The sequence below is a fragment of the Erinaceus europaeus genome, chromosome 17, assembly GCF_950295315.1.
Source record: "Erinaceus europaeus chromosome 17, mEriEur2.1, whole genome shotgun sequence".
NCBI lineage: Eukaryota > Metazoa > Chordata > Mammalia > Eulipotyphla > Erinaceidae > Erinaceus > Erinaceus europaeus.
This window is the reverse complement of record NC_080178.1, coordinates 42,404,313-42,476,401: the sequence shown is the minus strand read 5'-3', so window position 1 is coordinate 42,476,401 and position 72,089 is coordinate 42,404,313. Positions and strand designations below refer to the sequence as shown.

The following is a 72,089-nucleotide window of genomic DNA, read 5'->3' as shown; positions in this document are numbered from 1 at the left end:
CTTCCATCCTGAAGCTGAGGAACTGAGGCTTGAACCTGGGTTCTTGCACACTGTAATGTGTACACTTCAAGTAGTTGCAACACCACCTGGCCTCTGTTTTTACCTCCTGTTTCAAAGAGTGAGAGCAAAACCAGATTTCCTACTGAATCGAAGGGTACAAGGACTTTGGGACGGTGGTGGTAGTGGATGGAGTCAGACTCTTGCCTTCCCTCCAGGTATTTAGCAGGAAGGTGTGCATAACACTATTGAAGGAACAAAATAAATTTAAGCCTACAGAAAGAATGGGATGAAGATGTGCAGAAGCAGCAGCGAGATGAAGATGCCAAGGCTTTTGAGAAGTAATTGCCCTCTGGAGTTGCAAGTTCCCTCCTCTCCCAGTTTCCTCCCTCTGATCTGGGGGTCTATAGAGCTTCATGAAAATATATGGGGATTGCCAATGGAGCTCCATGAAGGATAGAACTCTGGGTTTAGTGTGGGGACAGTTGTGTTGCCTGTTAAATGTCTACCAACAGTGCTTTGGTCTGCCTCTACTCAAGAGATCCTTATTTTCCTTTTGTGGAGGGTGGGAAAACCTGGGTGGAAGAAAGGGCAGCACATTTCTCTTTGGAAATAACAAGTTGGAAACAGGGCGAGTGACTTTGCATCCCAAAATTATGGAGTTGTCAGTCAAGAACAGAGCTGAAGAATCTTGGGTAAATGCATGGACAGTTAAGAATGGATCTGAAGAGTCATGAGTAATGGGTACTATACAGTGTAAGACATCCAGCTGGGAACCTGCCCAGACCATCCTCCCAGAGGGCACCTGTCCCCTCTCCTCAGCCTTCTGGCTCTACTTAACACCCAGGAGCAGAGCCTCTATCCCAGGGCCCTTGAGGTTAACAGCTAGCCTGGGAAATGCTGATGATCTTTCATCTTATTTTCATTTGTCAGTGGGGAAAATTAACATGTGCCTGACTGAGAATGTGAAAAACTTGCCAATAACAGATGGAGCCTATCCCTTCAGATACTATCAAAGCTTCAATATGCCAAACTTTTTTTTCCCCAGACTTAGGTCAAGGTTATAGTTGAGCTGTGGATCAAACTGGAACATAAAAGGAAATGAAAGTCATTTTCAGAACCACTGTACTATCTCCCCAGCCCCAAATATTCTAAACGACCAATTAACAAATTGTTATCATGGGTAATTGTTATAATAGGTAATTGTTATCATGAGAACTCCTCCTCCTCCTCCTCCTTCCTTTTCGCCTATTCTTCTTTCTCTCTCTACTCCTTCTTTCTGGTTGATGATGGTACAGGGGATTGAACCTGGGACCTCAGAGCCCCAGATATTCAAGTCTTTTGCAGAACTGCCAAGTTATCTTTTCCACTGGGATATAATCTCTTCTAGAGATGTTTTGATTTTAGTGGAAGATAATTCCTCCCCATCTCCAATGTAGGGCCCATCATTTGTGGCAGTGAGTGAGAGGAGAAGGGCAGGCTGAGGGAAAGGGGAGCAGGTACTGGGGGGGTCACTGTCTTGTCTCCTTTTCACCATTTTGAGGAAGGCCTCTCACCATTGCCTGTGCTTCTTCCCCTCAAGGGCCCCAGACAAACTATTTATTTTGGATCAGTGTAATGACTACAAACGCTGCAGTGTCAGTGAGACCCGTCCAACAAGGGCGAGACCCACTTCTGGCCCTACAACAAACACTTGCCAGGGTCTTGCATGCTCATGTGAAGCCAGAGTCTGGTCCTTGCCTCCCAGTTGTCTTGGGACTCCAGCAGGATGCCAACTGGGAGTTTGCAGAGGAGATTGTGTCTGTCCTCCCTCCCTTTGTGAATCCATGTGTTCCTGACAACCCCCAGCCTCCCCCCAGTCCACCTGCACCCCAGATCATAATGTGACAGCTCTGGGGCAGAGTTATGTAGCCTCACTCTAGGGTGGAGTGCTGTCTTCCACCCCCACCCCGGACACCAGTCCAGCCTCAACCTCACAGCACCCGCTGCCAGGGTGGCAGGGGAGTAGGCACCTAGCCTCACCTGAGCTGTGGTGCACTGCCCTCAAACCTGCCTCCCCACATTTCCTTCCCTCATAGTCCACTGGCCATCCCCTCAAACCCAAGTCCACCTCTACCCCAGCCCACCACTCTCCCTCCAGTCCACCTCCCTTCCCCCCATCCACCATCTTCCCCTCATCTACCACACTCCCTGCAGTGTGCCTCCCTTGCCTCAGTCCACGTCCACTCAGTGTACACTACCTACCCCCCTCAGTCCACCCTCACCATATACCACCCTGACTGTGGTATGCTGTCCTCATCTTCATTCTACCCTCCCCTAGTCTACTACTTCAGCTCTAAATCCACACCCCTCCCTTTACTGTACCTCTCCCCTCCTATTCCACCACCCACCAATCCAGATACCTCACCTCCACTGGACTCCCACTGTCAAAACACCCACCCATTACTCCACCCTCCCTCAACCCTCCACTCCCTGTCCATTCTCAGCCTGAAAGCTACCCACTGCCAGAGTGGCTGGGGAGAAGGCACCCAGCCTCCATTTGGCTTTCCTGTGCTGCCAACCCCCAACCAGTCCAACCCCCCACCTCCTCACTTCTGTCCTTAAATTAATCTCTTACAGGAGTCAGGGGACATTCAGTGAGTACTGGGGAAACAGTGAACTGAATTGGGCTTTATAACACCAGGAATGTTGGTCAAGATTCATGGTCAAGACTATTATCTATTTATAAAGATTTTATTTATTGATTCATGAAGAATGATAGGAGGAGAGAGAGAGAACAAAAACCAGACATCACTCTGGTACATATGCTGCCGGGGATTGAATTCAGGACCTCATGCTTGAGAGTCTAGAGCTTTATCCACTGTGCCACCCCTTGTAGCACAGATTCTATTTTTTTTTATTTTATTTGTTTATTGACTTATTTACCAGACCACTGCTCTGCTCTAGCTTAGAGTGGTCTGGGGATAGAACCTGGGATCTTGGAGTCTCAAGGCATGAAAATCATTTGCAACACCATTATGCTGTCTCCTAAGCCAATGATATCCCACAGTGAATTTGCACATCTTTATTAGCACATCCAAACTCCTTTGTTCCTGCCTAAAATAAAACCAAATGGACTGGTTCATGCTGGCAATTCATCAGGACCTCTGCTTGGCACTTCTGTGTGGTTTGATCATTAGAATATGAATGTCACAGATGCAAGGCTTTTCAAAAAGAGATTCCTTCAGGAGCATCTTTGGTCAGGCATCCATGAGAGCAATTCCAGGCTTGGGCTCTCCTTATCTGAGATGTTTGATCAGGATCCCGGCCTGAGTGTTCCTGCATTGGTTTTACATCCACAGAGCACTGTGCTGGCTGTCATTTTGTCACCCACATTGGAGAGAAGGCTTCATATCACTAAGGACACCACCACATTAGTGTCCTGGATCCTGCATAGGCTCCCATCCAGAGCTCTTTTAACAACTCAAGCTATACAAGGCTTAGTCCTTAGGTCTCTGGGACAATAGTAACTTCCTGCCTTGCAAATGAAAAGACTTGTCATAGTCTGGGACACACATGTGCTCTGTGAAAAACTCTACCATTCACTTTATTTTTTCATCTTTTCTCTTTATTTTTTATTTATTTATTTTTTCCCCTCCAGGGTTATTGCTGGGCTCGGTGCCTGCACCATGAATCCACCACTCCTGGAGGCCATTTTTCCCCATTTTTGCTGCCCTTGTTGTTTAGCCTCACTGTGGTTATTACTATTGCCATCGTTGATGTTGTTTGTTGTTGGATAGGACAGAAAGAAATGGAGAGAGGGGGGAAGACAGAGAGGGGGAGAGAAAGATAGACACCTGCAGACCTGCTTCACTGCCTGTGAAGTAACTTCCCTACAGGTGGAGATCCAGGGGCTCGAACCGGGATCCTTACGTTGGTCCCTGCACTTTGCGCCACATGCGCTTAACCCACTGCGCCACTGCCTGACCCCTCCCCCCTTTATTTTGAGAAGACTCTGGCATAACAGAAAGAAACAGGGTCTGTAGCACATGATATGCAACCCTTTCACTACTTTGATCCTTTGTTGGCACCATACTGTCCCTTTTTCCCCCCTTGGAATGTTAGCTTGCCTTTCTCTGTGGAGTGAGGCTTGCTCTATCTTTGTGAAACACAGCGCCTGCAAAAGAAAACTATAGAAACTGGATGCTTGAAGGAATGATGTTCTTGGCTAATTTTACCTTAGTGTCAAACACTTGTCTAGGTTGAAAATTTTTTTTTCCAGAAATTAAGTTTTAATAAGATTTTCAGAAAGAATATTATAGCAAGTTGACTCATTATTTTTCCTTATTATTTTTTTATTTAAGAAAGGAGACATTAAGAAAACCATAGAATAAGAGGGGTACAGTTCCGCACAATTCCAATAACCCGATCTCCACATTCCATCCCCTCCCCTGATAGCCTTCCCATTCTCTATCTCTCTGGGTTTTATTTTTAAAAGTATCTTATTTACACATTTTGAATAGAGCCAGAGAGAAATTGAGAGAGGGAAGAGGAGTCAGAGAGGGAAATAGAAAGGGAAATACCACAAGTACTATTTAATTGCTCATAAAACATAACCCTTTCACTTGGGTACTGGGGGCTTGAACTAGTCCTTGATCATAGTAACATGAGTGCTCTACCAGGTGCCACTGCCCAGCTCTCTCATTCTTTAAACAAATTTATTTGTCTATGAATTTTTTTTTTGGATGGAGACAGAGAAATCAAGAGAGAAGAGGGAGACAGAGAAAGAGAAAAAATGAGAGGCACCTGCATCACAGCTCATGAGACTTCCTCTCTGCAGGAGGGGACTGGGGGCTTGAACCCAGGCCATAGAATATTATAAGATATTTGTTCTACCAAGTGTACCACTGCCGGGCCCCTGACAACTCACTCTGAGTACATTTCTTGTGTTACCTGGACAAAGGTCACATCATGTGCTCTAGTCATGAAGCTACAGACATCAAAGAAAAGTCCAGGGAGTGGGAGGTGGATCACCCTTTACAACACACATTTTCACACGTGAGAACCTGAGTTTGAGCCCCAAGTCACCACATGGGAGTGTCTGCTGTGGGGAAGCTTTATGATTGGCAGAGGAGTGTTGCAATACCTTTCCTTCTCTCTGCCTTTCACTCTGTCAGAAAAAGAAATGGCCACCAGGAGTGAAAGAGTCAAGCAGACACTGAGCCCCTATGGTGACCTTGGTGGGAGAGAGAGTGAGAGAGAGAGAGAGGAGAAAAGAGGGAGGGGTAGAGGAAGGAAGGAAGGGGAAGAGGGAAGGACGGGGCTAGGGGAAGAGAATCCTGTAATGAATACACATTTTCTGGAATGAAAAGAGACTTAGAAAGCTAGTGGCCTTGCCAAATTGTAAAAAGCATCAGTTTTATACCATGACTTTCCCAAGTCTTTGATCTTGTATAATGTCTTACAGTGTAATTGGAGTTACTGCCTTTAATACACTTCTTTTCCTAAGAGTGGATTTTCATAATGGAGACCACTACCAGAAACATCTCATGTAATTACTCTTCAAGGGAGGAAGACTGCGAACACATTTGCATCCATTTAGCTGAGGGTTTGTAGATCTGAGGGACTCTTAGGCCCCGAATTTCCATGGAGGAAGCGTTTATTTCATTAACTTCATCTCTTAAGCCCACACAGACAGGAACTGCTGTGTTAGCATCTTTGGTCAAAGTACTTCACTCAAGTCCTTTCTTTTGGTTTCTGTGTTCTGATACCATTTCTGCTTCAAACTTGTGAGTTTTACTACTGTTGTTTTCTCTATTTTCCTTACCAAGTGTGTGAGGAGATGACTCTCCTACTCTTCTCTTCTGCTTGATATTTACCCCATTAGAATTGCAAAAGGGGGTACTAGGACTTCCAGAGGTGGGGCTACAGAGTAACAACAGCTATGTTTCTCTCCTCTCCTCACTCTGGCCAACTAGGAATATCAAAGAAGATCATTTGAGGCTGCAACAAGACTAGACTAAGACTGCCTTGGGAACCCACCAAGTCAACGGTGAATGAAAACACATGTGACTCGTGGACAGAGAGGGGTCTAGGGAGATATTCCTGGGGCTGAAACCCATATCTACTCCTGAGCAGCTGGTAACGGTCCGGTCCAGCAGTTTGCCTGTTGAGGAGCAACCTCCAGTCTGTTTTTACCAACAAAAAGACTGCTGAAGGGAGAAGAAGACTCTCCTAAAGCTCACCAAACACAACTGTAAATCTCCATTGCTACTGCCTCTCGGAGACTGGAGCAACAGTGGGGAGGCCCTGTGCTAACATCGGGGAGCAGAGAACTGACGGGGAAACTCAAGAGAAGATCTACATACCAGTAGTCTAGAGGTGGAGCTGTATAGTGGGAGCCTACTGGGATGAATAATTAATTGCCTCAGAACCAACGGACTATAAGTGGGACTTGTTTAGAAACTCACAAGACCAAGCAGAACTGTGCAGCTTGGCAGCTTGGCTCTGGCTACTGGCAGAGATGCTGAATTGAGCTAGAGTCTTTGGATCCTTGAGGTGTGGGAGTCTCTTTTCATAACCACTGTGTATCTCTCCCCCACTCTTCTTTATCTCTAGCTCAGGAGTGAGTGATTAAGCTAAAAATATTTACTTATAGGTTAAAAGCCCTCAGGCTACCATAGCCTACAGGGAAGAGAAAAGAACAAAAGAGGTTTTGGACATGGATGTTTACAGTTCTGTTGGGCAGATCTTCACACTTTTTTTTTCTTTATTGGGGGAATTAATGGTTTACAATCACAGTAAAATACAGTAATTTGTACTGTGTAACATTCTCAGTTTTCCACATAGCAATTCAACCCCCTCTAGATCCTCTTCTACCATCATGTTGTAGGTCCTGGCCCCTGCCCCTACCCCACCCCAGATTCTTTTACTTTGGTACAATATTATTATTCAGTCTCTCTGTCTCTCTCTCTCTCTCTCTCTCTCTGATTTAATACTGATAGAAAAGATTGTGGGATAAGAGGGGCATAATTCACACAACTTTCACCATCAGCATACCAAATTGCATCCCCTCCACTGGAAGCTCTCCCATACTTTATCTCTCTGGAAGTATGGACCAAAGATCTCCACGGGGCACAGAAGTTCTGGCTTTTGTAATTGCTTCTCCTCTGGACATGTTGACAGGTTGTTCCATATCCCAAGACTGTCTCTAACTTTCCCGAGTGGGGTAGGGATCCAGGGAGGTGGAGGATCTTCACATTCTTGAAGGGGTGATCTAGCTTCCTGGAGCTTGATGTTTTCATGAGAGATACCTGCAACACTGCTCCACCACTTATGAAACTTCTCCCTTGAAGGTGGGGACCAGGGCCTTAAATCTATGTCCTCACTCATAGTAACCTGTGCACTCCAACGAGTATGTCATCACCAGCCACTACTAATGTTTTTGTTTGTTTGTTTTTTAAAAGATATAGCCAAAATGACCCATACGGAGGTAGAGCCAGGCTGAGGTTTTCTGCAGAAACTGGAAGCCAGGTAATTCAGTTAAGACAGAGCCACATCTGGAAGTTTAGTCCCAGATCTCATCTTTTCCCTTGTGGATATTTCTAGGGCCTCTCTGTTTAGTGCCTGTAGTGCCTTCTCCTCACTTCCTCCTGTCCCTGGTCTGACATGCATTTTTCTCTTTTATCAGTGCCAGTTCATGTCATTTCCTCTGGAACCCTTCCCAGGCAGCTCTGCCCCAAATGTGGGCACTGTACCTCCACATTTCTCCATTGAATCTCCCTGTTTGTCTCACCACCCTGTTCACACCCTTGTTTTTTATCACACCCACCTTTATGGACTCCCCAAGGACAGTGACTGTTGGGTCTGTTGTTTTGGCTCCAGGAGCCTGGGTTGGCGCTGTACATACAGCACAGCTGCCTCCTGGTGCTTGCTGAGGGAATAGTTCCTATAGCCCTGCAAGGACTCAGGCTTCTTCTCTCTGCCATGGGGGCTGTGATCCAGGCTTCTCCCACTGAGTGTCTACCTTTACTGCCCAGCTCCACCTCCTCTGCACTATGAGAACTCTCTCTACCAGGGACAGATCAGGAGAAGCAGAAGAAGAAAGCAGAGAGGAGTTGAGTGGTAGTGCCGCGGGTTAAGCACATGTGTTGCAAATCACAAGGACTGGGTAAGATCCTGGTTCAAGCCCCCTGGCTCCCCTCCTGAAGAGGAGTGGCTTCACAAGCAGTGAAGGAGGTCTGCTAGTGTCCTTTCTATCTCCCCCTTCTCTCTCAATTTTTCTCTGTCTCTATCCAATAAAAATAAATAAATAAATAATTTAAAAAAAAGAAGGCAGAGGGCTGGGAGACCATCACTAAGCACTTCCATGTTCAGATTATCCAAACCTAACTATTTTCAGTGCTTCTGTGAAGAATGAAGTACAGACATCACCACCCCTGGGGACTGGCAGCAGGACTCTGTCTGAATTGCCTGTCATTGTCCCTTATCACCCACCAGCTTGCAGGGATGGTCAAGGACAATATTCAAAGGGGCCCGCCAGAGCATTTGCCAGAGAGACTGCAATAGATAGAAGAGGATTATCTACTAGCCTCTGGCTGGATTTGTTGTTTTTGTCCACTACCACCACCACCCCCAAAACAGAAAACAAAACTGTTGTTAAAATTTCCGGAATGCTCTTGCCGGGCTGGCTTGCTTCACGACGGGTAACAGAGACGCGGAGACAACGGCTGGGCAGGGAAGCTGTATTTCTTTATTCAGGAACAACGATTCATAAACTAAGACAAACTAATCACCAAACAGAACTCGGCTGTCTCTTTGCGGTGGCACAAGCACTCTCTCTCTTACTCTCAAACTCAGGAACCCTCCAACTCTCGAACTCAGGAACTCTCGTACTGGGGAACCCTCTGAAACTCTGGCACACTGGAACTCTCTCTTACTCTGTAACCCTGAAACTCTCGAACTCAGGAACTCAGGAACTCTCGGACTCAGGAACCCTCTCTCGGGGTTACTTGGGGCGGGGCCAAGCAGGCCCGCGAAATTAACAGGACTCATCCAATTCTCTTGGCGGGGGAGGGCTAGAACAAACCAATGTAAAGCATACGACACAAAACATTCAGCAAATACAAAAGCCAGGACCCTTTTCAGCAGGAATGTGATCCTTACTCTTGGGCAGGCTGGAACTAGGATGCCACCAGCCATGCTCCTTGTTTTCCCAAGGCAGGGTTGGGTACTGCAGCCCAGATGCCACAACTGAGCACTTTGGAATCATGGGGTGTGATCCTGAGTCTGATGTTGGAAGGACTCTCCTGGAGGTGCTAAAAATGAAGTTTCTGGAAGGTGCTATACTCAAGACTCAGGCCCAGGAGATTGTCATCAGATGTGTTTGAGTGTTAGTTTATCAATTACTTGATTGAGAGAGAGAGAGAGAAAGAGAAAGAGACTCTGTTGGACCCCCTTGAAAGATTCCCTTGACTTCCAGCCCCACTGATGGCCCTGGTGGCAAAAACAAATAAAGAAATCTATACAAAACACAAAAAGATCAGTCCCATGCTGAGTCAGCCTTTCCCACCCATCCCCCAACTCCCCTTCAGCTTTGCAGAGTGCCCTGTTGTTTTTAAGAGCTGATTTCCAAAGCTAATGCTGTCTTTAAGAAGTCAAGCCCATGGGCTCACCCCACAGTTTTCTCTGGAAATAAATTCAGAAACCCACTGACAAAGTCGTGGAAGAGTCCCCACTACAGGAAATGGGATGACAAAGGACTGCACGTTCAGGGCCACTGACTGGACAGGCTAGAGAGGCTAGCCATTCTCATGACCCTGTGAGAAGATAGCAGGGCTGTGGTTTCCAGCCCTAGGCTTTCATTCCTCACAGAAGACAATTGCTGGGTCAGGCCCACTTAGTCTTCTGCATCAACAGCTAACTTTCTAGGGAGCTTGTGTGTGTGTGTGTGTGTGTGTGTGGAGGTGGGGTTTGAGAGAGAGGAGTGTGTGTCTCCCAGGCCCCTCCCTACAGAGAGAATTGAATTCTGAGAGTGCTGAAAAACAAGGGAAAAAAGTGAAGATAGTGGGGACTACAGGATAGTGCAGCAAGATAAGCACACATGGCTCAAAGCACATGGACCAGCATGAAAATCCTGGTTTGAGCCCCTGGCTCCCCACCTGCAGGGGGGTGGCTTCACAAACAGTAAAGCAGGTCTAATAGTGTCTATCTTTCTCTCCCCACCTCTGTCTTCCCCTCCTCTCTCAATTTCTCTCTGTCCTATCCAACAACAGTAACAACAAAAATGACTAACAGCAAGGGCAACAAAACGGAAAAACTAGCCTCCAAGAGCAGTGGATATGTAGTGCAGGAACAGAGACCCAGCAATAACCCTGGAGACAAAAAAAAAAAAAAAAATGAAGACAACTGCCCAGGATGTGATGCAGTGGCTAGAGCACTGGAGTCTCAAGCTTGAGGGCTCAAGTTCAATCACTGGCATCACATGTGCCAGCATGATACTCTAGTGTCCTCTCTCTCTCTCTCTCTCTGTGTGTGTGTGTGTGTGTGTGTGTGTGTGTGTGTCTCCTCTCATAAATAAGTATGTCTCTAATAAAAAGAGTAAAGGAAAGTTGAGAGAGAGATAGTAGGGGAGTGGTCTTCAAGCTATATATATATATATATATATATATATATATATATATATATATATATATATATATTTAAAGTTTTTATAAAATGAGAACACTGACAAGACCAAAGGATAAGAGAGCTACAATCCCATACAATTCCTGCCACTGAAACTCTATATCTCATACACACCCCATAGCTTTCCTATTATTTATCCCTCTGGGAGCATGGACCCAGGGACATTATGGGATGCAGAAGGTAGAAGGTCTGGTTTCTGTAGTTGCTTCTCCAATGATCATGGGTATTGACAGGCCAATTCACACACCCAGCCTGTCTCTCTCTTTCCCTAGTGGGGCAGGAATCTGCGGATGTGGGACTCCAGGACACATTGGTGGGGTCATCTGCCCAGAGACGTCCAGTTGGCATAATGATAGCATCTGGAATCTGGTGGCTAAAAATGATATAAGATAGAAAACAGAGCAAATTGTTGACTAGTCATGAACCTAAAGGAAATAATATTGTGGATGGAGGTCTGGGGTCTCCGTTTTGGAAAAAGCTAGTAGGTCTATCCTAGGTACATTCCAAGGGGTCCATAAGCCAAGCAGTTCTTGCCTATACCTGACATCCAATATGTATGTGACCTATGCTATTGTCTGGGATTTTTAATAATGACTTGATCTTTGAAATATTAAATCTCCTAAAATCTTAGACCAGGGAGAACAAAAGCAACTGGTGATGTTCCTTTATAAGGTAGAGCTATAAGTAAATAATGTAAAAGGACTAAATTATGGTGAGGTCTTGTATGTTACCGCAATCCTAATAATGGGATTTTCAAAGTTAACCCAAGCTGTATTTTTATAAGAAGTATATTAATTCTGCTTCAGTCTCTGTTTACTGGATTGGAGGCATCTGGCAGGTAGATGCTGGAACTCTACTACACTTGATCCAGATTCAGACAAACAAAATTGAAAGCCAGAGTGATGCAGACAACCCTCACACAGTGGCAGCAGGCAGGTCCAGGGGAAACCCAGAGTCAGGGGCTGGGGGCCCCTCAGAATGCTCTAGCTTCTTGATTCTCTTCATGTCAGAAAGACTTCTGAACTAGGAATATCAAAGGAGACCATCTGGGACCACAATAAGACAGGACTAGAACTACTTTGGGAATGTACCAAATCACCAGAGCATCCAGAGACCACAACTCTGTGCAGACCCCCAGCTCTATCCAGTTGAGAAACTTCTCCAATGACAAGAAATATCAAAGATCACCTGAGACTGCAACAAGGTGAGACTGGGAGCCCACCAAGTCCTCGGTGAGTGAAAACACATGTGGGTCCTGGACAGAGAGGAGCCTAAAGAGAGATTCCTGGGGCTAAAGGACATATCTATTCCTGAGTGGCTGTTAACAGTCTGGCAGTTTTCAGTTGAGGAGCCACATCCAGTCTGTTTTACCAGCAAAATTCTGCTGAAGGGAGGAAAGGACGCCGATAAGACTCACCAAATGCAACTGTGAGTCTCCATTGTTACTGCCCTCAGAGGCTGGAGCAGCAGGGGTGAAGTCCTGTGCTGACATGGGGCAGGAAGGGGGGCAGAGAATTAACCAGGAAACTCAGGAGAAGATCTACACCCTGGTGGTCTATTAGTGGGACCCTATAGTGGGAGCCTATCCACATTGTTCTCCTGATGAGAACATGGGGAATAATTGCCTCAGAACCTACAGACTATAAACAAGTCTTGTTTAGAAATTCACAGGGCCCAGCAGTGCTGCCCAGCTTGACTCTGACTGCTAGCAGAGAAGCTAAACTGAGCCCAAAGCTTTGGATCCTTGGGGTGTCAGAGTCTCTTTGCATAACCACTGTGCTGTCTCTCCCCCCACCCAGCTTTATCTCTTGATCAGGGGTGAGTGATTAATATAAAAAAAACTAATTACAGGTAAAAATCCCTCAGGACGGGACCAGGCGGTAGCGAACTGGGTTAAGCACACATGCTTAGACACATGTAAGGACCCTAGTAAGAACCTAGTAAGGACCCTAGTAAGAACCCCTGGCTCCCCACCTGCAGGGGGGGGTCACTTCACAAAAAAGCAGGTAAAGCAGGTCTGCTGGTGTCTATCTTTATCTCCCCCTCTCTGCATTCCCCTCTTCTCTCCATTTCTCTCTGTCCTATCCAAAAACAACTATATTAATAATAATAACCACAACAATGATAATACAAGGGCAACAAAAGGGGAAAAAACAGTCTACACAAGCAGTGGATTTGTGGTGCAGGCACCAAGTCCCAGCAATAACCCTGGAGGCAAAAAATAAAAATAAAAATAAAAATAAAATCCCTCAGGCTACCAGAGCCTACAGGGAAGAAAAAGAACAAAAGAGGCTTTAGTAGCCGCTGTGTTTCAACTCAGGGACTGAGATAACATTGAGAGAACTGTTACTTTCCACAACTGTGAACTCTTTAAGTACCTTACTTAGACACAAGTCAATCCAGGCAAGAGTGATCAGTGGACTGAAAAGTACTGAGAGAAGAACTTCATAACACATGATAATAATGGTTAAAACAAGGAGAAACATTGGAGAAATGAACCAGGACAAAAGTTTGGCTAAAAGACCCTAAAGGTTGAAGCACCGAACAATGAGGTCAACATCCAAATGTTAATTAAGGAGTTAATCACAGGAGTGAGGAAAGAGTTTCCAAGTATAATGATCAGAAATGCAGGAACAACAAATGAAACTCTAGAAGAAAACACTAACTATGTCTAGGTAATTAGAGAGCTGAAAGCTGAAATAGCTGAGCTAAGAACACGCTAAACATAGCTGAACAAGCTAAAACAGTATCAGAAAAGGATAACAAAATAGCTGAGCTACAGAAAATAACAGAAGGGAGAGAGAACAGAATAAATGTAGCAGAAAACAGAATTAGAAAGATTGAGAACAAATTAGAGACAACTAAGAAAGAAGTAAGGGATCTCAAAAAGAGATTAAGAGATACTGAAAAAAGCAACAGAGACCTTTGGGATGACTTAAAAAGAAATAATATATGCATTATAGGCCAACAGAGGGAGAAAGAAAGGGAAAGGAAGAAATCATTCTACAGGACATAATAGATGAGAATTTCCTTAGTCTAGGCAACACCAAAAACGTAAAGGTTCAAGAAGCCCTGGTGAGACCTTTCCTTTCATAGTATTCTCTAATTCCATTCCAGGTGGTCCACTCCCCAATAAAGTCCCTAAACCTAGATATAGTCCAGGTCCCCTGAGACAGAGCATAGGTTCACATGTGCCCACACCCATAAACTAGGGGAAAAATATATACCTGAAAGCAGAAGTGCACAAGAGCATGCAGGGAATACCCCCCCAACACTTCATCTCCACTATTCCAGTCTTTAGGTCCACGATTGTTCAACAATTTTTTTGGCTTGTATATTAACTCTCTTTTCAGCCACCAGGTTCCAGATGTCAGCAAGATGCTGACCAGACTTCCCTGGACAGACGACCTGATCAATGTGTACTGGAGCTCCACTTCCTCAGAGCCCCACCCTACTAGGGAAAGAAAGAGGCAGACTGGGTGGATTGGTCAGTCAATGCCCATGTACAGCGGGGAAGCAGTTACAGAAGCCAGACCTTCCACCTTCTTCAACCCACAACAACCCTGGATCCATACTCCCAGAGAGATAGAAAATGGAAAGGCTATCAGGGGAGGGGAGGGGATATGGAGATCAGGTTATGGGAACTGTGTGGAATTGTACCCCTCTTATTCTATGGTTTTGTTAATGTCTCCTTTCTTAAATAAAAATAAAAAAAATAAATAAATAAAAAAGAAGCCCAGAGGGTCCCAAGGAGAATTGACACAGACTTAAAGACACCAAGACATATCATATTTAGAATGAAAAGTAATAAGTGTAAACAAAGGATCTGGAAGGCTGCAAGAGAAAAACAAAGAGTCACCTACAGAGGAAAACCCATAAAATTAGCGGCAGATTTCTTCACACAAACTCTACAGGCCAGAAAGGAATGGCAAGATATCTATAGAGTACTCAGTGAGTAAGGCTTTCAACCAAGACTACTGTATCCTGCTAGTCTGTCAGTCAGATTAGGAGGCATAAAAACCTTCTCAAACAAGCAACAGTTAGAAGAATCAACTATCACCAAGCCTTCCCTGAAGTTCTGAAAGGTCTCCTATAAGCAATCAGATCACCTTAAACATGTCATATGTCAGAACACTCTAAAAATCTTCAAAAAGGGAGTTAAAATATCTTCATTCTATAATGTTAATAAATGCCAGTGGCCTGAATTCACCTATTAAAAGGCACACAGTAGGAAGATGGGACCAGAAAACACACCCACCCATATGTTGTCTGCAAGAATCCCAAAACTCAACAAGACAAACACAGACTCAAAGTGAAAAAATGGAAAACTATCATATAAGCTACAAAAAAGGGGGCAGGAATAGCTATTCTCATATCTGGCAAGATAGACCTTAAAATAAATAAAATTTAAAAAGAAAGTGTGGACATTACTTAGGGCTCAGAGGACCAGTCAATCAAGAGGACTTAATGATTATCAACGGGATTCAGGTGGTAGCACAGTGGGTTAAACGCACGTGGCGCAAAGCAAGGACAGGTGTAAGGATCCCGGTTCAAGCCCCTGGCTCCCCACCTGCAGGGGAGTCGCTTCACAGGTGGTGAAGCAGGTCTGCTGGTGTCTGTCTTTCTCTTCCCCTCTCTGTCTTCCCCTCCTCTCTCCAATTCTCTCTGTCCTATTCAACAATGATGACATCAATAACAATAACAACAATAACTACAGGAATAAACAAGGGCAACAAAAGGGAATAAATAAAATAAATAAATAAATAAATAAATAAATAAATGATTAGTAACATCTATGCACCTTTTGAGAGGTCATCTAAATACATCAAACAGCAATATATCAGTAGCAGCACAGTAATAGTAACACCCCACTCTCTCAAATTGACACATCATTGAGGCAAAAAAATTAATAAAGAAAATGAGGGAGATAAGTTAAGAGATAGATAAACTAGTGCTATTGAACATTTTCAGAGTAAAACTGGTGATTTCACCAGTTTCATCCCATCTTAGATGGAGCTTGAAGAAACCATGTTAAGTGAAATAAGTCAGAAACAGAAGGATGGATATGGGATGATCTCACTCACAGGCAGAAGCTTAAAAACAAGATCAGAAGAGAAAACACTAAGTAGACTTATACTGGAGCTCATGTAATGCACCAAAGCAAAAGACTCTGGGGTGGGTGGGTAGAGTACAGATCCTGGTACAGGATTGCAGAGGATCCCATGGGGTTGTATTGTTGTGTGAAAAAATTAGAAATGTTATACATATATAAACTATTGTATTTACTGTTGACTGTAAAACATTAATCCCACAATAAAGAAATAAAAATAAAAAATTATAAAAAGAAATGCAATTTCTCCTCCTCCTCCCCAATTTCTCACATAGACTGCCCCCAGATCCCAGGCTTATCTTAGCTTACAAAAGATACAAGTTCTGCCTTCACATCATCTCAATGCTAAGTTATGAGAGAAAGAATAGGATACTCCAATTGGAAGGAAGGACCACACATCTTGGTGTGACATACTGGAGTGTGAGCTGGATGGTGGTGGAGACCCTGAGCTGGCAGACACTCCAAGGATGTCCACTACATTTACAATAGGGCATTTTTATTTCCGCCTATCCACAATGCATCTGAACACACAGAATACTTGGTGACTGCTGTTGAATGGGAATATCCATCAGAGGTACCTGTGAAAAGGACTATTGGGGGCTGGATGGGTGGTGCAGCTCATAGAGTGCACATGTCCCTGTGCATGATGTCCCTTTCAAGATCCCAGTCCCCACCTATGAGTGGCAAGGAGGTTTCATAAGTGGTGAAGCAGTACTACAAGTTTCTCTCTCTCTCTCTTTCTCTTCCTCCTCCACCTCCTCCTCTCCTGTTTTTCCTCCTTTTTATCTCTTCCTATAATACATTAAAATTTTTTTTTAAGGAGTCAGGCTTCACTGGGTTAAGTGCACATGGGGAAAAGCACGAGGACTAGCGTAAGGTTCCTGGTTCAAGCTCCCAGCTCCCCACCTGCAGGGGAGTCACTTCACAGGCAGTGAAGCAGGTATGCGGGTGTCTCTCTTTCTCTCCTCCTCTCTGTCTTCCCTTTCTCTCTCCATTTCTCTCTGTCCTATCCAACAACAACAAGAATAACTACAACAATAAAACAACAAGGACAACAAAAGGGAATAAATAAATATTTTTTAAAAATTAAGGGTAAAAAAGTCCTGGGAGTGGTGTACAGGCACTAAACCACGGTGATAACCCTGGTTAAAAAAAAAAAAAAAAAAGATTGAGAAAGGGAGGGAGGGAGGGAGCGAGGGAGAGAGAATGTAGAAATCAATTGATTGAAATGCAAGTTAAGTTATCTTTTTATTTATTTATTTATTTATGTTTTGTCTTCTGTGCAAGAACACTGTTCAGCTCAGGCTCAGGCATAAGAGTCTCTTTGCATAACCATTTTGTTATCTCTGCATAAGCTGTTATTTCTCTAACAATGCGCTGGTTGCTTGACTCTTGCCTGACTGGTCGCCTCAACAGCATATAATTAAAACTAACAATAATAGCAAAGAATCATACAGCACCTTAATAGGTCATATCCTGTCCTAAGTTCTTTGATTTTTGTCAATCCTTTCAAATGCTATAATGCATTCAATGATGATGACATAGTTCAGCAAACAAATGGTGATCAGTACACATGTCTTTTGCTCCTTTCTAATATATCTGGGGAAAAAAAGCAAATTCCATGAGGTGATGCTATTTGCAAAGTGGTATGGTCATTTACCCAGGTCACACTTGTCAGTGACACTGTGGTCAAGATTTCAGTGCAACAGCTAGAGAGTCAGTGCTTCAGAGCCAATGCCTGAGGGCTTCAAATACAAAGCTGGAAAACCACACTGGCTGGGCCACTTTACGGAGTTTGAAAAAAATATCCCTATCATGGGCTGATGATGGAGATCAAAGATAAATGCCAGAGGTCACAGATGCTACCCCAGCATTGCCATATGCCAGAGCTGAGCAGTGTTTTGGTGTTTTGGTGTTTGGGAGTCAAGAACAATAGGCTTACAAACAGACTCTTGGAAAGCAGGGAGCTGGCCACAGGGATTTCTGTTTAAGGAATGATTCACCAGCCTTTCAGAGCACTTCCTTTGTTTGGACAGGACACCATCCCAGCAGTGCCAAATATTTCAGGGACAGACTCAACCTTTCTTTCCACATTGGTTCACAACCAACAGCTTTGCAAAACAAGTCATCTACAGGCAAAAAAATGAACAAAAAATAAATAAATCCTCATTCTCAAGTGCATTTGAACTGCCTGTGCTAACCATGTGACTTTGTAGTACTGTAGACAGAGATGAGCCTCAGTTTACTCTTCCATAAGTGCTGTCAGAACCCCTCTGTCCTGGTTGGGGTCAAATGGTCTGAATGGCAGGGGCCTGGGCACACCCAGTAGAGCACATACCACCATGAGCAAAGACCCTGCTTCAAGCCCCAGCCCCCACCTGCAGGGGGGAGCATCATGAGCAGTGAAGCAGTACTGCAGGTGTCTCTCTTTCCCCCTCTACTTCCCTGTTCCCTCTCAATTTCAGTCTGTATCATACACAAATAAATTTAAAATGAAACTGTAAAGCAGTACAAAGCTGCAATGCAGCTTTTCACATCAGCAGGGAGATGTGGCAAAATCCTGCAGATACTTGCACACTGAGTTTTAATTTTACAAAACACTTAAGTGAATAATAGAGAATATACGGTGTGGCAGTGGTGCAGTGGGTTAAGCACACAAGGTGCAAAATGCAAGGACCAGCATAAAGATCCCGCTTTGAGCCCACAACTTCCCACCTGCAGGAGGAGTCCCTTCACAAGCGGTGAAACAGGTCTGAGGTGTCTATATTTTTCTCCCTCTCTCTGTCTTCCCATTCTCTCTTGATTGTTCTCTGTCCTATCCAACAACAATAACAACAATAATAACAACAGTGATAAACAAGGGCAACAAAAGGGAAAAATAATGGAGAATATAAAATCAGTCTGCTTTTTGACAATTAAGTTCATGCTCTCTTTTCTTTCTTTCTTTCTTTCTTTCTTTCTTTCTTTCTTTCTTTCTTCTTTCCTAAAGTACATCTTTCCTTGTTAGTATATCTCTTTCTCTCTCTGTCTCTTTATGTCTTCATTCTCTCTTTTCTCCCTTCACCCTTTGCCATCAGTGTTATTGCTGAGGCTTCACAATCCCCAGTGGCCATTTTTTAATAGTGGTAAGACACAGAGAGAGGAGAGAGAGAAAGAAAAGGACAGATACCTGCAGCACTGTTTCACTGCTCCTAAAGTTCCCCTTCCCCATCCAATGCAAGTGGGGGCAGAATTTAAGCCTCTTGTGTACATAAGAGGCTTTCAAATGCTTCTGCTGTGCTAGCTGGACTTCAAATAGCACTGAACACCCAGGAGATGTTTAGTGGTATTGTAAGGGTAAAAGAAAGTTCACTTGGATAGTGTGCTGCTTTGCCATGTGCACAACCTGGATTCAAGCCCGGCCCCATCACACTGGAGGAAGCTTTGGGATTACGGTCTCTTTCCCTCTCTCCTTGCTTCTCTCTCTCTCTCTTAAAAATTATCATATTGGAGCCAGTGAAGCCCCCCAGCAACAGCAATACATAAATTTTCATGTTTTTTTGGAGAAGTAGTGGAGCCCCAGTAATAACAAAAAAAAAAAAATCAATTAATTAAAAACAAATGAAAGAGAGTGCCAAGTGCAACAATCTGTGTGTATCTTCTATCCTATTCCTCTCTCTATATATATATGTGTGTGTGTGTGTGTGTGTGTGTGTGTGTGTGTGTGTGTGTGTGTGTATTTCCTTTTTTTTTTCTGTAAAGCTAAAAGCTATATCAAGATCAACTAGGTACAACACAATGATGACACAAACCCCAGGCAGTTCACAAGCAGAGATGGTGCCCCAATTCCCAGGAGGAAGCTAGGGCACAGAGTAGACCCTGACTTACCTGTGCCAGGTGGTTGAGTCAGCAGAGCTGGAGTTCAAATGCAGCTCCAACTCCCCACCCCCACTCGGAATCTGCAGGGACTTCAGGGCTAGATGGTGGGGTTCTAGATACCCATGGGTCTGCCTCTCTTCCTCCTCTCCAGGGCATGGCCTTCATGCTAGAGGAGCAGCTGCAGCTGTGCATACATGGCTTGAGCCCGCCCTGCTTCCTGAGCCAGGACGTGCAGCTGCTCCGTGTCATGAGGTCCTACGAGCGGCAGCAGAGTGACCTGGACAGATCAGTGGTGTCCTCTGGCCAACTGCTTTCTAATACACTCCTGCAGGCACCCCAAACCCAACCTGGCCCCCAGAGCAGTGCAGGTCCCCCTAAGGTTCTATCTGTTTGACTGGGAAGGATTCCATCCATGAAAACCCAGAAAGCCCCTTAAAAAGAGGTGGCATTTGAGTCAACCAGAGAGAAGCATGAATGAATGCCTTCATTGAACTGTGTGGATTTTCTGGTGGGACCCTCGGCTCCTGGAATGAGGAGAATGACGCTGTGTGGGGTGGAGGGAGAGAAGAGGGTTCCTTGCCTCCAGGATCCTACTGTCACATGTGATACTTGTGAAACCTGTCCCCAACAGGACAGATGGGGTTCTGGGGACATCAGTGATCAGAGTGGTAAATGGAATTGAAGCTTACTTCCAGCCACTCAGAGACTAAAGCTGAATCTTGAGACCAAAGCACAGCCTCAAGGACTAGAATCCTACTGGTCTTCGGACAGATAACTCAGCTAGGTAATCTCTGCCATGTGAGTCACCCAGGTTTGAGCCCGGCCCCCAATCACTGGACAAAGCTTCAGTGCTGTGGTCTCTCTCTCTCTCTCTCTCTCTCTCTCTCTCTCTCTCTCTCTCTCCCTCTCCCTCTGTCTTGAAAGACAGAAAGTCCACCTGATGGTTTTACCCTCTTGAAACAAACAAAAAAAAAAAATCAAGACCCTTTGTGAACTGAAGTCTAGGAGGAAGTTTTGAGACACTCTGATCTCAGAGGTAGGAAAATGCAGGGTGTTTGGCCTCTCTCTGCTTGCCCTAAATCAGGTTAAAATCTTTCCAGTTCTTCCCATGGCCATTATTAAGGGAGTGGGAGGTGAAATGGGGTTTCCTGAATGTCGTGTGTGTGTGTGTGTGTGTGTGTGTGTGTGTGTGTGTGTGTGTGTGTGTGGAAGAGAGAGAGAGAGAGAGAGAGAGAGAGATTCAGACAGAGAAAGAGGGAGACACACCACAGTACCTGGTGCTCTATCACCCTCCTGTGTGGTGCTGGGACTCCAACCTGGGCCACATACATGTCAAGGCAAGTCCTCCCCAAAAAGTGAGATATCGCTCCAGCCCCTTCCTCTATTTCTACCTATCTAGAAGGAGCGAGTGCGTCAGGTAGTGGATTTCATGAACTCTATCTCTGATTTCCAAGTTCAAGTGACAATAATGCAAATATCCTTTCATGTCAAAGCTGGCATGTGACAGCATCCAACTTTCAGGAAGGGAAATGTTTGCTGCCTACATGAATCCACCATCCTGACCACCATTTTTTATAATGAGTGACAAGTAAGAGAAGGAAAATGAGGGAGATATCTACAACACTGCTACACCACATGGAAAGCTTCCCCTTCAGTTGGGGGCAAGAGAGTCAATCCTGGACCCTCACAAATGGGGATGGGATGAGCCACCACCAGAGCCCTCAGCCTGGTTCTTGTCTTCCTTCCTGAGGTACATCATCCCCATGACGCTCCAGAATCAGAATGAGAAACTCTTCTACTGGGTGCTGACGTCTGGTGTGGAGGGTTCATGCCCATTGTGTACATGCCCACCATGGGGCTGGCCTGTCAACACTATGGCCTGACCTACCGGAGGCCACAGTGGGTCCTGGGGATGGTACTAGAGGTGGGGACATCTCCTGGATAGGACCCCATTCCTTCTGCTGGCTTTGGCCACTGAACTTCTACTTGCCAACTCCTGATGTTAAAAATAGCTCTTATTTTCTTTTCATCATGCCTGGGGCTTCTCCTCTCCATGCCACCTTTTCAGAGAGAGAGAGAGACAGAGACAGAGAGAAACCACAGCATTGAAGCATTGTCCAATATGTTGGGGACCAAAATTGACCCTGGGCCATGTACAGTACAGGGCAAAGCAGGTCACTATCCAGGTGAGCTCTCTTGCTAGCCCAAGACATCTACTTTTCAGCACTACCCAATAAATAAAGAAAGAAATAAAAGGGAACAAGGAAATAAACAAATTTGACAGCACTGACTATACTAAATGCATCACATCCCAAAGACAATGTCCCTATGGAACTTTGGGCTGCATCTGCAAAACCCCACCACCTCCTCGGCTGATGGAGGCAAGGGTTGGGGGACCACTGAAGGTCCATGGAGGTACCAAGGACCAGGCATGGTCGTGTGGAGACACGAACTTCTGGGAGTACTTCAGAGAGACAACTCAATTTTATTGGGGTGAGAACAGGTATATATATATGGTTAGAAAAGGAAGAAAAGGATTCGGGCGGTAGCACAGCAGGTTAAGTGCAGGTGGTACAAAGACAAGGACCAGCATAAGGATCCTAGTTTGAGCCCCTGGCTCCCCACCTGCTCACAGGGGAGTTGCTTCACAAGCAGTGAAGCAGGTCTGCAGGTGTCTGTCTTTCTCTCCCCTTTTCTGTCTTCCCCTCCTCTCTCCATTTCTCTCTGTCCTATCCAATAATGATGACAACAGTAATAACTACAACAACAACAAAAAAAACAACAACAAGGACAACAAAAGGGAATAAATAAACAAATAGAAAAAATAAAGAAATAAAAGTGGCAAAAAAGGGAGAGAACTAATAGAGGAGGATCACTCCAAATAAGGAATATTGGGGAAAGGCTCATTGCTATTATGCGGAACAAAGTGGCTAGTAAAGGAATTTATGACCAGGCTGGTCCTGGAGAGTAGGGCTAATCTTATCTCCGGCCAGGGGGAGGGCCTCTTTTATTGCAGGTCAGTGGTCCATTCAGCTTCTTGTAAGCTGAGGCTGGAAGCACATGCCGATCTCTTTGTAGAGGGAACCTGGGGTTCAACCCCCTCAAGGCTTAGGGACCACTCTCCACATGGAACAAGTTGAGATGAGAAAGTTTTGACAAAAGCACTGCAGAGCTCCCCCAGCCCTGACTAAGATCTGACCGGCAAGTGCCTCATTCAGAGCTGTGTTGCTGTCTGTTTTTCTCCCCGTATCTCCCTCTCACCTCCCCACCGCCTGATTCCTGGTCATTTCTGAAGGAAGGGAGGTGAGCTTGCCTGCCTGCTGGGTGTCACTGATGGATCACTGAATGTTTGGATTCCAAAGACAAGAGTTCTCAGGCTGACTCAAAGAGCCAAACACCCTCCTTTGTGTTCCACTCTAATTTCACTTCAAATGTGATTTTATTAGGGTAGGGCAAGAGGAGACAGGGGTCCCAACTTCTTTCAGAAACAAAGATTTCCAGGAACATTTCCTAAAACGATCCCTCATGGGGGGTTTGTGTGGGGGGGTTGTTTTCATAGTGTATTCATGCCCCGGCCAACGGGACATGAACAGTGGCTAGGAACCCAAGAACCTGGAATGAAAGGAACAGGAGACACAAGGAATGACAGCAAGACAGGATTCTGATCAAGCTGCAAAATTTTATTGTGTTCACAGGCATTATAAGGCTTTGGGGAAGGGGGAAGTACTGGAGGAGGAGGAGGAGGGGGAGCAATCATCAGGGTGGAATGTTCCTTGCAACATACAATAGCCGAAACCATGTTTGTTACCACAACTATGTGATGTGTCACTTGCTTTCTGATAAATGGCCTACCTGAGGGGAAATGGCCTGCCCGTGGGGGAAATGAAAACTTGTCTCGAGGGCTTCCATTGTTTCAAAGCTTATCAAGCAGAGAATGGCTCCTGGCATCTCCTCCCTTCGTTACAATTTAACTGAGGCAGGCAATCAGGGGTGTGGTGTAGAGACCTTAATAGCAGTTTTGGTGGGCATTAACCAGAGGGAAGAAGTATTAACCTGATTCCTCCTGTGGGGTGAATGTAAAACCAGTCTTCCCACATCTTTCCGCTCTTGGTGTCTTTTTGGGGAGGGGAGGCAGAGCCACAGTTTTCAGGGTGTAGACAACTTCAAGGCAGAAGTTTTTTCTTGCTGACATCAACCTCCATGCAAATCAGGTTTGCTTCACGGGGGACTCAAAGGTGTACTATAGGGTCCTCACCCTGAAGTGCTTTGCCTTGCACCCCTTACTGGTGTCCTTTCCCTGCCAAGGTTGGATGTCTCAGTGTATAATTCTGAGTTTTATGCCATCCGAAAAGGAGGTCTGTCACCCTCAGGTTCAGCCAAGCCTCTGTCAGCCAAATCAAACCTATCATAATGTATTTGTAAGGGTTTTGATGCCAAGGAGTCAATTTGCCATTTTATAAAATCAGTAATCTTATTAAAAATAAAGGGTCCTAAGGTAATCATTAACAAAAGACTAATCAGGGGTCCCACGACTGAAGGCAGCCAAGAAGGGGGAATTCATCCATGATTGTGCAGAGGAAGGGTCATATCTATTTCTCAAATCTCGACTAAGTGTTTGTAGGTTTTTAACATTTTGTTCTATAATTCCTGATTCATTAATATAAAAACAACATTATTCTTGTAAAGCTAAGCAGGTTGCTCCCTTTTCTGCTGTAAGAAGGTCAAGGATTCGTCTGTTCTGTAAAGTAACCTTTGCCAGAGATGTGATCTGTCTCTGTAGTGACTCTAGACTGTTTGTGGTGGAATCTATGACTAGTTGTAATTTGTCAGAAAAGTCATGGGAGAAGTAAATAGAATGTCCTACTGCCCCAACAACTATGCCAGTAGAGGTAGCTAAACCTATGCCAACTATCAATGGGAGGAAAACAGATCTTTTATGAGTGGAGTGTAGGAGCCATGCAAACTCATCAGGTTCATATAAAGTGAGTTGGGGGACTATAGCTACCATGAGGCAGGGCCCAGGGGTAGTGGTATTTATGCTAGTCAGAAGTGTCCCACAGCACCAGAAGTAAGCTAATTGTGGTGCTTCATGGACAGTGCTTACAGAAACATTATGGGTGCAAGTGAAATTAACAGGGCCAGTGTTGTTGGTATAAAGGAATACCAGTATAAATTAATTGCCTATGTGTTCTAGAAAAAGTGGGACTGAGGAGACGGAGGGATGGGGTCCCATAGGGGGGTCATTTGTGGTTGCATCTAGAAAAGTTGGCAGTGTGTTGTTTAAAGGTTCTGAAGCAAGAATGGGTCGTGAAAGGGATGCACACAGCAAGCAATGGGAAGTGTTGAGAACAATCTGAGAATAATTTAAAAGGTTAATTGCATATTGGAGATATAGGGGCCAAGTAGCCCATTTTTTAGTGACTTCCATGGCCGAATTTGTTTGGAAAGCTGAATGGAGCTTATTCTCTGTTTCTATAATGACTTGATTTACTTGTTCTCTATGCTCGGCCAATGCCAATTGTCTGGAGATATGTATAGTTACTGTAGGATATGTGGAGTATCCATTATTATATAATTTACCTGTAACTCCGTCTTGCCAACGGGTATCCCAGGGATCAGAAATCTGAATAGTAAACTGGGACCCTTGTAATCTGAGACTACTGGGCTTTCCTGTTTTGGTTCTTGGCAAGTGGGCATCATGGAGAATATAGGACCAATAGCGGCAGCCTCCATAAGTGGAAACATCAGTAAGGCATCTGCTCCGGTCCTTATTATCAAAAAGAAAGCAGGCATAAGGCCGATGGGTGCTAGATATAGTCTTGGGAGAAATATTAATGACAACAGTCTCCTGGAAACCTTTAGGAGGATAGCGTGCTGTGCCAATGTTTTGGACTGTAGTGTGAGAGTCTTTGGTTTGTGTCTCTCTAACCTGGAATTCCCACTGATAAACAAGAGCTGTACAAGTGGGAATGGCCAATATTAGGGGCATGTAGAGAAGACAAGGAAGCATCACACGGTTGGACTTCTTTGGAACCATCTTCAGATTTTAGTGTTGTTTTCCTGAAAGACAAAAGAAGAAAAAAGGGCCTCAGGAACTCACATTCTTGGGCACGGAATACATTAGTAATTCTTGGGGCTTTAGGGAAGTGTATCAACACTGTTTTTAGGAAGAGCAGGGCAATCTCCCCTTGAGGGTGAGATTCCATTGACTTGTCTAACAAGCCTTTCAGGAAGCCACGTAGGAGCTCCTTCATTTTGATCATATATACAGGCCGAGCCACGTCCCCAGATGAGGACAGGGTCAGGACCTTTCCATTGTGAGGGGGTCATGCCACCTGAACATGGCTTTTCTATTATGGGTCTCAGGATGCCAGAGATGGTTAGCAGCAGATCTTTCTTGTGCATCCAGATTGAGAAAATTAAGAACAAAAAGAGCATGGTTGAGGATATTACGTGGCACTCCACGAGTTTCATAGAGGGAAGTCTTTTTGAGTTTATGTAGAGTTGCCTTAAGCACTTGGTAGGGTTCCCATCAATCACGTAGGCTGCAGTTCCATTAACAGAGCCGTCAGTAAATACCAAGGAGGCCTTATTAAGAGACTGGGTAGCTGTTATCTTGGGGAATACAAAGGGATGCACAGCAGCAAATTGTAGCAGGGGATTGTTGGGATAATTATTATCAATGGTGCCTGAGAAGGAGGCACATGCAATAGGCCAGTCATCAGAGGCTTGGAGCGACCAATCAAGCTGATCTTTACTGTAGGGTAAGATAAGAGAGTCAGGATCTTTTCCAAAATATTGACAGCTCAGTTTTCGTGCTTTTATAATCTGCTGTGCAACCAGGAATAGATACGTGGCAAGCACCTTTTGAGGGGAAGCAGGCAGATGAACCCATAGTAGGGGGTGCCCCTTATCTTTGGCTTTAAGTGAGTTTTGCGAGAAAACACCAGTGGGTGTATGAGAAGTGGAACAGATAACAAATAGCAGGGTTGTATTATAGTCAATTTGAAAAACAGTCTGCTCTTGTATAGAGCGGTTGAAGGAAGCTTGGGCTTCAGGGGAGAGCTTTCTGGGAGACAATGGGTTTGGGTCACTGTTAAGGACTTCATTTAGGGGGAGCAGGGCATGAGTGGGCAATTTTAAATATGATCTAAGCCATTGAATATCACCTAGAAGTTTTTGGAAGTCATTTAAGGTCTGTAAATGGGAGGTGCGTAGTTGAATTCGAGGGGTTAGCATGCGATGGTGAAGCAATTCATATCCCAAATAAGTATAAGGGTCAGCTATTTGTACTTTATCGGGGGCAACTTGAAGTCCTCTATTTGAAAGGCTGGCTGTCAGGTCTTCTAGGCATTGAAACAGGCTGTACTTTTGGTCAGCAGCCAAAAGTATATCATCCATATAATGTAGAATATATATGGAAGGCCATTTTTGTCTAATTGGAGCAACAGCCTCATCAACAATTTTTTGACAAAGGGTATAGGTATTGGCTATGCCTTGTGGTAATACTTTCCATTGATAACGGGGCATAGGGCCCTGAAAATTTATTTGGGGTATGCTGAAGGCAAAATGGGGCCTGTCATTAGGGTGTAAGGGAATAGTGAAGAAACAATCTTTGAGATCAATAACTATTTTAAGATAGCCAGAGGGGATCGCTACAGGGGAGGGTAGACCCAGTTGAAGGGCCCCCATAGGGAACATTACTTTGTTAATAGCTCTTAAATCTTGTAATAATCGCCATTTTCCTGACTTCTTTTTTATGACAAAAATTGGGATATTCCATGGGGAGGTAGTTGGCTCTATGTGACCTGCAGCAAGCTGCTCCTGCACTAGCGTCAGTGCTGCTTTGGCTTTTTCTTGTGTTAAAGGCCACTGATCAACCCATACGGGGACACTTGTTTTCCAGGCAATTTTTTCTGCTTGGGGTGCAGGCATGTCAACGGCCATTAGGAAAAAGGCGGAGGGGGAGAGATACCCAGCCCAGACCGATCTGTCCTTTGGACGACTGTAAGGGGTTCTCTAATTCCTTGAGAGTTTTTTACAAGTCCTCTTCCCGGGAGAAAACCTTGATTTAACATCTGCCAGGACACCTTTTCGTTGGGGCTGCACATAATGACATTCATTTGAGAGAATATCACGGCCCCAGAGATTAACTGGCAGCCCAGGGATAACAAATGGAGTAACAGAGCCAGTATTGCCCTCTTCATCTGACCAAGTAAGAGCCTGGGAGATGACTTTGGGGTCAGTGGACTGGCCTATGCCTTTTAAGTGGGTGTGAGAGGCCATTAAGGGCCAAGTGTGTGGCCGGTCTTTTTCAGAAATGACTGTGGCATCAGCCCCTGTGTCTATAATACCAGTAAAAGGTTTGCCATTTAAAAATAGTTTCAAGGAGGGGCGGTCGAGAGAAACCTGTTGGACCCAATATGCGTCTGAGGACACGGGGGGGTCATCGAGATGGGACTGTTTATGGAAATTACTATTAAGGTGCTGTAAGGGAAGTAATATTAGTTGTGCTATATGCTCACCGGGTGGAATGACCTGTGTGCCTTCTTGAGAGGAGGCGATAACTTTAATTTCTCCAGTGAAGTCATTGTCAACAACTCCGGGGACCACATGTAGACCTTGGAGGGTGGAACTAGCTTTTCCTAGTATTAGGCCAAACAAATTTTGAGGGAGGGGGCCAAAGACTGCAGTATTTATGGTCAGAGGGCCTGTATCGGGGGTTAATACTGTGCGGGAGGTGGCACAGAGGTCCCGTCCTGCGCTGCAAGCGGTGGCTCTCCAGAGACTAGAGACCAATCTGAGGAGGCATTGGGAGTTGGCTTGGGAGGGGGAAGCAGCTGGGCTGGAGCCTGAGGGACAAACCTGATAGGCCCAGGGGTTGTCCTTTGTGTGGGGGCCAGGGGCCAGCCCCGCAGGAAGTTTCCCAATGGTCGGGGGTTTAAGAATTGGCCCTGGATGTTACTTCTAGATCTACATTCAGAGGCCCAGTGCTTGCCTCTTTGGCAGCGTGGACAAACTGTTGCCGGAGGAGGGTGCCCCAATACAGGAGGTTGGGTTTGGGCGGTGGCCATATACTCTCTGATAAAATGACCAGGCTGTTTGCAGTTAAAGCAGGTCTTGTTTTGTTGGCCGGCGCCTGCAGAAAAATTGTTGTTATGGAGGGTGACACCAATGGCAAGCCCAAGAGCATGTGTAGTGCCGATGCCAGAGCAAAGCTTAACATAATCAGCAAGAGTGCCACACTTGTGAAGACAGATGGCATCTTGACAAGAGGGATTAGAATTTTCAAAAGCCAAATGTTTAACAAAAGGATTATCAGTTTCATCACCTCTGAAAAGCCTTTCTGCTTTTGATTTAGCCTCATTTAAGCGGCTAATAAAATCACTATAGGGCTCTCTGGGCCTTGTCTAATTTTAGCCAAAGAAGTAGTGGTAGATCCCTTAGGGGGCAGGTGCTTCCATGCTTTTAAGACAGCCTGTTGTATCTGGGTGAGCAAGCCGGGTGGGAAACGGGCTTGAACCTTGTTGGAATTATAGGGGCTCTACCTACGAGTTTTTTAAGAGTCCAAGTCTTTGAGGAATCTTTTCTTCTACAGTTTTCTATAAACTCAATTCTCCAGGAGACATAATCGTCTCCATTAAGAGCAGTGCGAGCCAGCCGATTCCAGTCATTGGGAGTGAGCCATTTATCACTAAATCCTTCTAACAAAGCTACAGTAAAAGGAGCGGTCGGACCATAGTTAGCAACCACCGCTTTTAATTTTTCTAAGTATTTAAAATTTAGATTTTTATGTTTTTGAGAACAATTATCATCATTATCATCATCTGAACTTGATTGGGCTTTGTCATTTTTAGTTTTAGAGGGGGTGGAAGATTGTGGGAGATTATCGTCGCTATCAACATCTGAATCTGGAGGTTCTTCAGGGTCTTCTATTTGTATAGAAACCTAATGTGCAGGGTCATTTTGAGTCTGGCTCCGAGTGACAGGGAAAGCCAAAACTGGTTTTGATTTGGATGGTTTAGTTTTAGGGATTGGGCTTAGGTTTTTTGGTGAGGCTAAAAATGTAAGTTCTTCTGTAACTGCAGCTATTTCTTTCATTAATTGAAGCTGCTCTCTCCAGTCAGCAAGGACCTTGTGGAGGGTGGAAATTCCTGTAAGGGCTCCTGAGCGTGCCCGCCTGATGGAAGGATCATCAAGGAGGGGGTCAGGCTGGAGAGCAGGGGCATGAATGTAAGGAGGGGGATTAAAGGGAGGAGGACACCAATCAGGATTGTGGTATTTGGCAGCCTCTCTTTCTAGCGAAGCCTCCTCCTCCACGGGAAGTGCTTCAGGAATGGGGGGTTTTGTAAAACTGGATAGAGGTGGGGGAAAGATTGCAGGGTTTTATTCTCATGTGAATTAGCAATACAAGGGTCAATGGAGGGAAGTTTAGTGAGTGAGGTGGAACCTGTAGGGAGGGGGACAGGGTCTTTATTTTGGCCGGATATGGGGGGATCAAGGTCAACATTTACAGAAGGGCACCGAGATGGGGTCTTTGTCCTGGAGGGCAGGCGAGAAAGTTGCTGGAGGACCTTTTCACCCTCTGTAATGAGGCTTTTAATATCAGGGTGATTATTATAAATTTTTAAGATATCATTAATTAAATTCCAATAGGAAAAGGCTGAAACAGGGACATTTTCAGGACCAAAAGATTGATAGTAGTCATTAAGACAATCACCAATTCTCCTCCAACGCCTCTCATCAATAGTGCCTTCCTGGGGAAACCAGGGGCAAATATCTCCAATATAGTCTAAAAACTTCTTTAAATCTTTCTTTTTAACCCCTGTTCCTCGTGTCTTGAAAGACTCCTTGAGTCCATTAATAAATAAATCCTGTTTCCTAAATGCCTGTCCCATGGTAATGCTTACCTTGTGCCTCTGTGACACTCCTTCAGATCTGACTCACGGCCAGGCAGCTCCGTGGTGATCTATGCGAGCCTGTGCATTGCCTCCTCGGGCCGCGGTGGCTCAGTGAATTTCAGATAGCAGCAGCATTCCAAGGTCCAGAAGGCTTCTTCACCCCATGTTCGGGCGCCAGATGCCCCAGCCAGCGGGGCATGAATAGGGGCTAGGAGCCCAAGAACTTGAAAGGAAAGGAACAGGAGACACAAGGAATGACAGCAAGACAGGATTCTGATCAAGCTGCAAAATTTTATTGTGTTCACAGGCATTATAAGGCTTTGGGGAAGGGGGAAGTACTGGAGGAGGAGGAGGAGGGGGAGCAATCATTAGGGTGGAATGTTCCTTGCAACATACAATAGCTGAAACCATGTTTGTTACCACAACTATGTGATGTGTCACTTGCTTTCTGATAAATGGCCTACCTGAGGGGAAATGGCCTGCCCGTGGGGGAAATGAAAACTTGTCTCGAGGGCTTCCATTGTTTCAAAGCTTATCAAGCAGAGAATGGCTCCTGGCATGTTCAAAATATCCTTTTTTAAAAAAAATTTTGCAATTGGGGGCTGGAAGTAGCCTACCTGGTAGAGTACACATTACCAAAAGTAAGGGCCCGGATTCAAGACACAGGTCCCCAGCATGGGGCGGGGGTAGGAGGGACACTATATGAGCAGTGAAGCAGTCCTAAATGCTGTCTCTTTCTCCCTCTCTGTCTCTCTCTCCTTCCTTCCCTCTCTCATTCTACCTTTCACCTTCTGTTTTAAAAAATAGCCACTAGGAATGGTGGAGTCAGGCAGGCATATATCAGTGATAACCCTGAAAACCCTAATGACAAAAAGAAAGGGCAGCAGTTGGGGGGCCAATTGGACATAAACCTTGTCATCCCCATGACACAGGCACCACATGGGAAGTGCTATGACATGACAGCAGAGGAAGCTCCGGTGCAGTGGTGTCTTATATGAAAGAAACAGTTGCCATGAATTATGAAACAATATATGTATAAAACTTCAGCTATGAAAAAAAATAAAATTTAATACATAAAAACAATGAGAGAGGAAGTCAGGCGGTAGCAGCAAAGCAAGTTAAGTGCACATGGCACAAAGTTCAAGGACCTTCATAAGGATCCCAATTCAATCCCCCAGCTCCCCACCTGCAGGGGGAGTCACTTCATAGGCAGTGAAGCAGGTCTGCAGGTGTTTATCTTTCTCTCCCCATCTTTGTCTTCCCCTCCTCTCTCCCTTTCTCTCTGTTCTATCCAACAAAGATAATGACTACAACAATAAAACAAGGGCAACAAAAATGAATAAATAAATAAATAAATATTTTAAAAGAAAAGGAACACCCACTGCCCTAGTTTCTCCCTGAGTTTCTTTCATTTTCTGCCTACCAAAGACTGGCTGATGCTTAATGCTATGGCTCAGCCACTGGCACTGGGCCAGAGCTGAAGAAGTGGCCTAAGGGGGATTTAGAGGGTCTGTCAGCAAAATTCCATCTGATCCCCCAATCACTGTCATACTCTGCAGAAGAGAGCTGGGTGCAAGAGACAGGATAGTGTGGGGCCACTTACCCTGGGGCTTGACTCATGGGTTTCAATCACTGGATGGACTAGCTCTTATTAAAGTACAGTTCTGTATGCAAGAGAGAGATCATCTGATCACTACACTGACCCATAGAGAATTCAAGTCCTGCACTCTGCCATTTGAGCTACTTCCCCTGCCAATAAGTTAATATATATATATATATATATATTTTTTCATTTTATTGAGAGAAAGACAAGAGCACTGCTCATCCCTGACTTTAGGTGGTCCTGGGTGTTGAACCTGGGACCTCAGAGACTCCAGCATGAAAGTCTTCTGAATGAACATTGTGCTGTCTCCCTTCCCCCACTCCCACCCCTAGTCAGTATTTTTTAAAGGCAGGTGGAGATTTACATACACAAAATAACGTCTAAGATGTACATGAGTGGAAATTTTTTGGCATACCGAAGGAGCAGCTTATATTTGGGGAGGCAGGGAACACCCTACATGCTCCTATGAGTGTGGACACAGGGACTGGAGTGTCAGGGGACTGGCAGGCCTCATGTAGATGCATTCCTATTTCCCACTGGAGCCAGAGGGGGATGAAGTTTCGCAACTCCAACAGGATGTCCTGAGCTTGAGACCCTTCAGGTAAAGGCAGAGCTCCCTGGCAATGGAAACAAATGGACCTGAGTTTCCTTTTGATCAGCCCTTGACCTTTTCTTCCCTTGGTCTTGGCCATCCTGGCTACAGCAATCAAAAGAAGAGGTGTAGGGAGAATTTCCTAACCCAAAAGGGAAATGTGTGTATGCAGGCACGTGGCCCAGACCTTTCCTCAGATAATCTTGCTCTCCTACTGACTTGTGAAATGCCCTCAACCTGATGTCCCCTCAAGCTGACCAAAGCCTCCATCCCAAAAGAGAAGCTTCTTGAAAGAGGCTGCAAAGGGCATAGGTGTTCTCAAAGGTTCTAGACTAGGGTGTGAGTGAAGCCTCATTGTAGAATAGCTTCAATGAAAGTACAGGCTGCCTGTTCAGCAAAGAAGCTCAGCACCAACCAACTGGTCTACCCAGCTCCAACTTAGACCCCTTCTCTGTGTGAGTCCACTGCACTGGATGGGATTCCTTTAAATTCTCTTACTAGAATGTCCTCAGAGGTTTAAAAAATGTTTTGTTTATTCATGGAGTCGAGAGAGAGAGCCAAAGCATCACTCTGAATACTGCCATTCCAGGGATGGAACTTAGAATTCATGCTTGATAGTAGTGCACCTTATGGCAGCGTCTTCTGAGACACAGAGCATATTTTCAGAGATCCCGGGCAAGCTGAGAGCACTGAGTGCAAAATGCATCCGGGAGCCTGTTGACCTTTCCCACCTGGTGAAAGGTTAGGGGGGAATGAAGGTCATGGTCCACTTCATCCTGACTTAAGAGCACTTTCACTGGGGCCAAGCAGTAGTGCACCCACTGAGCACACACGGATCCAGGCTCAAGCTCACGGTGGTCCCAACCTGCACAAGTCATAAAGTAGTACTGCAAATGTTTTTCTTTCTCTAGCCCTCTCTATCCCTCTTTCCCTCCCAGTTTCTACCTATCCAAGTATACACGTTCTAGTATTCTCAGAGCCTTTCAGTAACTGGCAGATAGCACATGACCAATCAATTAGCTTGGTTTTCCCCCTCCTTCATAGCAAACTCTTGCTTCCTTTTTCAAGTCCTCCCAAACATCTTCACCTCTGGCCACCTGCCCCAGTGTCTGTCCTTCCCTGGCTATTTCTGTTTATCCCTGTGGCTCTGCCTGGTCTTAAGAATGGAACAGACAGATTCATTGGCTGCTAGTGACTTACAAGCTATGTCTTCTCTCTGTGTCACTGTCACTCATCTTTGGATCTCTGTTCCTACCTGTTACTACTACCCCATCACTACCACCACCATGCTCCTTCCCCACCCCTCCACTGCCCTGTACTCTTCCCTTCCACACCCTCACTGATGACCTCTGAGCAGAGGACCTCTCAGACTCCCAGTTCCACACATTTCGTTGTCTCTAAGTTTGGCTTCCTGTGACCAGGACATATGTTTCCTTCTCTCCTCACTAAGTACTTCACTCTGTTCTCCTTAAAACTCTAGTTCTTGGCACCAGGAGTCTGTGAGCTCTGTCTAGCCAAGCTTCTGAGATAAATTAAAGTGGGAAGAGCCCTCCCTCCACTCACAAATAACTTCAAGATTGTCCTCAGACCTCTGCATGGAAAACTGCCCCTTTAATGACAGTGTGAAATGGGACTCTGGGTGTGGAGGAAAGCAGTTTAACCTTGGTTCCCAAGCTGCTGCCTAATTGGGTCTTGAGAGCATCTCCCCACACCTGTTTCACCCCCCAACAAATAATAAAAACAGAAAACAAAAAACTGAGGCACAAAACACAAACATGAATGACTAAGGGGACAAAAGTAAACCTGGTCCACTTTGTAAAAAACAAGCCAGTAGGGTCTTTTTCTCTTACTGTCTCATTCATACTTACACATAAGTCACCTATTTGAGTGGGCCATTGGGTCAGAAACATACCAATTGCAGGCTCATATGTATAAGGAATACTTGCTTTGGATAAACCAGAAACTCATGTTAGAGCAGAGCTGTGTTCCAAAAGGCATAATGCCCAAAGGTCCATATTATGTTCAGGCTTTCTACATGTTTTCTTATTTTATAAAGTGGTGGTGTGAGGGGGTCTACAGCATGCTCATAGCTTTGAAAGAACGTTGTGACATGTTAAGTGTGACTTCTTGAGATGGGAAGGGGGTATTCAAAGTCTCTGCTATTATTATTTTTGGAGTCATAAACATTCCAGTAGAAAAAGAAAACCCTTTGTAACTCATTCTGAGTTTTCTTGTCACTTTTTACGGTTGTCACATAATAGCTGAAACCACATTGACCTCCCCTACTCTAGATGGAAGCATCTGGGAGTTGCCAAACGAGGATTTTCAAATGCTGAAGTCATCTGATGTTTGGGCTGGGGTGTCAGGTTAAGCAGAAATTTTCATCTTTGGGAGCCTTTCTGATTCTTCTGTTGCTTATAAACTGTGCCATTGGCTGTGATAAGATCCTGTCAGCTTTTCAATGAGCATTCGCTTGTCTGCATGAGCACAACATGTTTCTTCTCCAGCTGTTTGCACATCTTATCCTCTCCAAGGAGAAGAGCTGGAAACATTCCCCCATAATCCTTAGAATTTGACTTCATTTTCTCTTGCAAGAAAAAAAAAGCACCTTAGGACTAAAGCTGCTAAAGTAGTAGATAATGTTTGCACATTTCAGGAAGGAATAAAGCATCAAAATGTCAAGAAACCTGTTTTAGCTTCTTCTGTGTTAACAGAGATGTATCTTCTTTTTTAATTTTTTATATTTTATTTATTTATTTTCCCTTTTGTTGCTCTTGCTGTTTTTGTTTTCAATTGTTGTTGTAGTTATTAATGTTGTTATTGATATCATCGTTAGATAAAACTGAAAGAAATTGAGAGAGGAGGGGAAGACACATAGGGAAAGAGAAAGACAGACATATGTAGACCTGCTTCACACCTGTAAAGTGACTCCTATACTGGTGGGAAGCCAGAATGACAGTCCTTGCACTTTGTGCCACATGCACTTAACCCACTGTGCTACCACCTGATTTCCAGAGATCTACTTCTAAAGGTATTACTGTCTTAAGAATAATTCTCAGGAGCTCCACTTCCTCAGAGCCCTGCCCTAATAGGGAAAGAGAAAGACAGGCTGGGAGTATGGATCAACCTCTCAACGTTCATGTTCAGTGGGGAAGCAATTACAGAAGCCGGACCTTCTACCTTCTGCACCCCATGGTGACCCTGGGTCCATATTCCCATGGGGTTAAAGAATAGGAAAGCTATGAGGGGGATGGGATATAGAGATCTAGCGGTGGGAATAGTATTCCTCTTATCCTATGGTCTTGTCAGTGTTTCCATTTTATAAATAAATACATTTTAAAAAGAAAAAAAAGTGAATAACTCACACCCAGGGACCAGGCAATGGCACACTTGGTTAAGAACACACATTACAGTGCACACAAACAAAGGTTTAAGCCCCTGGTCCCCACCTGTAGGAGGAAAACTTCACAAGTAGTGAAGCAGTGCTGAAGGTGTCTCTCTGTTTATCATCATCATCATCATCATCATCATCATTATTATTATTATTATTTTACCAGTATACTGAATAACTTTGGTTTGTGGTGGTGTGGTGTCAATGAAAGCTCACGGCACCAGTATGCTGGGCTAGCTTTGTAGAGGGAGACAGATGACCAGGGACACATGGCTGAGCAGGGAAGCAATATTTCTACAGGGCCCTCTGACTCTCAGGCATTAAAAACATTTCCTCACTGGTTCTAAGAGGACAAGTTCCCTTTTGCCAAAAAATGTGTGGAATGGAGGTTTTTGTCAGCAACAGAGAGCCTTTGTTGCAGAGTTGAAGATACAGACACACCCCTCCCCACCACCCCCCGATTTCATTAAGTTTTCCTTTTGTGTTTGACCCAATGTCAAGAATCCCAGTCCAATGTTTTCTGTTTGAGTGGGTTTTGTCAGTCTCTCTTGTCTAATTCTATTTGAGGAGAGTTCTAGGGGTCACTCACTCCTTTGCAGGCTTAGATAAGGCCTAAGGGACATTTACTTTCTCCTAAGTGGAATGGTCTTGGTTTCTTTTTCCTCTCATGTAACTTAATTCTGAAAGTTGAGAGTTTTTTTCTGGCTCCTGATGGAAACTTCAGATGCTGCTGTGATTAACAGGCCTCTTTTGGGTGGAGATAGCATTGCCTGTAATTCCCCTTATGAAATCTCAGCAGACCAGATTCTAAGAAATGCACCATATGCCAGCACTTGAGTTCAAACCCCCAGTCCCCACCTGCACTGGGAAGCTTCATCGGTGGTGCAATAGTGCTATAGGCTCTCGTCTAAGTATCTTGCTCTGCCTCCCTCCCTTCCTACTTATCTCTATCACTTTTCCTCATGATCTCTTTCTCATCTCTATCAAAAAGAAGGGAAGAGTGACAAGAGAAGAAAGAGGGGAAACTGTGGGTGCCTCTGCTCATAGCTGCCACATGGTTGTTGTATTCACTTCCTAAAGTTACCTCAACAAAATGCCCAAAACTCTGGCCAGAAAGGTGGATCCACAGGGAGAGCATATGCCTCCAAGCATGAGGCTCTGGGTTTGATCCCCAACACTACACAACAGCACCATGGACAGAGACAAAAGGGATTCATGAGTAGCAGGGCATGGCTTTACCCTCCCCCCCCCCACACTCTCTTTCCTTCCCTCTCTCTCTCTCTCTCTCTCTCTCTCTCTCTCTCTCAAATATATAGTAAAAATTGGGTCGCATGCATGAGCAGTATTCCATTTTGTAAATAGACCACAGCTTTTCTAGCCACTCAACTGTCATTGGACATCTGGGTTAGTTCTGGGTTTGAGCTATAAAAAACTATGCAGCTGTGAATATATGTGTTGTCTTCGCCGGGGCTGGCTTCACAGTTGGGTAACAGATGACCAGAAACACACGGCTGAGCTGAGAATGCAGTTTAATCTTTATTTATGAGCGGGCAATGTGCTCCTCCATCTTTCTCCTCCAGAGGAAGCGTGGAACTCAGGAAGTACATAGGAAAGGGCATGGGGAGAAGGAAGAAACTAGCAAGGGCTAAACCATCTCCCAGTGGGGGAGAGTGAGACCAAAGCAATATAACAGAAAAGACTATGTAAATAGACCACAATGTCAAGCAATGTAACAGAAGCAGAACTAGATCCCAGAAGCAGAACTAGAAGCATACCAACATATATGTGTATAAAGATCTCTTTGGAGCTGGTGTTTCTGTGTTCTTTAGCTAGATCCCTAGGAAAGGAACTGATAGATCAGAGGACATATCTGTTTCTAGTGTTCTGAAGAGACTACAGGGGCTGGGTGGGGGCACACCTGGTAGAGCACACACATTACACGGAGCCTGGTTTATTTTATATGTGTCAACAACTATAGTGTACACCATTATCCCCCAATAAAATGATTAAAAAGATTTATAAGAGGAAAGATAAGAAGAATCAAAAGAATCTCCAAACTGCTTCCCACAGGGCTTGGATTTGCATTCTCCCAGCTGTATAGAAGGCTTTCCTCCTCCCCATCCTCTTGCCAGCACTTGGTGTTTCTGTCCTTTCTGATGTCTGACATCCTCACAGCTGGCATCTCTTTGTTGTTCTTACTTGCATTTCTCTGATAACCAGTGACTAAACGTTTATTCACATGTCTATTGGCCATCAAGATCTCCATCTATCACAAGGAGATAAGAAACTGTCCTCAGGTGTCAGTAACTATCCTGTAAACCATGATTTCTCCCAGGAAAATTGCTTGTGGTGGGGGATGGACTACAGAGCTGGCTCAGAGGCAGAGCACATGCATGAGTTTGATTCCTCAGTATCTTGTTTCTGAAAAATACATCAGAAACTTGTGGCTTCAAACAGTGAAATGTCTCATCTCACTCCTGGAATGAAGGTAATGGTAGGGTCATGAGCTTTCTAAAAGCTATGGGGGGGTCCTGTCTTGTCTCTGTAGCTTCTGAACTTCACAAGTAAGCCTAGTCCCTGTTTAGTTTGTGGATTCTGCTTCATTCACCCAGTCTGCCATCATCACTACATGTCCATTTCTCCCTGTGAGTCTCTCTCTTCCCCTCTTCTCGGGAGACAACCAACAGACTAGATGACAGTGCCTCTTACCTTGAATGTGTCGGCAAAAACCCAATTTCTTTTTTTTTTTAATTTTTTATTTAAGAAAGGATTAATGAACAAAAACATAAGGTAGGAGGGGTACAACTCCACACAATTCCCACCACCCAATCTCCATAACCCACCCCCTCCCATGATAGCTTTCCCATTCTCTATCCCTCTGGGAGCATGGACCCAGGGTCATTGAGGGTTGCAGAAGGTAGAAGGTCTGGCTTCTGTAATTGCTTCCCCGCTGAACATGGGCGTTGACTGGTCGGTCCATACTCCCAGTCTGCCTCTCTCTTTCCCTAGTAAGGTGTGTCTCTGGGGAAGCAGAGCTCCAGGACACATTGGTGGGGTCTTCAATCCAGGGAAGCCTGGCCAGCATCCTGGTGGCATCTGGAACCTGGTGATTGAAAAGAGAGTTAACATACGAAGCCAACAATTTGTTGAGAAATCATGGATCCCAAGCTTGGAATAGTGGAGAGGAAGTGCTAGGGAGGTACTCACTGCAAACTCTAATGTACTTCTGCTTTCAGAAAAACCCAATTTCTAAGTAATATCACTGGGATTAGGGTTTCCACATGTCAGTTAGCTGGATCCAGTTCCTCCGAGGGGTTCGCAGGAAATATCTGGATATAGTATCACTCTCTAGCAAAAGTAACCCTCCTCCATCCTCATTTATGGACTGCTAGGTCATGCCCCTGGCACATTTTATCCCATGTCATTCTCATTTTGAGGTGACTCTGATCATATGTCCAGAGGCTTTATTCACTCAAAACAAAAATAAAAACAGAAACATAAGAAAAGATGTAGACCGGTGCACTTGTGTGTATGTTAGTGTCCTGGATCCAGAAAGCTCACAAGTGCCCTGTGGAGGGTGATTATAGGGTAGGCTATGGGGGTGGCACCAGTGAGAAGACAGGTATTTTCTGGCCCTGCAGAATAAAAAGTCTAGTGGGAGGCTGTTTGCACTCAAGATGTGGCTTCCTAAATGATAACCTCTAGCCAGGCCTGAGAACAGAGTATGGTGATGTGCATGTCTGGGTTCTGGTGCCCTCTGGTGACTGTGGCTGTGTCTCTTCTAGTGGGCTGTTTATCACCATTCATGACTAGGGCCACATTGCCACCATGCTCAACTCCTGGCCTAAGTGTGACATTAAGGTAGGGTTCTTCTCTTCTGTGCTGTTGTTTTGTGGTGTACTGGGTCCTCTCAGCCTGGAACAGAAAGAAAGCCACTGCAGCACTAAAGGGAAGAGTCAACACAACTGTCCCAGTTATGACAGGCTCACACACCTGTCATAGCTATGCAGGGAAAGGCCTGACAGAGGGAGAGTGGGCCAGAGCAAGGCTTCCAGGGATATCAGGGGCTAAGGGTCTGAACCCATATCCTGGTGCATGGTAACCTTGGTTTCTCTGAAGGATGATGACAGATGGGTTCCCTCCACTGAGCCTGCAGCAACCAAAAACCCTCAGAGGGGAGTCGAGGGGACAGAGGACCACGCTGGCTCAGATAGGCTGGCATCCAGAGAAGGACCACTGCAGGAGCACTCCCCTGTCTTGCAGGCTGTGGTGGTGACAGATGGGGAACACATCCTTGGCTTGGGGGACCTGGGCAGCTATGGCTTGGGCATCCCTGTGGGAAAACTGGCACTATACACAGCATGATGGGGGTGTCTACCCACACCGGTGCCTGCCTGTGATGCTGGATATGGGCACCAACAACCAGATAATGCTCCCAATCTGGGTCACAAGGGCAGGGATGCTTCTGCCTCAGGGCACCTCCTCTGCACAGGCCACACAGGAGAAGGAGAGAAAGAGAGAGAGAGAGACACAGGCAGAAAGAGAGAGATGCCAGGTCAGGCAACATATGTAGATGTCAGGCCAGGCAACATATGTGTCCAGCAATGAAGTAGTTACAGACGCCAGAACTCCTTTGTTCTGTCTCCCCAAAAGAATTTTGGTTCATACTCCCAGAGGGGGGAAATGTTAAGGGAAGATGACCTGAATTCCACTGGGACCTGAAATGTTTGTCACCAAGAATCTTTATTTCTATACCATCACTGAGAGGGAAGAGAATCTCAAAAAACTGCTGTTTTGCTTCTCTGGGAGAAAAGAGGGAAAAGGAAGGACATTTGGAAAAAGTAATAGGTGTAAATGTGACTTAGAAAGGAAGTGAATAAATAATAGAAATGAATAAAAGTGGGCAAAAAATAAAACTACATACACACATATATAGACACACACACATACACACACACACACACAGAGAGAGAGAGAGAGAAATATATACTCAACCCACACCTATGACCTCAGAACTATGGCAATTTCTGCAGTAGATGGATGGAAACACAGAACTCTGGTGGTAGGGATGGTATGGAATTAGACCTCTATTATCCTATAATTTTGTAGCACACTATTAAGTCACTAATAAAACATCAAATTAAAAGGAATCAGGAAAAGAAGCCAGACCAAGTAAGACAAGGGCCTGGCCCAGTTGTGAGCCCCCACACTAAACAGGGATGCTTGGCACTAAGGGAAATTCAGGTGCTGTGGTATCTTTTCTCCTCCTTCACCACCTCCTCCTTCTCATTCCTCTCTCTCTCTCTCTCTCTCTCTCTGTCTCTCTCTCTCCCTCTCTGAAAAACTTGGTCCTGGGCAATGAAATTGTGCATGCCTTAGTCCTGGTTCCAAAAAGCTAAAGTCATGGAGAACATGGAGAGAAATGGTGAAAGTAGCATAGTGGTTCCCATTCTAGACTCTTTTCTTCAGTGTTTTTTCCACCAAAGCCATCCTTAAGTCCAAAGATACCTTTCCCAGCCACTAGAATTCAGCTGTTTGTTTGCTTGTCTGTCTGTCTGTTTGATTGTTTTACCAGGGCACCAATCAGCAATGGCTAAGGATTGAACCTGTGACCTTGGAGACTCAGGCATGGGGTGTTTTTGGTATTACTATTAAGCTGTCTCCTTTGCCTCCCCGCCCAAAGGTGTCATTTGATTGGATGCTGGGTGTATCCAGAGTTCCATAAGGAAATTCCCTTCCACAACCGGACTCAGGAAGTTTCTCATCTCCTGGCAAATAGAAACCTGGTTCTAGCACTGAGTATCTACGGATCAGTGTTTGTGTTCCATCCTGATTATCTTCTTACGATAAATTCTTAGAAACATAAGGCTGGGAGGGATAGCACAGGGATTCTACACAAATACTTTCCTGCCTGAGGCTCTGAGGTCACAGGTTCAACCCCCAATCACACCATAAACCAGAGCTAAGCAGTGTTGAAGGGGAGGTAGAAAGAGAGAAAAGAAAGAAGGAAGAAAGAGAGAGAGAGAGAGAGACAGAGAGAGAAAGAAATGAAGGAAGGAAGGAAGAAATAAAGGAGAAAGGAGAAGAAAGATCCTGCAGGTGTGGAGGGGAGGCAAACGTTAGTAGCTGTACTCCAGTGTCTCTCTTCTGTCTGACTCTCTCTACCTCTGAACCTGTATCTAAAAGAAAAACAGTTGTGGAGAGAGGCAGGCAGTGGTGCCCCTGGTTTAGCACACACTGCAGTGTGCAAGGTTCTGGGTTCAAGCCCCTGGTCCCCACCTGCAGGGGCAAAACATCACAAGTACTGAAGTAAAGCTGCATGTGTGTCTCTGTCTCTTTCCTTCTCTATCTCCCTCTCCCCTTTCAATTTCTCTCTGTCTCTATCCAGCAATAAATAAAAAAATGAAGTTATAAATTACAAAAAGGAAGAAAAACAATTGATTGCTGGAACCAGCAGTTTTGTTGTGCAGGAACCGAGCTCCGAAACCAATGCTGTGTCAAAATTTAAACAAAGAAACAAATAACGGAGCTGGCTTGGAGGTGCAGAGTAGCCCCCTAGGCTGGAAGCTTAGCCCCCAGGCCCCTTCAGCACAGATCATCACCTCCCAACCCCACATCCATCCTTCCCACTGGGCTGCCATCCTGAATAGTCTGTAAGTCTGTCTGTCTGCCCCAGGAGCTGCTGGGTGACCCCCTGTACATAGCCTGTGGCAGGAGCATGTACATGGGGAAGATTAGGATTAAGACCAGATGCTGGATGAGTTCATGGATGCAGTCACCCACAAGTGAGAGACACAAGCCCCTGGGATGGTGTGGGGCAGGAAGGGGCTCTGAGAACAAACTGAGGGGGGGAGTGCTCAGGGGGGATGAGGAATGGAGACTGCCTCACCTTTGAACTCAGAGACAATCAGGGCCATCAATGGTGAGTGTGTGTGGGGTTTGGAGGTGAGTGGTTACTGAAACACATGGGGGAGGGAACCCAGCATCTAAAGTCCAAAGAGGGAAACCTCCAGGCCTGAGCTGTTCTGACTGGAGGCAGGCTATAGGATGTTATGAGTGGAGGGGAAATGTGTCCTTCCCACAGAAGGTTCTAGCATTTAGGATGCCTCACCCCTACCTGGGGCCAGGTTGAGTAAGTGAGCAGGTCCTGTGGATGCTGGCTGTAAGATTAATGAGGGGACATCTCTGCCCTGGAATGATGGTGCCCTCACTTTGCGGAGAACTGCCCAGGGAAGTCCAGCTAAGGCCAGTGAGTTGCTCACTCTGTCTTGCCCCAAATCCCATCAACCAGCTACACACACATACTTGGAACCAAAAAGAAAGATCCAGAAAAAGGATCTGAAAATGTACCTGAAGGGACGAGTATGCTGAAGAGGACACATGAGGCTGAGGCTCAAAGGGGCAGGAGTGTGGTGGATGTGTGGAGAAGAGCCAGAGGGATGTCATCCAGAAATGCCCACAGAGGTTGTCCTCTGGCCTAAATAAGCCAGCACTGCCCACAGTGCTCTGGCTTCTCTTGGAGCAGAGCCCCCCGACACAGGATGAGGAACTGAATGAACTGCGTGTCTCAGTGACTCTTCAGGGACTCTTCAAGGAGCTGGGAGTAGCTGAAAGTGCTGGGTTCAAATCCCAGCACCGCATGGGAGCATCCCAACACCAGGGGAACTTTATGCCTGGTGGACCAGTGCTGTTTCTTTCTGTTTTATGCCTGACCCCCAACAAAAAATAGGGAGCAACAAGGCACTATGGGGCTTGTCTGGTAGAGTGCATATGTTATAAGGCCAGAGGACCCTGGTTTGAATCCCAAGCCACTATCTGTGAGCACCTGCAGGGGGGACACTTCCTGTGCAGAGGAGCAGTGCTGTGGAGGTGTCTCCCTTTCTCTAGCTCTCTATCCCTTTCGGTATGTCACCCTTTCAACTCATTGCTGGGGCTCAGTGCCTGCACAGCTCCATAGCTCCCAGAAGCCATTTATTTTTCTTTCCTCTAGATAAAGGGTGAGTGACAGAGAGATAGAGAGGAGAGACACAGAGAGGAGAAGAGAAATCACAGCGCTGGTCCATTACTTGTGAAGCCACTCCCCTCTCCACTGGTGCCCCCATGTTGTGGCTGAGGTTCAAACCCAGGACCTCTTGCATAGTAGCATATACGCTCACTGACTTCTCCACTCAGATACAGAATCCACTGCCATGTCCAGTTTGAGGGCATCACCAATGCCAATGCCTACCTTCTGCTAAACAAGTACTGAAACAAGTACTGCATGTTAAATGATGATATGCAAGGTAGGTTCTGCCTTGGGACTGAGTATCTAGGACTGACTCCCTCACACATGACCACCTGCTGCCAGCGTGCTACTGGGGCTCCACTGCCTCATGGCTCAGGTTTCACTGTGACCTGGGAGAGAGTTCTGGGGCTTTGCTAAACCACTGCTCCCTGGTCTAGACCTTGGAGACCATGGCTGCATCCAGGGAGACGAGTATTACATGACTGCATATATCTGTGACTGTGTACAAGGTCGCAGGGTCTAGCCTCTGGACACCACATGGGATAACCTACAAGAGGGAAGCTTCATGAGCAATGGAGCAGTGTTATGGTGTCTCTCCTCTTTCTATCTCTCTCACTCTTAATCTCTCTGTCTCTTGATGTCTATCATATATATATATATGTATATATATATATATAGATATATAGATAGATAGATATAGATATAGATATAGATATATATATCATGTAGGTATTGAGCCCTATCAAGAACACTGGTGGCAAAAAATGCAATGAAACATGTAAAGGGCATTCTAAATAATGCAACCAGCAAGTGCAAACTGGACTAGGACAGAGCACCTTTGTGAGCCACAGTTTCAGCCTCTCTCCACAGAAGTAGCTAACAAAGACCTGAGGCAGATACAGTAAATGTTTAAAGTGCTAATATATGGGGATCATATGGTGGCATGGCTAGTAGATCATACAGGTTATCATGCGCAAGGACCCAAGTTCAAGCCCCCAGTCCTCATCTGCTGCAGGAAGCTTCATGAGTACTAAAGCAGTATGGCAGATGTCTCTCTCTCTCTCTCTCTCTCTCTCTCTCTCTCTCTCTCTCTCTCTCAACCAGTTGTCCTTCATGTTTACATTTACAGGGAATGATGAAGTGTGAGTAGTGGGTCCCCTTTCTGGTGGCCTTGAAGACCACAGGGGACGGGAGGGGCTGCTAGCAGACACTGTCAAGCACGTTCTGCATTGAAAGTGCCCAGGAGGGTCCAGACTGTGTCCAGGGGCCCTCAACAGTGGGGACTAGAAAGCTGTCCCCACAGCCAACACATGGGCCTGTGACTGCAGATAGAGGACACCCCACAGGGAAAGGACTCTCTGGGGAACAGTCCTGCTCACTGCCAGCCCAGTGTAAGAGCATGCTGCACCTGCTGCCCCTGCCTTTCCCTCTGGCTCTGGCAGAGCTGCTGTCATGCTGAGTCAGAGCAGGCCAAGTAAAGCAGTCCAGGGGTTGGGGTTGGGAGGTGGGGTGGGTGCCTGGGTCCTGCATCCTTGGGTAGACTCTCTTCAGAATTTAGGAGGAAATACGTGGCTACGACTCTGGGAACTATTGCTGGTCTGTCTGAGACCAGGAATGTCCCAGAAGACACCAAAAAGGAGGTGGTGATAAGAGAGTCCTTGCTGGAGTCCAGCAACTCCACACTAGGCTGGGGAGAGGGAAGCCCACCTGGTCTTCCCTGGTTTTGCCCTGGTCCCTGTGTCCATGGGGGTAGATGGGAGTGAGGGCACACCCGGTCCCATCACTTTTATGCCTCCCAGTGGCCACTTGTGGCTTCCATTAAGTGACCCAACTTAATGACATGGAGCTGACAATGGGCCCACAGGGACAGCTGGCCAGTCACTATGGCTAGCATCCAACAAGCCCACCTTCTACAATAAATGGTTCAACTGGAGGCCACATTGGCCCACTATTCAGCCCTCATTCCCTAGTTGGTCTGAAGGGTTTGTCAGGTGACCAAGAATCTGGGGCTTAGCATCCTGAAAAGACATTGCAGTGGTTTTGCAAAAAGGCTTTCACTCCTGAGCCTCTGAGGTACAGGTAGAATCCCAGCAGAACCATAAGTTTGAACTGAGCAGTGCTTTGTTTAAAAAATAAATGGATAAATAATGAAATCCCTCTTGAATATACATATTTGAAATACACACATACAGATATATGAAGTATTGGGGCCTGGGTGGTGGTGTACCTCGTTAAGGGCTTTATTATCATGCGCAAGTACCCAAGTTCAAGTCCTCAATCTGTTGCTACCTGCAAGGGGAAAGCTTCGTAGGTGGTGAAGCAGTGCTGGAGGTTCTCTCTACCTCCCCCCTCTCAGTTTCTCTCTGCTCTACCAGATAAAATTAATAAAGTAAATAAAAAATAAATGTTAGCAAGAAAGATAGACTACATATATATGAAATAAATATACATATTTGAAAGAAACATGGTTAAGGTGGGAGGCTTTGAAGGAGACAGGCACAACAGCTCATTCAGATAGTGCACTCCTTTCTCCTGTGCACAACCCAGGTTTGAGCCCAGCCCCCACACACTGGAGGTGCTATGGTCTCTCTCTCTCTCTCTCTCGCTTTGTCACCAGGGTTATCACTGGGGTTCAGTGTCTGCCTGACTCCACTACTCCCAATGACCATTTTTTTCCTTGAGATGGAGAATGAAAGACTTCAAGGGAAGGAGAGATACCACAGTACTGTTCCACCACTTGAGAAGCCCCCACCCCTCTGCAGAAGCTCCCTTAGGGTGGCTGGGGGACTTGAACCCAGGACCTTATATATGGTAATGTGTACACTCTACAGGGTGAGCCAACTTCTGATCCCCCCTTTCTAAGTCCTTAATATGTCACCCAAGAGCCACCCCCAACCCCCATGAAAGTCAATGTTGGAGAAAAAAACAAACCTTCTGTTGTAGAGCTCAAGACTTGTTGTTCAGCCTTTGAGGTTCTGGGCTGAACTGTGTGTTGTGGGGGGAGTAACTTTTTCCTCCAAAGGGAGCCTCCAATGGCACCCCAGGGAGAACACCCAAAGCCAGCAAGGCAGCCAAGGTGTTGGGGGGCTCAGGAAGCCACATACACTGCTGGGGTAGAGAGTACCAATGTTCAAAGGTCAAGGTGCTGCTCAGAGGTCTAGGAAAAGTATATTTGGTGACCTGGGGGAGCAAACTGGGTGCAGTAGAGCAGGAAGCAAGGTGGCAGTGGATACTATCAGGGTTAATCAGATTCCAGCCACCAGAGAGAACATTCCACTCCCAGGACCAAGGCCCAGCCTTGAGGCTGTTCTGCTGATGGTCTTTGAGCCATCTGCTGGTCAGAGCACAATCCCTCCTTCAAGAGGCAGAAGGCTGCGCTGAAATAGGTTCCCAGGCTGAGGAAACCCTGGAATTCTTCTAGGGAAGATTTACAGGGGCTCAAAAATCATCAGGCTGGCAGAAACACATCTTTATACTCCAAGAAATTAATATTAAAGATGGTTGGCGGGAAATACCTATTCAAAAAGGGTACCAGAGACTTCTTTGCTGGATTTCGAGGGCCTCTTGTCATTCAGGGAAAAATATCTATCTTTTGTGTCATAAGATCTGTGAGTTCAGATTTGTGACTCCCTGACTTGGCCTTGGAAGTTTCTTTGAGTTGAATATGATTTCATGAGCCCAAGAGACCTCCTACTACTAGGCCCCCAGACAATATACATGCTATGCAAACCAAGCTGTAAATTCATGTTCAAATCTATTCTCCCCTGTCTGCAGTAGTGTTAGGCCCTGGTGATCCACTAGGCATAAAATGTAGGCCAAAGACTGTACTTGAGTCCCCACACAGCAAATCAATATAAAGGGCTGGTGTGTGTGTTTGGGGGGTAGGATGTTGGGAGAAAGAAAATAAGCATCCCTTGACCCTGATTTCCTACCTCTCCCCAAAGAGCCTCTCTTCCCTTCTGGTTCCCATTCATTGGCTTTAACATCCACAAGATTATCATTATTTGATCTGGTCCATTCCTGTGTTTGCTTCTGAGTGGGAGGGCTACACAGCAGCTTCTGTCTTTACATAACAGACTGCTACTTAGGTCTTCCTCGGTCTCTCTGGGAGCCAGCTGGACACATGGGGCACCCCCTACCCCCACCAAGTAGCTGAGCCCACTCTGTTCTGTCACAGGCACAGCCTCCCTGGCAGTGGCTGGGATCCTTGTGGCTCAGTGGGTCACCAGAAGCCGGCTCTCTAGCCATGTGTTCATCTTCCGCTGGGGAGGTAGGTACTGCCAGGAAATGGAGAAGCCTAGAGGCAGCCTGGCACGATGCCTCATCTGGACACTGCACTCCTTTGCCATGTGCACGGGCACTGCATTGGAGGAACTTCCAGACCTGTGGGCTTTTTGCATCCTCCCTCATTTGAGGATCCCTGCGTCCCCCAGGTGTGGAGCGAGGAGGGCTGGCTGCTACCTCCCTGGGTCTGAGCCTGTCCTGTGTGGCACCCCCAGGCTGCCCTGGGCATCACTCACCTCCTGGTCATGGCCCTGGAGCAGGAAGGCATCCCTGCGGCTGAGGCCACAAAGAAGATCTGGATGGTGGATTCCAGGGGACTCATTGTCAAGGTGGGTTGGCCTGGGGGCAAGACATGGGGTATCTTACAGTAGCTGGAGATGGGGTGCTCAGCTGTGAGGAGGCAAGTCTGGCAGGCAGGAGAGAGAGGAGGAGGAGGAGGGCAGGGCCTGCTCTTTATTTGGATTGATGGCTTGATTGATTTTGCCACCAGGGTTACCATTGGGGCTCAGTTCCTACACTGCTTCATTAGTTCTGGCTGCTTTTTTATGTAGAGAGGAAGAGATAGAGAGAAATAGAAAGGGGAAAAAGGAGAGAGAAACAGAGAGAAATGTAATTACCCTGCAGCACAGAGTGACCCCACTCAGATGTCACTTAGAGCCTGAACTCAAGCCCCAGATTCCAGTAGCTTAGAAAACTGGGGAGAGGGACCCACGAAACTGTTCAAAGGTCAGAGCTGAAAATGTAAAAACCGGGGCTAGGAGGTGGCACATCTGGTAGAGTGTTGGGACTATGTGTAAACCTGATAGAGCTTAGGGAGAACCACCCCTGTCCTTGGATGGAGGTCTGAGAAGATAACCTCTTGGTAAGTCTCTCTCAACCGAGATGAGCAAAAGGGGGGAAACTCAGACTTAGTTCTTTCCTTCTTGACTCTCAGGCCCACAGAAACCCCAATACTACCCTCTATTAACTGCAGGCCACATGGCTGCAGATTCACTTATTCAATGTTACCTTCTGATCACAGAAGAACACACTTCATCACACACCTCAGACCCCAGACAAGAGAAATTCCAAACTATATGGCTTTTTGATATCCATCTTCTCTCTGTCTCACCCTTCTGGTTTAACCCCTATGCTTCTCTCAAATACCCTTAGATTATTAAGTTGCTGCATCATGGAGAATAACTGTCTTGTATCTCATCAATTCCTGTGATACCAGCCCCCTACAATAGGGCCAAGCCGGCCTTTAAGAAACCTGTAATTTCTGACATATTTCAATAATTCCCTTTGTTTGGTTTTCTATTTAACTCATGTCCACCTTGCTAATAAACGAGTTCTGAGCATGCTGGAGAGCTCCCTGGTGTCTTTTACTTCATGTCACCCCTGTCGTGAGCGAGAAAGAACTGGTCCGTTACCTTTCCCCCTGCCAGAGACGTGACAGTAGAGCACCCCGCCAGAGACGCGACAGTAGAGCACACACGTTCCCATTTGTGAGAACCTGGGTTCAAGTGCCTGGTCCTGACCTGCAAATGAAAAATTTCCCGAATAGCAGAACAGGCTTAAGATGTCTCTCCTTACTCCCTTTCTGTCACTCTCTGTCTCTATAAAAGAAGGGGAGAAAAAAGAAAAGAAAAGAAAAGGAGAAGAGGGGAGAAGGAAAGAAAGGAAAAAGGAAATAGAGACCACCAAGAGTAGTGGAGTTATGTAAGTACTGAGCCTGGGCAATAACAATGCTGGGTATAATAATAATAATAATAATAATAATAATAATAATAATAATAATAAACATGGCTCTGAGGTCCCAGGGTCAAGCCTGGTGTCACCAGAAGCCGTAGTAGTAGCAGTAGCAGTAGCATTAGCAATAGCAGTAGCAATAGTAGTAATTAACACATTTAGCTATACTGGCCAAGATCAAATAATCTAGCTGTGACTCCTCCCTCGTGTGCTGGCTCCCAGGTGTGGCAGTCATGGCTGGTGCCTTCACAGAGCAACTCCTCAGGGACACGGCCTCCTTCCACGAGCGTCCCATCATCTTCGCCCTGAGCAACCCCACCAGCAGGGCCGAGTGCACAGCTGAGCAGTGCTACCATGCCACCCAGGTCAGCAGGCCCTTACCAGGCGGGCAGACGAGCTCTCCAGGGGAAGATGACGATGGGGCCTGGGAGCCTGGAGGAGGCATGGACATGGCTCAAGAGCAGTGGGGCTGGCAGGCAAGTGGGTGGGTGTCCAAGTGGACAGGTGAATGGGCAGGCAGGTGGGCAGCTGGAGGGCAGGTAGGTGGGCAGGCTGAGATAGGCAGGTTCTAGGACCTAGCAAGGGGCTCCCAGCTCTGTCCCCCTACCCCCACCCCAGGGCTGGGGCATCTTTTCCAGCAGCAGCCCCTTTGAGTGCATGACCCTGGAAGATGGCCACACCTTGATGCCTGGGCAGGGCAACAACGCTTAAGTGTTCCCAGGGTTGGCATTGGGTGTCATCGCAGGTGATGTGTGGAACATCCCTGATGAGCTCTTCCTCCTCACTGCAGAGGTAGGCCACCTGCTGGGGAAGCCCACAGAAACTTTCCAGAAGCAAAGGTAGGGTGCATGTCTGAGTATCTGTCCCAACTCAGAAAAAGGGGGTGGATACCCCTCCAGGTAAAGTGTGGACATGAAGGTCCTTTCTGTTCTTGTCACCAGCTTCAGCACATTGGGCTAACTTTTTCAGATAAAGGAGGGAGAGGGGAGAGGCCCCATAGCCCCAAAGCTTCCCCTTTCCCCCGTGCTGTGGGAGCTGGGCCTGGACTGGGTTTCACATCTGGGAAAGCCCCTATGTTCCCAGGTGAGTTAACTCCCGGCCCTGATATAGTCACTGTAGTTTGTGTGTTGGTTTGAATTGATTTGCTCATTATGGAACACTGCTCAGCTTTGGTTGATGGTGGTGGGCAGGGATGGAACCTGGGATCTCAGAGCCTCAGGCAGGAAAGTCTTTTGAAGCACTATGCTGTCTCCTTGGCCCCAGAAGATTTTTTCCCCACTTTTTAAAATTTGTGATTAATAGTAAATTATAAGATTTTACAGTGTATAGTTTCACACCACGATCATCACCAAAGTTCTGTATCCCCACCCTTCCACCTCCCAAAGATAACCACCATAGTTCTCACAAGTCTTACAAAATCTGCTGCTTCAGGTGCTGCTTCTCCTCCTCCTACTATTCCTCCTCCTCTTTCTTATCCTCCTCCTCTTTTCAAGTTCATCTGTACCCACTCTCTAGATTTCACTTATGAGGGAAACCATCTGATAGATATCTTCTATCTTATTTATTTCACTAAGCATAATCACCTCTAATTCCATCCATGTTGTCCCAAAGGTCATAATGTCAAGTTTTTTTTGGTCATAGAGTAGTATTCCATGGAATATATATCTTGGAACTTGCTCAGTCCACCATTTCTTGATGGGCATTTAGTCTGCTTCCATTCTTAGAAGACTTTGCACTGGACGTGCTTCATGGATTTTTTTTCTGGACAACTCTGGGCATTCATAAGACCAGCTATATTTGACTAAATATTTATTTTGATGGTGGGGGAGAGGAAGAGAGGGGGAGAGAGACTGCTCAGCTCTGGCACATGCAAGGCGCACCCTCAGGCTTGGGGGGCCTGTACTCAACTGCTGGAGTGTCTCCCTGTTGTAGTGAGTGATACTGAGTGTTTCTGAGAGTTTATTCAGTGCCAACCTCCCCCAAACACTCCCCCCCCAGAAGCCAAGGCTCAGACTTTGCCTTTGTTCTGGAAATGGCCAAACTCAGCTTATTTCTCTCTTCCCACTCCCTCCTCCCCTCCCCAACCTCACCGACCCCCCCAAGAAATTTCCCAGGAGGTGTCTGAGCAGCACCTGTTGCAGGGGAGATTATATCCTCCCCTCAGCTCCATCAGAGATGTGTCTCTTCTTCTTCTTCTAGCATTTGCCCTTCTTCTGTAATGAGTCAACAACGTCAGGTTGAGCCTGATGTAGAGTTTGGAGACCTCCTATGAATCTGTAGAGGTGGCAGTCATTGACTATGTGGGTCATAGTCTGTCTGTAGCCGCAGGGGCAGTTCGGATCGTCTCTGGCTCCCCAGCAATGGAACATAGTGGCGCACTGGCCATGGCCTGTTCGATAGCAATTGAGGAGGGCCCAATCATAACATGCTAGGTCAAAGCCGGGTTGACACTTGCAGGAGTCTGTGATGAGGTGTTTGTTCTTTACCTCAGCTGACTGAAAACTCTGTTTCCAAGAGTCTGGAACAGAGAAGTTCAGTGTAGGCGTAGGGGACCAGATTGGGTGACAAGACGTCAAGCGTTGGACAGGGTGGGCGAAGATATCCAAGTATATTGGCAGGTCTGGTCGAGCATAGACGTGGGAAATGAACTTAGATGATGGCGCATCCCGACGAATATCTGGCGGGCCGATGTTGCTAAGAACTGGCAGCCATGGAACCAGGGTGGAACGGATGGTTCCAGAAATTATCCTCATGGAGGAATATAATTTGGAATCGACCAAATAGACATGGGGGCCACGGAACCATACTGGGGCACAGTATTCTGCAGTGGAATAGCATAATGCCAGAGATGATGATTGTAGTGTGGTAGCGCTCACACCCCATGAGGAGCTGGCCAGTCTTGCAATGATGTTATTCCTCGTGCCCACCTTTGCTGCAGTTTTTATGAGATGTTTGTGAAATGACAGAGTGCGATCGAGAGTAACGCCAAGATAGACTGGCTGGGCTTCATGCCGGATTCTCATATCGCCTAGCTGCACATTAAGCTCACTTGAAGCCGAGGCATGGTGTAGATGGAAAACAGATGATACCGTTTTTTGCAGTGCTAGGGATTAGTCGCAATTTTTTACAGTAATCAGATATCAGAGACATGTCTTTCGTGAGTGTTTCCTCGAGGATGTCGAACTTGGATGCCTGAGTTGCACAGCAGATGTCATCGGTGTAGATAAACTTCCTTGAAGAAGTTTCTGGGAGGTCATTGATGTAAATTTTAAATAGCGTAGGAGCCAGAACAGAGCCCTGGGGGAGGCCACTTGAGACAAGCCTCCATCTGCTAGACTTGTCACCCAGATGCACCTGGAATCTTCTGTTTTGGAGAAGAAACGATATAATGTTGGCAACCCATGGAGGCAGGCATCTTGAGATCTTGACTAGGAGACCACGGTGCCAGACCGTGTCATAGGCTGCTGTGAGATCAACAAAGACAGCACCCATCTTTAAATTCTTCTGGAATACATTTTCAATGTAAGTTGAGAGGGCCAGGGCTTGTTCGCAGGTAGATCTTTCTGGGCGGAAACCAGCTTAGGCAGGTGATAGGAATTTCTCTGTAAGGTGAGAAATACGTGACAGAAGCAGCCTCTCAAGGAGTTTGTAACACACAGAGAGGAGAGAAATTGGTCTATAGCTGGCGGCCAGTGTTGGGTCTTTCTTTGGTTTCAAAACCGCTATTACCTTCGCACGACGCCAAACTTTGGTCATAGACTCAGATTCCAAGATGTGGGAGAGGAATGAAGTGAGCCACTTCTTTGCAGCGGGGCCCAGGTTAAGAATGAGTTCTGGGGTTATGTTATCATAGCCAGCAGCTGTTCCCGGTTTAACCCTCTTCAAAGCATCTTCCAGTTCAGACAGTGTAAAGGGAGAGAGTTTTGGAGATGGACAAGATAACCGGAAGTGGGATGACCACTCATGGGAAATTTCTCTTTTCCAGACTGGGTTGATCTTAGCACGTCCAACTTGAGTTAGGTGACTGGCCACTGAGTTTGGAGATACGGGAGTCTGGGAGACTGGAGGGAGTTAGCTACTGGCACCCAGACTGTGAAGAAGCTTCCAGGCCTTCCTACTTGAGTGGGTGAAGTTCAGACTTTCCGTGAGTTGTTGCCCCTCAGCTATATCTGCCCCTCAGCTCCATCAGAGATGTGTCTCTGAGAATCGCCATCAAGGTGAGGACCTCTGCCCTGTGACACTGGCAGAGAGGCAAGTGGCCTTCTCTGTGGCTTGAGGGAGGAGGGGAGAATGGTGCAGAGGATGCTGGGAATGTGCTGCCTGGGCTAAACCCTCCTTGCTTCCTGTCAACCATGTTCTCACCCAGGGCTCCCACTTATGTTTGTGCACACACAGGTATGTGAGGACATGGCTGCACATGTGTATACATGTGCATCTTATGCATGCACATATGTGTGAATGCACACGTGTATACACAGAAGACTGTATGGAACCAGAAATGGAACCTGAGAGCCCAAGCCATAAACATAAATCAGAGGTGCCAAGTGGTGGCTCACCTCGCAGAGAGCACAAGTTACCCAGGTTCAAGCCACAGATCCCCATCTCCAGGGGGAGCTTCATAAGCAGTGTAGCAGTACTGCAGGTGGCTCCCCTTCTGTCTCTCCCTCTAATTCTGTCTCTTAATTCTATCTCCCAGTATCTCTGTCTCATTAAAAAATAATGGCCACAGGGAATAGTGGAGTTATGCAGGCACTGAGCCCCAGAAATATCCCCAATGGAAAAAACAAATGTGAAGCAGTGAAGTTAACTTTGATGATTCCAGGAGTGCTGAGGACATTATTATATTGTTATTTCTATTAATATACATATACATGTATATCTTTACATCTTTTTTGTTGATTAAACCAATTTTTTACTGTTTTGTTGTCTGGATAGTGGTTTACAGGACAGTTGTGGACACATGGGTACAATGTGTCATCTGCAGAACACTCTCAATTCTAACTTAGGTCCTTCTGTTCCACCGTGCACCAGAAACCCTCCCTCCAAGCTCCCCACAGCCCTTTTGCTGCCTCCTTCCCAAAAATCCTTTGCTGTTTTTGTGCAATACATGAAACTCAGTTCAATTTTACTTGTTTTCCCTTTCTGTCCTTGACTGTTAAGATCAGCCTGTGAGTGACAACATCCATTATTCATCCTTCTATTTGGGGCTGATCTCACTTCACATGATTTCTTCAAGTTCCATCCACATGAGGCAAAGGAGATGACCTTGTCATTTTTAACAGCTGATCAGTGTCCCACCAGTGCTCCACTTTCATAGCGACTCATCTGTCATTGGGCATCTGGTTGCTTTGAAACTTGGGTTGATAAAAATAGTGCTGCTATGAAAATACCTGTAGTATTTATTTCCCAAGTCATTTTTAATATTTGTAATATTTATTGGATAGAATCTGAAATTGAGAGGGAAGAGGGAGATGGAGACAGAGAGACACCTGCAGCACTGCTCTATCACATGTACAGCGTGTCCCCTGCAGATGGGGACTGGGAGCCTGAGCCCTGGTCACTGCACATTACAATGATAGCACTTTTACCTGGCCCCATATTATTGTGTTTTTTCATTTCCTAGAATTGAGGAGCTTCATAGTATATAGTCCTCCTAACTGTCCCTGCTCCCCTACCTGTTGCCCTCCTTAGGGGCACACGAAAGGCCCTTCATCCTTCATCCCCACCATCTCACAGGTCCTCACATATGCCTACAAGCACAACCTGGACACTTACTACCCGGAACCTTTGGACAAGGAGGTGTTTGTTTGCTCCCTGGTCTACACTCCTGACTATGACTCCTTCTCACTGGACAGCTATACCTGGCCTAAGGAAGCCATGAGTGTACAGATGGTCTGATGCCATTTCTGCAGGGCTGGGGGCAGGGGCAAGGGAGGGACACCCACAATACAGATGACCTCTGATGGCTGTTCTTGTCACTGTCTATCCCTAAACTCTCTGTGCAAGAGCAGAAGCCCAGAGGCATCTTGTCCCACAGGCCCTAAATGCCCATATTTTTAGAACCTCCGAACCTCCCTCCACATCTGGCTTAAGGATTTCTCCAGACTTTCTGTTGCCAGCCCTGAACCTAAGCTTGTGAGAAATCTAAAAGCCCCACCTGGACCTCGGCCCTGGCAGTGCCCATGACTGCTGGTGGGTAGAGAAGTGTGGTGTGGGGAGTCACTTGGCCAGGAGGAGAGTGGTTCAGGGCATGCAGCTAAGCAATGAGAGAGCAGAGTAGTGGAGCAGTAACTAAAATACACGAGTCACAAGCATGAGATCCTGAGTTTAATCCTTGACATCGAGTGTGCCAGTGATGTCACTGCATGACACAGGAAGCAGACACTCAGGAAACCCCTGCTGCCTGCTCTGCCTAGAGCCACACTGCCATCTGTCAGCCACAACAGGCCCCTTTGGCCCAGGTCTTAGTCTCTCCATATCTCCCAGTGTGCTGACACTCAGTGTAGTGTCCCCAAAGCATAGCTCTGTCCCATGACTCCTGGATTCGGGCTAAAGATTCATGGGGGTTGGGGGTTGTTCCAGAACATTCATTCCTTCAGAAAAGTCCAGGCTTGGGGAGGCATGATAAGATTCACAAGTAACTGTTCTGGAGGAGAGAGGCAGAACATAGCTCTTCATACTAAGGCCTTGGGTTCGAACCCCAGTACCACATGGGAGCACCATGAATGGTAAAAGGGTTGGGGAGCTTCATGGTCAGGGGAACAGTGCTAGGGTAACTTTAGTCTCTCTCCCCCTCTGGACACAGTAAAACATTTGAAGCTGGAGGCCTCTGAGCAATGGAATTACACTAGCACAGGGCCTTGGGCTTCTTGCCTTTAGCTACAGAAAGCTGTTACAAGCAGGGACCCAGGAGGGGGCTGTGATAAAGCCTTGATATAGGAGGCCCAAAGTTGGAGACCTACCACTAAATGGGAGCACCCTGGACAAAGGCCAGTGGAGGGCTGGCAGAAAAGCTTCCCTGAACAGAGGCCTGCTTGGCCCTACACTTAGCCCTGGCTAGAGCCCAACCCCTACCACACTGGAGGAAGCTGCCCTGCCTGGGTCTTTCCTGCTCTCCCTCTGTCTGAAAGAATTGCCTGGAGTGCTGAAGCCCTGGATGGGGCTCCATGGATGGTGGGACAGTACTTTGATCTTGTCTTCTCTCTAAAAAATATATACTTACAGGTTGTCCGGGAAGGTAGCTCAGTCACAATGAGCAGGCATGAGGCCCCTGGTTTCCTCCTGGAACAAGGCACCACATTAGATAAAAAAAAACTATGAACTGGAAAAATAGCTTAGTAGAACAGTGTGCTGCTTTGTCATGTGCATGGCCCTGGTTCAAACCTGACAACCACAGAATTGAGGGAAATTCAGTGCTGCTTCTGTCTCTCAAAAAGTCAGCCCATAGTGGTTAAGTCTTGATGAGAAAAAAAAAAAGATTAAGAGCAAGCAGGCACATAGAAATGCTTTATTATTTTAACATAAATTCCAAGAGGAGGTTGTACTTTTTTAGAAAAGGACGGGGGTGACACACAAGGAGGGTACATGCACAAGCAGGAATACACCCCAGGCTAGGTGAGGCTGGGTGCCTCTTCCCCAGCTTCTTTGGCAGATGCTCTGGGGAGCATGGACTGGGTGCCAAGGGCATGAGAATGAAGACAGCACTGCACAGCTAGGGGGTAAGGCTGGGGTCCCCCTCCCCAGCTGCCCTGGAATTAAGTGATATGGGTGAGCTTGGAGGACAGGAGGCTGCACTGGTGGACAAGAGGGGTTGGAGTGGACTGAGGGGAACTGGTGGAGTGGGGGGAAGGAGTTTGGTGGAGTGAGGTGGAATGGGGACAGTTGGAGTGGGGGGAGAAAGGTGGATTTGAGAAGGGAGTGGGTTGGAGGAGGGGTAGAATGTTGGAGAGTGAGTGGAATGGGGGACACAGTAAAGTGGGGAGGGGTGATTTGGGGGAGGGTTAGAGTGGGGGAGAATGAGTGGAATGGGGGAGGGCGTGAAGTGGGAAGGAGTGGGTTGTGGGAGGGATAAAGTGGGGGAGAGGGATTGGAATGGGAGAGGGTTGGAGTGGGGAGGGGGTGGGTTCAGGGAGGAGTAGAGTGAGGGGGTGTGGAATTTGAGTGGGGGAGGGGTGGGATGGGGATGGGCTGGAATAGAGGAATGGGGAGTCTTGAGGGGAGGGGTTTAGACTGGCAGATAGGGGAGTTTAGTGGGAAGGATGAGAGTGGTCTGGTGTGGGGTGGGGGTGAGGATAGATGCATAATCCAGAGTTAGGCTGGGAGCACCCTCTCCATCTGTCCTGGTATCAGGGCTGTGAGGTTGACAGTGGTGCTGGACTAGTCCCAGGGGATCTGGGGCCAAGAGAGGGATGGACTGGTGGGTGTAGGGAGTGAGGAGAGCTCACCACATTCAGTATGAAGCTGGGTTCCTTCTTCCCAGCTGCCCTGAGGGTGCACTGGGAAGGTGTAAGGAGGGTGGTTGGGTTGGGGGTGCTGAAAGGGGTAGAGGCAGGTTGAGTGGTGGGGGTAGGGGGTGGGGGTGAGGGTTTGTTGAGTGGGGTGAATCCTCCCTCTACCCCCCAGTCCACCCCTAACCCCCAGGACCTGCTACCAGGACTTCTGAGGAGGAGGCACCCAGCCTAACTGGCTGTGATGTTCAGTCTTGGTCCTCAATGCCCACCCCCCCACCACTCCACCCCTCCTCCACACTCAACACCCCTTCACCCCAACTACCCTCCTTTCACCACCACCCCATCTCCTGTCCACCTTCAACCCCATGGCCTTGGCTGCCAGGGAAGCTGGGTGCCTCCCAGCTGCTCTGGCAGCAGGTATTGTGGGCCTGAAGGTAGAAGGGAGATGGGGTGGTGGAAGGAGGGCAGGGGGTTGGAGGGGTTTTGAGTGGGGGGAGGGGTGCAGTGTTGGGGGCCGGGGTCAAAAACAGCACAGCACAGCCAGTGTTAGGGTGGGTGCCTTGTCCTCAGCTGTCCTGGTAGCAGGTGCTGTGGGGTTGTGGGTGGACTGGGGGGGTGGGCAGAGGGTGGACTAATGGGAGATGGGGAGGAGGGGTTTGGTAAGAGAAGGAAGATAGACAGGTGGGGGGTGGAGGGAGGGTGGACTAATGGGAGTGGGAAGGGGGTCTAATGAGGAAGGGGAGAGCACTGGTGGGAGGAGGGGGTTGAAACATCAGTCAGGGTGAGGCTGGGTGTCTCCTTCCTGGCAGCAGGTACAGTGGGTGAGGATGGACAGGGAAGGTGGAGGGAGGAGGCTGGACTTAGAGAAGGGGTTCAAAAAGGGGAAGGTTGGTTGCACTGGTTAGGGCGGGGAAGCAATACACCATAGCCAAATGGAGGTTGGGTGGCTCTCCCCAGCCACTCTGGCAATGGGTAGCTTTAGGGCTGAGAATGGACAGAATGTGGGGGTGTAGGGAGGGTAGAGTAATGGTTGGGTGCTTTGTAGGGGGGAATCCAGTGGGGGTGACCTGAATGGACTGGTGGGTCATAGTGGACTGGGAGGGGAGGGGTGCAGTAAGGGAGAGGTGTGGATTTGGAGAGAAGGGGGTAGACTGGGGGGGGTAGAGTGAGGGTGAGGACAGCACAGCACAGCCAGTTTGGTGTGGGGTGAGGATGGACTGAGTCGGGTGGGTAGTGGACTCTTGAGTGGATGTGGACGTGGACTGGGGCAAGGGAGGTGGACTGCAGGGGAGGGTGGTGGATGAGGGGAGGGTGGTGGATAAGGGGAGGGTGGTGGATGGAGGACTGGGATGGACTGCAGGAACGGTGGTGGATGAGGGGAGTGTGGTGGATAGGGAGATGGGAAACAGACTGCAGGGAGGATGGTTGGCTGGGGTAGGGTCAACTGGGGTATGAGGGGATGGCCAGAGAGGGATGAAGTAGACTGTGAGGAGAGGGGTTGTGTGGGGGGGGGCGGGTTTGAGGGCAGCGCACCACAGCTCAGGTAAGGCTGGGTGCCTTCTCCTCTGCCACCCTGGCAGCAGGTGCTGTGAGGCTGAGGCTGGACTGATGTCAGGGGTGTGGGTGAAGGACAGCACTCCACCCTAGGGTGAGGCTACATAACTCCTCCCCACAGCTGTCACATTATACTCTGGGTACAGGTTGACTGGGGGGAGGCTGGGGGTGGTCAGGCACACATGGATTCACAAAGGGAGGGAGGACAGACACAGTCTCCTCCTCAAGCTCCTAGTTGGCATCCAGCTGGAGTCCCAAGACAACTGGGAGGCGAGGACTGGACTCTGGCTTCACATGATCATGGGAGACCCTGGCAAGTGTTTGTTATAGGGCCAGAAGTAGGTCTTGCCCTTGTTCGATGGGTCTCGCTGACACTGTTTGCAGCATTTGTAGTCATTACACTGATCCAAAATAAATAGTTTGTCTGGGGCCCTGGAGGGGAGGAAGCACAGGTGATGGTGAGAAACCTTCCTCAAAACTGTGAAAAGGAGAAAAGGATTGCAACCCCTCCCCAGTACCTGCTCCCTTAGCCTTCAGCCTGCCCTTCTCCTCTCACTCACTGCCACAAATGATGAGCCTATCTGGGAGAGGGGGAGGAAATGCCTTGCACTAAAATCAAAACATCTCTAGAAGAGATTGTATCCCAGTGGTAAAAATAGCATGGCAGTTCTGCAATAGACTTGTATGTCTGAGGCTTTGAGGTCCCAGGTTCAATCCTCTGTATCATCATTAACCAGAGTGAAGGGGGAGTAGAGACAGGAAGAAGAGTAGCAGGAGAGGAAGTGGAGGAGTTATTCATGGGTTACCCAGGATAACAATTGGTTAATTGGCCATTTAGAATATTTGGGGCTACTGACAGTGCACTGTGGTTCTGCAAGTGACTTTCATTTTCTTTTATGTTCCAGGTTAATTCCCAGCTCCACTATAAGCCTGGCCTAAGGTCAGGGGAAAAAAAAAAGTTCGGTATATTGAGGCTTTGATAGCATCTGAAAGGACAGGCTCCATCTGATTTGGCAAGTTTTTCACCTTCTCAGTCAGGCACATGTTAACTTTCTGCATGGACAAATGAAAATAAGACAAAAGATCATCACTCTTTCTCAGGCTAGCTGTCAACCTCCATGGCCCTGGGACTAGAGGCTCTGCACCTGGGTGGTGAGTAGAGAGAGAGGGCGGAGGAGAGGGGAAAGGCATCCTGTGGAAGGATGGTCTGGGCCTGTTCCCTGCTGGGTGTCTCACTTTGTATAGGACCCATTACCCATGACTCCATTCCTAACTGACTATTCATTTACCCATGATTCTTCAGCTCTGTTCTTAGAACAGTCCATAAGCCAAGGATGTAGTCACTCTCCCTGCTTCAAACTTGTTATTTCCAAAGGGAAATATCCCACACTCTGTTCCTCACCCTGCACAAAAGAATAAACAAAGCTTTCAGGGAGCCAGGCTGTAGCGCAGCGGGTTAAGCGCAGGTGGCGCTAAGCGCAAGGACCAGCATGAGGATCCCAGTTCGAGCCCCAGGCTCCCCATCTGCAGGGGAGTCGCTTCACAGGCGGTGAAGCAGATCTGCAGGTGTCTGTCTTTCTCTCCTCCTCTCTGTCTTCCCTTCTCTCTCCATTTCTCTCTGTCCTATCCAACAACGACGACATCAATTACAACAACAATAAAAAGACAACAAGGGACTGGGAGTATGGACCAACCAGTCAATGCCCATGTTCAGCGGGGAAACAATTACAGAAGCCATACCTTCTACCTTGTGCAACCCTCAATGACCCTGGGTCCATGCTCCCAGAGGGCTAGAGAATGGGAAAGCTATCATGGGGGGGGGGGGGGTTAAGGAGATTGGGTGGTGGGAATTGTGTGGAGTTGTACCCCTCCTACCTTATGGTTTTGTTCGTTAATCCTTTCTTAAATAAAAAATTAAAAAGAAAGACAACAAGGGCAACAAAAGCGAAGATAAATAAATAAAATAAAATAAAAACACAAAGCTTTCTTGAGTAAAGGCAAACCAAAACAGCTGAAACCCTCTTCCCGTCAATGAATCCCCACTCAAAAGTGGTTTGCTTCCTTTAACTCATCTAAAAACTCATCTCATGGACCTACACTATGATCCTACAATTCCTCTCCTGGGGATATATCCTATGGAAGCCAACACACCCATCCAAAAATCTGTGTACACATATGTTCTTAGAAACATAATTTGTTATAGCCAAAACCTGGAAGCAGCCCAGTTGTCCAACAACAGATGAATGGCTGAGCAAGTTGTGTTCTATATACACAATGTAATACTACTCAGTGTTTAAAAATGGTGACTTCACCATTTTCAGCCCATCTTGGATGGAGCATGAAGAAATCATTTGAAATGAAATAAGTCAGAAACAGAAGGATGAATATGGGATAATCTCACTCCCAGGCAGAAGTTCAAAAACAAGATCAGAAGAGAAAACACAAATAGAACCAGAACTGCAGTTGCTGTATTGCACCAAAATGAAAGACTCAGGTGCAGTCCGGGGAGAGTTCATGTTCAAAAACGATGAAACAGCACCTAGTGGGGTTTGTATTGTTATGTGGAAAACTGGGGAATGCTATGCATGTGCAAACTATTGTATTTACTGTTGAATGTGTAACATTAATCCCACATCCCATAAGCTGAGATATATACTCATCCCATAAGGTGGCCTGTGATATGCAACAGCCTCAGAAGTTGACTGGGGAGTTGAGATGAGAAAGAAGCAGGCTGGGGCGAGCTAGGGTCAGTCATGGCTCTCGATGTGTCCACACATGTTTCTACTAAGGTCGGTGTCAAGGGGTGGGGGATGAGAGGGAGAGAAAGGAGAAGTGTTATGGTGGGGAAGGAAGGCCCAGGCCCCTTACCTGTAATGTTTCTGGGTCATTTCTTTCTTTTGCTGATGACTATTTGTTTGGCTGGGGATACTTTCTTTCTTGTCACCTGCAGCGGCTTCCACCGGATGTTGTACAAATTGAATATTTCTCTGCCACTTCTCAGCCTCCAGAGTGTTCTTATTTTTGCCTCTTATAATAAAGTCTCCTGTGGGCTCGTATACTGGAAGTATGGATGATCTTTTTTTTAACTGGAACAGAGAGAGCCAGTGTGAAGGCTGCAGCATTGGGGTACACTGACAGACCCACTGAGAGAGGAAGCATCACTCTTCTAAAGGCCACTGGCATCCCTTCAACCTGCCCTCTAGAAGGTGGGTTCAAACATTCCCAGACAGGGTTATATGCAAGAGAAGCAGAAGCAACTCTTACAAAAAAAGTGGCATTTCTGATTCCCCTGTGATTTTATAGGATCTGCGACAACAGGGTTATAAGCAGCATTCTTCATGCATTCTTCTTTTTCTGATTTTAGTCTCAACTTTGCAAGGAAAAAGAAAATAAATAAAACAAACACACACTGGAAATATCATTCTTTTTTTGCAGGCTACTAACCTTTCCTTCTACAAAGACTGTGTTTCAAATGATTCCAAACTGATTGGGCTTTTCTATGTTTGTTTTGCTCCCTGAGAAAATGTTTCAAAGTCAAGAACTTTCTTTTTCAAACCAAAGGCCATGGTGGCTCAAGCAAGCCAAACAGAATGGCACCTGAAAATGTGTGGCTGTCTATGTTCTTCCCTGCACTCATGCAACAGAGTAGAGTAAACCCTCCATTTATCCTCCAAACCCCTCGCCAATGCATTTATATAAGCTGTGAAGAGATCAGAAAGTAGCATCAGCTCCTAAATGTAGTGCACCAAACATGCCTTTAGTCTGTTCCTGGAAACCTGGCCATGACCCAAACTTCATTCTCACATGAAATGCCTGATTTGGCACACTGCCAGGCAGACATGCGCGGGACATCTGCAGTGGTCTTGTCTTGTCTGCTGCCCCCACTGCACCACCTCTCAATCAACGCATTGCACTACCTGGTCTTTGAATGCAGTGTCCTTATCTCTCATTATCTGGTATTGATGTAGAAATTGCTTGTCCTCCTCTTCTTCTTTGTTCTTCTCGATATGAGAATATAGTGCACTGTTGGCCTTCGTGCACTGCATACACACGTAACAAAGTTCCTACAATGACCAGGGGTTTGTTCCTGCCTTTTGCTTTCTTACCTTCACACTTCTTCCTGTGCTCCCCCAAGACTGGATTTCTCCAGGAGTGTGTTTGATAAAAGAACATATGAACAGCAATCGGCACAATGGGTTTGATAGGCTGAGTCCTTGGGTTGCAGGAGTGGCCACAATCCCACTTGATGTGCCGGGTCTATGTTCACTCAGAACCTTTGTTCTCCCAGCCCTGTTTGTGTTCAGTGGCAGACACCCCATCATTTGCTTGTCTGGGGAGACCAGTACCTGTCCTGCTTTCTCATGATCCCTACAAGTTGTAGTCTCAGAGGTCTTAGGTTCTGTTTTCATGTTCTTTGAAGGATTGGGTGGATGTGGCACGCTATAAGAAAACAACAACAGGGAGTCAGGTGGCAGCACAGCGAGTTAAGTGCACATGGCGCAAAGTGGAAGGACTTGTGTAAGGATTCCGGTATGACTTCCTGGCTCCCCACTTGCAGGGGAGTCACTTCACAAGTGGTGAAGCAGAACTGCAGGTCTCTATTTCTCTCTCTCTCTCTCTCTCTCTCTGTCTTCCCCGCCTCTCTCCATTTCTCTATGTCCCATCCAACAATGACGACAACAGTAAATACAACAATAAAGCAACAAGGGCAGTAAAAGGGAATAAATAAATATTAAAAACAAGAACACAATTTCACATCTAGAGTAACAATCATCTTAGAGGCAAATACAGCCAGTGGGAGATATCTCAGTGGTTCTCTTCTGCATTGCAGAAATTAGTGTCCTATGTGTCTGATAAGCCTGGACTTCAATCCCAGCATTCTTGTCTACACTTGACTTTTGAGCATTACTGACTGCACTTTCTCAGGCATGGGAGGTGCAGTGAACACACACACACACACACACACACACACACACACACACACACACACACACACATACCCTCTGCCTGAGGAATTAACATTCTAAAGCAAAGTTACTAAACAATGTAAATGAGGTCTCAAGTGTATTTGGTACTGCTGATGATCATGTACACCTGGCTTCCCCCTGATAGACTGTGAGCCCTGGAGATCCCTGCAGTCCTCACCATGGAGCACAATGCAGGGGCACCATGTGAAGGCATGGATGGAAACATCTAATATCCCTGAATCAAGATAGGACTCAGACTACAGTTAGTAAAGTGTGATCCCCACCCCCCCACAAAAGACCAGTGTGTTGTTACCTTTTGGTTCTTGTTTTTGTAAAGACAGTCTTATCAGGTTCCAATGTGATAGGCAATATTACGGGTGCAATATTTCCAGATGCTGGAATGGGTTTTTGACCTGGAGGTCTAGGTAGAAAGTTGGCTGCAGAATAAGAGATAGAGTTAAGTTTCCTTTGAGGCTTTAATGGTCATATAGATACAATGAAGAGAGAAAAAATACAATAGGAACCTATAACACATTCTTACTCTACAACAACTGTGCTAAGTACTTAATATAATGCATAATGGGCCAGGGAGATAGCATAGTGGTTATGCAAAAGAATTTTTTGTATGTGATGCTCTGAATTTGCAGGTTCAATCCCTGGCAGAAAGAGACAGAGAGAGAGACAGAGACAGAGAGAGAGAGAAAGGAAGAAAATGAAAGGAAAAGATTGCATAAATAACAACTTAAGATAACAAATAAAATCTCTTTATTAAAGGAACTGTCCTCAAAACATTGTCCAGTAACTTCTAGCCATCTCTATTAACTTAGAAAAAATAAAGAAAACCTTTGTATTTCTACGTATATTTCAACCAAAGTCACATCAGCTACAGATATGAGAACCCTACTATTTTCTATTAAGCCATATAACACAGTTGTAAAACTGGTACTCAGAATATATATATATATATATATATATATATATATATATATATATATATATATATATATGGAACATGTTACATGCAGCTCACTTGATGCATTTCTGTTACCTACCTAGGCCACCCTCCCTGCCCCGGTAGCCATCTGAACTTTGATTCTTTTAATTAATAGAGAGCCAGCAAAGAGTCTTAGTTGAGAATCTTAGGGATTACAGTTAAGTAAGGTGTGATAGAAAATTCTAGAAGAGCTGATTCTTAGAAGAACATATTTCTTGGGAGTCAGGGGATTACGCAGCTGGTGAAACAAACATAGCACAAAACACAAGGACTAGTTTAAGTATCTCGGTTCGAGCCCCTGGCTCCCCAACTGCAGAGGAGTCCCTTAGAAAGCAGTGAAGTAGGTTTGCAGGTGTCTGCCTTTCTCTCCCACTATCTGCCTTCCCCTCCTTTCTCCATTTCTCTGTCCTATCCAACAATGACGACATCGATGACAATAACAACTACAACAACAATAAGAAAGGGCATCAAAAGGGAAAATAATTTAAAAAATTAAAAAAGAAAATTATAAAAGATCTGTTTCTTAGAAAGACACATTTCTTATAACTCTAATTGTACTGACTTTGGGCATAGGAGTTGCTCAGCAACAATGCCCTGCTGCTTAGCAATAAAGAGATGATAGCTACCATCTTTGGCCTACCTTGCACATCGTCTTTGTCCAGCTTCATTTTTAACACGGACTTTCTCAGTTTAGATGTTTCTGTAGTTTCATTATTTTGTTGTGATTTGAATTCGATTCTAGGAATGGACCAAAATGTTTGCCTGCTCACTGGATCTGAATAAGACACTAGGAGAATTCTCAGTTCTGAGCAGCACCCCAGCCAGCATGATAATACTGAAATAAACCTACCACTCTGCCATGAGTGAGTGCTTGGACTTTGTTATGCAGTAATCACAGACTGAAGACTCTTTTCTTTTTTAGCCTGAATCTGACTGTGACCTGCCTCTTCTGAACTGAGGTCTCAAAAGGTACTCATACTCTGGGGAGGGAGGGAATGCCTTTGGGTTTTGGTTTCAGTTTGAATGTTACTTTTCTAGTTCTGTCACCAGATTCAGTACAGGGCTGTCAGAGTAGTATGTGGTTGGCAGAGAGTTTGGGAGGCCAGGGTTGATAGGTCCATGGAACCTGTGGGGTAAGGCACTCACCTGGGGAATGAAAGAACACAGTTTGGACTTCTCTTCGAATTTTTGATGTTTGCTAAAGTTGAATTTACACTTTGAGGTTTCTGGAGAAAAATGAGAGAGGAGATTTATACCTGGTCTATATTCCAGGACCCAGACGCCTCACAGGCTCCTTGCAAGCAATGCTACTGGAAGGCTGGCTTGTTGAATGCTCAGTGACTAAAGCCTCAAGCTTACCCCCCCCCCCCATTTAATAACGATCTTCCGACTCTTCTCCCAGATCCAGCTTTCTAGTCCTTTTCCAACTATGACACCATCTCCCCGGACAGTAACCTCCATCCACCTTCATATTAGCTGTTAGGCTCAGGCAAAAATGGACCCCTTGGAATAAACCTAAAATAGACTTACCTGCTTTTCCAAAATAGAGACCCCAAATCTTCATCTGCAATATCCTTGCCTTTAGGTTCATAATTAGTCAAGAATATGTTCAGCTTTCTATATTAACTCTTTTTCAGCCACCAGGTTCCAGATGATACCATGATGCCAACCTGACTTCCCTGGACAGAGGACTCTACCTGGAGCCACACCTATCTCAGATCTCTGCCCCACTAGGGAAAGAGAGAGACAGGCTGGGAATATGAATTGACCAGCCAATGCCAATGTTCAGTGGGGAAGCAATTACAGAAGCCAGACCTTCCACTTTCTGTACCCCATGATGATCCTGAATCCATACTCTCAGAGGGATAAAGAATAGGGAAGTTCCTTCCCTATTTCCTATTATACTTACTGCCAAGATATCCTTATCAAAGCAAGGATTGCAAAAGCTCAATAAGGGCAAGAGACTAGCATACTTTAAGAATGACTCCTTAGTCACTATCAGGCCACCCCATCAGCTGGGGCCTTAGTCTGGGAGTACTGAGACTCCCAAACAGACATGATGGTCCTTGACCTCAAATAAATCTCTCTCTCCATTGTTACTGGTCACCAGGGACAACAAAATAGATCCCTTTGTGGACCCCTACATGGCCTTGCCCTCAACTTGTATCTACAAAGATAGAGAATGTTCCATCCTCTGAAAAGAGGCTGGACCACATACTGTATGCTACAACTGAGGAAGATGGGTCTTAATTTTGTAGCAGCTTGTAATGTTTTTACAGATGACCACAGAATGTGAGGTTGAATCTACAGGGATACAGAAGTCAAATAGGCTCCTAAACTGAATATGGGCCACAGTTCAGATCAAATTGATGGGGTTTATAGTCATCAATATTTATATACCTTTCCCACAATTGGAAGCTACTGTCTTCCCTGATCCAGCTTTCTGGTCCTTTTTCTAGTCATGACATCATCTCCCCAGACAATAACTAGGATCCATATGCATATCAGATTTCAGGCTCAGGGGAAAAACAACTAGTTTACCTACAGGCCCTTTGGAATATAACTAAAATGGAGACCACCCACAACTCTTCATCTGCACCACTCTACCCTTTAGGTACATGATTAGTCAACAACATGTTTGGCTTTATATGTTAACTCTCTTTTCATCCACCAGGATCCAGATGCTAGCATGATGCCAACCGGACTTCCCTGGACAGACAACTTCACCAGTGTGTCCTGGAGTTCATATTTCTCAGAACCCCACCCCACTAGAGAAAGATAGAGGCAGGCTGGTGTTGCTGAGGAGTTATTCTGATGCAGTCTCCACCCCCAGGTTTTAGTATGCCCCGCGAAATCCTAGCATTGCCCCCTTCAACCAATCCTGGCCTTACATGTCAACCCTGGTTGTCGCCCAATAAAAAGCCCCCTCACTCCCCCTCTCTCTCTGGGCTCTCAGCTCTCCCTCTCTAAGTCTCGCTCCCTGCTCTCCCCCCGTGGTCAGGTAGTGGGCACGGCCATTGCCGGCTGGCTCCACGTGGTCTGAACCAAACCCCCCCATCCTACAATAAAGATTTGTGTACCCCTTTGTTCTGGACGTCCGCTCTCTTCTCTGCGGTGCAGCCCGACACCAGACCACCACAACAACAGGCTGGGAGTATGGATCAGCCTGTCAACACCCATGTCCAGTAGGGAAGCAATTACAGAAGTCAGACCTTCCACCTTCTGCACCCCATAATGACCTTGGGTCCATACTCCCAGAGGGTTAAAGAATAGCTATCAAGGGAGGAGATGTAATACAGAGTTCTGGTGGTAGAAATTGTGTGGAGTTGTACTCCTCTTATCCTATGGTTTTGTCAGTGTTTCCTTTTTATAAATTAAAAATATATTTAAAAAAAGAATGTTAGGTTCCATGCAGTGGTGCGCCTGGATAAGCACACACATTATAGAGTATAAGTACCCAGGTTGAAGCCCCTAGTCCCCACCTGCAAGGGTAGAGATTCACAAGATGTGAATGAGGGCTGCAAATATCTCTGTCTCTTTCACTCTCTCTCTCCCCTCTCAATTTATCTCTGTCTCTATGCAACAATAAAAAATGAAAATCTTTAAAAAAAGAATAGGGAAGCTATCAAGGGAGAGTAGTGAATACAGAGTTCTGGGGGTGGGAATTATGTGGAATTGTACCCCTTTAGTATGTGGAATTGTACCCCTATAGTCTTTTCAATATTTCCATTTTATAGATAAAAACTAAAAAAAAGGAAACAAAAAGAATGATATCCCTTAAGCTCTATGCACAACCTCACAGAAGGGTCCCCATCAGCTACATGATAGTAGCAAGGATGGGGCTAGGGATGAGGTTGCTTTCACAACATGGCAACCTAAAGGTGAAGGTACATTTCCTGGACTTGCATTAGTATTGGTTGGTGATTTTCATTTTAGATAATCAGCAGCGAAAAAATATTTCGGAAACCTGTTACAGTCCTAACAGCACCATGACTAGAGGCTTCCCACATTACCTTCTAAGCCCTTCCTTGTCTCTCATTCATAACATTGTAATGGCAACTATACTTGTTTTAGGAAGTTTTGAGATTTATATGGATTATGTGTGTGAGACTTCTGGAGGTGGGGCTATGTTGCAGCAGCAGCTATGTTTCTCTCTTCATTTCTGTTCCATGTCAACTAGGAATACCAAAGTGGATCACCTAGAACCACATCAGGACTAGAACGACTTCAGGAACCCACCAAATCACCAGTGAGTGCAAACATGTGTGGTCTGTGGACAGAGAGGAGCCTAAGGAGAGACTGAGAAGCCGGTAACAGTCCAGCAGTTCACCAGTTGAGGCAACACCTCCAGTCTGTTTTACCAACTAAAAGACTGCTGAAAGGAGGAGAGGACTCCCCTAAGACTCACCAAATGCTACTGTGAGTCTCCACTGCTACTGCCATCAGAGGCTGGAGCAGCAGGGGGAGGCCCTGAGCTGACATCTGAGAATAGAGAACTGAGGAGGAAACTCAGGAGAAGAGCTACATCTACATCTCAGTGGTCTAGTAGTGGGGCTGTATAGTGGGAGCCTTTCCATGTTTTTCTCCTGATGAGAAAATGGTGAATAATAATTACCTCAGAACCTATAAACTATAAATGGGACTTGTTTAGAAACTCACAGGGGCCACCAGTGTTGCCTGGCTTGGCAGAGAAGCTCAATTGAGCCTGGAGCTTTGGATTTTCGGGGTGTGAGTCTCTTTCTGCAACCACTGTGCTATCTCTCCCCAACCCTGCTTTACCTCTTGGTCAGCAGTGAGGGATTAAGATAACAAGCCTTATAGTTTAATAGCTCTCAGGCTCCCATAGCCTTGAGGGAAGAAAAAGAACAAAAGAGGTTTTAACAGCTACTGTGCTCCAACTCAGAGACTGAAATAATATTGAAACAAGTGTCAAGTTCCACAACTGTGAGCTCTTTTTTAAATTTTAATATTTATTTATTTATTCCCTTGTGTTTCTCTTGTTGTTTTTTCAATTGTTGTAGTTATTATTGTTGTTGTTATTGATGTCATCATTGTTGAATAGGACAGAGATAAATAGAGAGAGGAGGGGGAAAAAGAGAAGAGGAGAGAAAGAGAAACACTTGCAGAGCTCCTTCACTGCCTTTGAAGTGACTCTCCTGCAGGTGGGAAGCCAGGGGCTCAAACTGTATCCTTAAGCTAGTCCTTGTGCTTTGCACTATCTGTGCTTAACCTGCTGTGCTACTGCCCAACTCCCTTGTGAACTTTTTAAGTACCTTACTTAGACACGAGTCAATCAAGGCAAGTGTGATCTGTAATATGAAAAGTACTGAGAGAGGGACCTCATAACATACTATATAGAATGGTTAAACCAACAAGAAGAAATACTGGAGAAAAGAACCACGTCAAGAGTCCACTTAGAAGCCACCCCCCAAAAAAAGGTTGAAGCATAAAATAATGAGGTCAACATCCAAATACTAGTTAAGGAAATAATCACAGGAGTGATTAAAGAGTTTGAAAGATTTGTCATCAGAAATGCAGAAACAACAAATGATACTCTGGAAGAAAACGCTACTTATTTCAAGGTTATTAGAGAGCCAAAAGCTAAAATAGATGAGCTAAGAACACAACTAGATGAATAAACTAAAACAGTATAAGAACAAGGTAACAAAATAGATGAATTCCAGAAAACAGTAGAGGGCAGAGAGAATAGAATAAATGAGTCTGAAGACAGAAAGAGCAAGATGGAGGATGAATTAGAGACAATGAAGAAAGGAGTAAGAGATCTCAAAAAAGAGATTAAGAGATTCTGAAAACAACAACAGAGACTTATGGGATGAATTCAAAATAAATAATATGCACATCACTGGCTTACCAGAGGAAGAAAGAGAGGGAGGGGAAGAAAGCATTCTTCAGAACATAATAGCTGAAAACTTCTCTAGTCTAGACTACATCAAAGCCATAAAAGGTTCAAAAAGCCCAGAGGATCC

General features: G+C 46.1%; 1 pseudogene; it reads left to right on the top strand.

The window, feature by feature from the left end:
• Window positions 1–19,784: 19,784 nt before the first annotated feature.
• On the top strand, window positions 19,785–56,035 carry LOC132533705 (NADP-dependent malic enzyme, mitochondrial-like; annotated as a pseudogene).
• Window positions 56,036–72,089: the final 16,054 nt, after the last annotated feature.